General features: G+C 37.4%; 1 protein-coding gene and 1 pseudogene across 5 annotated transcripts; one reads left to right on the top strand and one right to left on the bottom strand.

Annotated features, from left to right (window-relative positions):
- Positions 1-15234: 15234 nt before the first annotated feature.
- On the bottom strand, positions 15235-60019 carry DCN (decorin). 4 transcript variants are annotated; one of them, XM_080810435.1, is made up of 9 exons: positions 56394-56651; positions 55284-55530; positions 41017-41129; positions 33583-33796; positions 32661-32774; positions 27362-27455; positions 23652-23790; positions 18987-19077; positions 15235-15532 (listed from the first exon to the last, which is right to left on the bottom strand). In XM_080810435.1, the coding sequence occupies exons 2-9, from the start codon at positions 55495-55497 to the stop codon at positions 15474-15476; spliced, it is 1038 nt and encodes a 345-aa protein (XP_080666561.1). In that variant the 5' UTR covers positions 55498-55530; positions 56394-56651; the 3' UTR covers positions 15235-15473. The 4 variants fall into 4 exon arrangements, with proteins under 4 accessions (XP_080666561.1, XP_080666562.1, XP_080666559.1 ...); XM_080810436.1 differs by lacking the exon at positions 56394-56651 and adding an exon at positions 59644-60019 and having other exon boundaries at positions 15269-15532; XM_080810433.1 differs by lacking the exons at positions 15235-15532; positions 56394-56651 and adding an exon at positions 59644-60019 and having other exon boundaries at positions 18059-19077.
- Positions 36066-36612, top strand: LOC308347825 (large ribosomal subunit protein uL22-like; annotated as a pseudogene). The gene has a single exon. The product of its transcript is annotated as a large ribosomal subunit protein uL22-like (transcript).
- Positions 60020-72089: the final 12070 nt, after the last annotated feature.

Below are 72089 nucleotides of genomic sequence, written 5' to 3'. Positions count from 1 at the left end.
TATGTGTATTGCCCCTAGGGGTCATTTAACTTCTTTGAGCTTTATAATCTTTATAATCCTAACAAAGTTAGTAAAGAGTAACTAGGTAAATAACAACAACAACAACAACAACAACAGAGAAAGAGAAAATTAGTTATCACTTTGAACCTATGAAATGATACTAATTTTAAAAACTAATTTGTCCATTGGCAAAATGTACTGAAATGTTTATAGCTATTGATCTAGTAATCCTTATATCTAGATATCAAGACATGAAGTGATTTATGATCAAGACAATGTTTTTCAACACTATATAACAATAGAAAGTTGGAAGAAATTCCTGGTTAGAGGAATAAAAGCATATGTGAGTGACCATCTGGTAAAATCACATAATGAAATATTATGAAACATTATTGAAATATACCCAAACTATGTAAAGAAGTGGAAATATTTCTATTTAAATAAATCAGTAAAAGTGCACTATAGAAGTTCATCATTTTAATTTGCAATGATGGAACGGTATGTACTTGCTTCAGTACACTAACAATAAAGCAAATGAAACTGAAATCATCAAAACAATGATCCCCTTGAACTAAGATTCCTTTTAGCTTTAGTATCACAATTTTGTACAACTTAACATTAAGATAATTGTTTCACTAATAGGCAATTTCTAATTCCTAAGGATGAGTAATTCCTAAATGCAGACACAGGATTCATTATTTTATAGGCTATTTTTATAACTGCAAATTTAATTTTCCATTTTATTTTTGTATTCTTTTCCCAGCAAGAAATAAGGTGGAGAGTTTGCCTGTTAAATTTTTGTGTACACTTTAGATAAAACCTTGAAAACTTTTAATTTTTACACTTTGACCATCATGGTAATTTTATAGAATGAACTTAAACTTTCTGATTTAAACTTGAGAAAAGATAAAATAAAAAAAATTCAAATGACATAATCTAGAAATTTCATCATGTTTTCAAACAAAGTGATAAATATTGATATATTTCATTAAGCACATCTTGTCCTTATTTTTATGTTTATATTTATTTTGAAAAAAAAATATCCTGGATACTCAGAAATCATAACCTCGTCTCAAAAATAAAAATGTTGATTTTAGGGGCACCTGGGTGGCTCAGTGGTTTAAGCCTCTGCCTTCAGTTCGGGTCATGATCTCAGGGTCCTGGGATCGAGCCCTGCATCGGGCTCTCTGCTCGGCGGGGAGCCTGCTTCCCTCTCTCTCTCTGCCTGCCTCTCTGCCCACTTGTGATCTCTGTCTGTCAAATAAGTAAACAAAACCTTTAAAAAAATGTTGATTTTAAGTAGATACACATTCAAAAATAAATAAATAAATAAATAGATAGGTAGATAGATATGCATTCTGATCACCAAAGAAGGCTTTTCAGACATTTTGCCCAATATAAACAGGGGCAAACCTCAAATAAATTCTGATTCAGTTTGCAGAAAGGTGCATTTTAGGTGGCTGTTTTAAACTTCATTAACTCTAATTTTCCATTTCACAAGTAACAATTCTTTACAGGTCCTGAGGACTGTCCCCAAAGCTATCTATCACATCAACATTGAAAGAATGGCAAATGTAGTACTGGTACTACAGATGTGATTTTCTTGCATTTTGCTTGCTGAAATTAATGTGATGCTTTACCACAATTGCGTTTTTCTGGGTTCAGAACCCAACCCAAAGAATTTCATTTGGTTTTCTTAATTTGGTCCAGCTGTTGAAATAAAACTGGTTTGCCTGCCTGCCTAACTGCCTGCCTGCCTTTCTTCCGCTCTTCCTCCTTCCTCTCTTCCTTCTTTCTCTCCTTCTGTCTCTCCAAACATTTTCTGGACACTTAGACAAAATGGAAGTAACCTTGTTGAAAAGAGTGGATTTTCAGGATCAGAAATGCCTCTAGCACACACCTATTTCATAACGCATATATCTGCGGGTATTTACAGAGTGTGCTACTATTCTGTCATCTTGAACTTATTTTTCTCTCTTCTAGTATCCAGGTTACTCCCTCAGATCCTTCTGGCAGAACCCCTCTTACAAAACATCTCTATTAAATGGACTTTCCTCCGAACACTCTAAATTAAGGAAAAGGAGATAAATAAAAACAGCTAGTTTGCTCAGTTTTGAACAGTAATTAATTTCAAAACTTCCGAGTAGTTAGTTGTGAGGTTGAGTATAGAGACTAACTAAAGAGTCTCCTTTGCTCAGGCATTCATTCATTCATTTAATCATTCATTCACTCACTCTAGATAAATGGAATGCGCAGCTACATGTATGGAATTATTCTGTGTTCTTGGCATATAGAAACAAACAAGACAGACAAGGTCCCTGCTCTCAAGGAGCTTATCTATTGGGGAAAAAAGGTAGGTAAACAAGATAATCTCAGAAAATAGTTTAAGTACTATGAAAAATAAAATAAGATAAAAGGATAAAAATGTTTTATAACAAACAAGCAATTTTTGTTTTATAAAACAAAAATGTTGTTTTATAAAGGGTGGTCATGGAAATGGCATTTTAGTACAGATTAAAGTGTCTCAGACCAAGGCATGAGCAAGTATCAATGTCTTGGGGTAGGACAAGTTTGGCACGATAGCGGTGAGAGTTCAATGCAGAGGGCTGTACAGGAATGTTCATACACAGCCCTATAGATTGAGTTGTTACAGAACTGGAGTTGTATGGTGGATAATAGAGAAGGTGGAGAGTGGAAGCAATAAAATCACAATATGTCACATCCCTTGTGAGACTTGATGGTGTTGAATTGGCTGGTGGCAATGGAGTTGATAAAAACAGGAAAGACTGAGGATATGCTTTTGATATTATCCTCATAGTACTTACTGATAGATTAGGAAAAAAGCTTCCTAGATTTTGGGTGAACAAGTCAATGATGCTATAGTATGTAAACACGAAACCATCTTTGTTCATTGCAATAACATGAAGGCATTGAAAACCATATTATGTTTCCTTGGATTACAAAAGGCTAATAGTAATAAGGATGAACAGCGGAGTTGACGAACAGGTACACTAATTATCTTTAATGAGTTGAATTCATACTCTTTGTTTAAAATTCATTGGGTTTATTACCAGTACATTATTTGGTTCCCCAAAGTAGTGATTAATTAATTAATTAAAAAATAGAGCAAAAATGCTCTACTTGCATTTGTATCTATTGCTTCTTAATTCAGTTAACAAATATTTACTGATTGCTCACTGTAACTCAGGTCTTACAGAGATATGTAAAAGAGGATGTAGATACAGTCACAAAACTTTCTATCAAAATTCTGACAGTTTTCTTCTGAAGTTTAGTGCTATAGAGAAATCCAAGGTAGATAGTCTTTCTGTAGATAGACTCTTATTTGTTGTGACTTGTCCTACCTTATGCTTATGTGACCAATTGATTGATTGATTGATTGATTGATTTTATGGTTGGTATTGTGCTCATCTCTGAAATCCAAGTACTTGGCCAAGTTTCATTATGATCGGTTTCTTTTCTTTAATTTTTTTTTTTTTAATTTTTCACGGGCTCCCCTTTAAGCTACAGATTCAAATCTTCACCTCAGAATGTTTCTCCTAGTCTGCCTTTGGCTTTTCCTTCTACGTTTTTGGAATTAGTTTCTTTTTAAAGAAAACAGTGACCCATGGGATAATTATTCCTATCTGCTTTTATTTGCCATCACATTAGATCATTCATGTTTTTGTTTTTTTCTTCTGTCTTCTTCCTGTTATGCTGATCTCCCTCTTCAATGTTTCTGCAACTGTTATTTTTCCCATAATTTACTTTCATTTCTTCTAACTCAGCATACCACTCAGCTCTCTATTTCCCTCTGTCTTGGTATCTCTTGTTTTTCAGTATTTATTTAGACTAGAAGGCAGAGGTTTTCAAAATGTCAGTTTTCTATATAAATGGTTTTCAAAGCAGTGCTTTGCTCTCCATCCCCCAACTTTCATTCTCCTTTTTTTTTTTTTTTTTTTAAATATGACAGGATCTTTTCATAAGGCTCTAACTACTTTTACAATGTTTTCTTGTCCTTGAATGATTTCTATCCAGGCTGGCATTTTGCCAACCAACAAACTTTTCAGATTCTTGTTTTTTTTTGTTGGTGGTGATGGTTGTTTGTTTTTGTTTGTTTGTTTGTTTGTTTTTTACTTTTTTCTTTTGGCTTTTAAAGAATAATCCTTTCATATATTAAGCAGGAAAAGTAAGTGGTGTGTAGCATTCTGGTCTTTTGAATCTTTTTTTGAATATGAATTTACTGACATAAGGAGGAAATTCCTGGTCATCTTCCTTTTTAGAAACAATGAAAAGAAGAAAATGTTAAAAAATAACTTAGAAGTTAGGGGGGCACAATTTCTGTGGCTCTACCAGGAAGCATAAAAACAAAATGCCTGTAGAAGAATATACAAAACAGAATTGCCTCTCCATTTGTGGATTTACAGTGTTGGGCACCACATATTATTTTCTACCCAATTTTTACATGTAACTTCTTTGAACTTCAATCTGAAAGTAGTGCAAAAAAATGTAGTAATTAGGGTGTAAGTTTAGAAATTTAAAATCTTTTGCTCTCCCAGAAATTGACTCTAGATAAATAGTGCTGGTTTACTCACTCTGGCCAAAAAAGAACCTGTATTTTTGTGGTAAAATAATGATACCTTGTCACCAACAATATGTAATATTTATAGTTGTTCCACATCATTGTCATGGGTTGGTATTACGAGTCTTTTTAATTTTAGTCATTGCCATAGTTACATAGTACCTTGAGTTTTATTTGTTTATTTGTCTGTTTTTAAAATAAAATTGTATATATTAAAAGTATACATGATGATTTAATACACACATAAATAGTGAAATGATTACTATACTCTAGTGAGTTAACATATCATCTCACATAGGTACCATTTCTTTCCTTTGTGATAATGACACCTGATATCTACTCTCTTTGAAAGTTTCCAGGATTCAGTACAATATTATTAACTATAGTCATCAGGTGGTTTCCATTAGTATCTTCTTGATGACTATAGATATTGAGCTTATCATAAATTTTTTATTGTTATTCGTATATTTTCTCTTGTGAAATCTCTCTCTTTTTTTTCAGTTCTTTAAGGTTGTTTGCTCTTGATTGCATTTCTAAAGTTTATCTCTAGCTAGCTAGCTATTATGCAAAAGCACTTTGTTAAATATATATATTGCAAACATTTTCTCTCAGTCTGTAGCTTCTTTTTTCCTTAAAATGTCTTCTGAAGAATAAATATTTTAATTTTGATGAAGCCCAATTTATCCATTTTCTCTATTATGGTTTACATTTTTTGTGTTTAAGAAATCTTTGCTTACCTCAAGTTCATAAAGAATTTCTCCTATGTTTTTTTCTAAAAATTTTATAGTGTTAGCTTTCATATATAACATATATGTATATGTTTCTTCCTTTCCCACTTGAATTGCTTTTTCACCATTGCTGAAAATCATTTGACTCCATGTATGTGGGCTCATTTCTCAACTCTGTCTTCTGTTCAGTTGATCTTTACATCTGTCTTTTTGTCTTTTAATATCACTGTAGCTTCATGGAAAATTTCAAAAACGAAGTCCTCAACTTTTTTTCTTTGAGAAAAAAGCTTTGTACCTATTAGGTTGTTTGCATTTCCATGTAAGCTTTAGAATCGGCTTATTGGTATCTAGATAAAAGCTTCTTAAAATCATAATTGAGACTGTGATGAATATATACATCAATTATTTTAATAATATTGAATCTTCCAGTGATGAACTTGTATGTATATCCATTGTCAAGGTCTTCAATTTCTATTAGAAATACTTTATTTTTTTTATGAATATGTCCTACATGTCTCCTGTTAAATGTATTCAGAAGTTTAACAGAATTTTAAAAAAATTTATTACAGGGTTTTTGTTTTTTTTTTTAGTAAAAAGAAACAAACCTAATTCTTGTGCATTAACCTTCCATCCTGTGATCTTGCTAAATTCACTTATTAATGCTAGTAGGTAACTTTTTATTGGTGTCTTAGAATTTTTTATGGGCACGTTCATGTTGTCTTGAGATGAAGATAGTTTTACATCTTTCTAATTGTCATGCTTTTCAATTATTTTTTTAATCTACTGCACTAACTAGGATTTTCTGTATAATGTTTCAGAAAATTGGAAAAATTAATCATTCTTGCTTTTTCCTGATTTTTTTTTTTAAAGATTTTACTTATTTGACAGAGAGAGAGGGATCACAAGTAGGCAGAGAGAGAAAGGGAAGCAGGCTCCCTGTTGAGCAGAGAGCACAATGCAGAGCTCGATCCCAGGACCCTGAGATCATGACCTGAGCTGAAGGCAGAGGCTTAACCCACTGAGCCACACAGGTGCCCCAGCTTCTTCCTGATCTTGGGGTGAGAGCATTCTCTTTCATTATTTACATACAGAATCTCAGTTAATTGTCTTAAGTAACTTTTGTGGTAGGCACCTTTATTATTACTCCCCATTTTAAGCTTAAAGTGATAAACTGATATGTTTAAGGTCACACTGCTTATCATTACAAAAATAAAGACTATCCCAGGCAATCTGACCACAGGATTTTACTCTTTTCTTTTAAGTTTTTTTTTTCTTTTAAGTTTTTATTTAAATTTCAGTTAGTTAACATACCGTGTAGTATTAATTTCAGATGTACAATATAGTGATTCAATACTTCCATTTAACATCAGGTGCTCATCACAAGAAGTGCGCTTCTTAATCCCCATCACCTATTTCACCCATTCCACCATCCCCTCCCCTTTGGTAACCATGAGTTTGTTCTCCATAGTTAAGAGTCTGGTTCTTGGGACGCCTGGGTGGCTCAGTTGGTTAAGCAGCTGCCTTCGGCTCAGGTCATGATCCCAGCGTCCTGGGATCGAGTCCCACATTGGGCTCCTTGCTTGGCAGGGGGCCTGCTTCTCCCTCTGCCTCTACCTGTTCTCGCTAGCTCTCTCTCCCTCTCTCTCTCTCTCTGACAAATAAATAAATAAAATCTTAAAAAAAAATTATGAAGAGTCTGGTTCTTGGTTTGCTTCCCTCTCTTTTTTCCCCTTTGTTTGTTTGTTTTGTTTCTTAAATTACACATATGAGTGAGATCATATGGTACTTGTCTTTCTCTGACTGACTTATTTTGCTTGGCACAATACTCTCCAGCTCCATCCACCTCATTGCAAATGGCAAGATGTCGTTCTTTTTCATGGCTGAGTAATATTTCACCATAGATGCCAACCACCTCTTCTGTATCCATTCATCAGTGGAAGGACACTAGGCTGTTGAGTCATTTGCTCTTCATTGCCTCCGAAGTGGAATCAGATCCCGAAGCAACAGCTGAGGCTTCTGCACAGGCTGCTTGTACCTCCAGTCACATCCTGCCTCAGCTTGAGACCTGAGTCTCACCAGCCTCACAGTCCCTTGGGCAACTCCACCTCTGAACGAGAATTGCCCTGTTCTGACCCGTTGTAGCAAGGATGTAGACCTCCGCGCGTGGAGGGAATGATCTTTGTCAGCTCAGGCTGCTATCACAAACTCTCACAGACTGGGTGGTTTACAAAAAACAGAAATTTATTTCTCACAGCTCTGAAGGCAGGAAGTACGAGATCAGGGTGCCAGTACAGTCAGGTTGCCCTGAGGGCCCTCTCCTGTGTAGCTGATGGCTGACTTCCTGTTGTGTTCTCACACGGCAGAGAGCAGAGCAAAGCAAAATCTTCTGAGACTTATCAGGGCACTAATTCCATTCACAAAGGCTCCACCCTCTTGAACTCCCCTCATGCTCATGTAAAGAAGTAGAGGCAATACCAGTAATAATATGGAGCAGGACAAGTGACCTTTCGTTTCTTCCCCAGCTCTGTTAGCAGCTTAACTTCTTGGCCCTTAGCTCATAGATCAGGCCTGTGTTTATCTCCTCCGTCTATCAAAGTCCTTTTATTTTATTTTTTATTTTTTTAAGATTTTATTTATTTATCTGAGAGAGTGAGAGAGAGCAGGAGAGGGGAGAGAGAAGCAGACTCCCTGCTGAGTAGGGTGCCTGACTTTGGAATCAATCCCAGCATGCTGGGGTCATGACCTAAGCAGAATAACGACTGAGCCACCCAGGCACCCTATCAAAGGCCTTTTAAATTGCTTATTCCTTGACTCTTCTTTTTTTCCCCTTGTCTCTTTTTCTTATCGGAATATAATGCAATTGAGTTGTCCATTATGAAACAATGAGATTCTACCAGTGAACACACTCGTCAACTAAATGTTGTCAGATCAATACAAAGTAGCATTGCTATTGTTATTACTATAGCAACAAAGGAAAGGTGATCAGTTTACTACATATACATATTTTGTGAACACCGAATTCTTATATTGCATATAAGGTATGTATACACCTTAAATGTATGTAAGGTTACATGTCAATGACAAGTGATTAAAACAGAAAAAAACAAAACAAAACATTTTCTCCTATGAAAACAAAACCCAAAAGCCAAAAGCCGAAAAAAAAAAAAACACCTCTGATTTAGTGTATTATTTGCAAGAGTCAGAAAGAACCAAGGTCAAGAATTTCAAGCAAAGGAAAGACCTTTCACATTATCACCTGATTTCCAACTTTTGCCAACTACAACTTGAGGCATCCTGTCTCAGACAGTTTAAAAGTGGACACTGGTAGCTGGAGAAAATGTAGGCTTTGTAAATGTGATGGCAGCATACAAACCTGGACTAAACCATACCACCTGTTCATGAGTCATTAGAGTTTCCTGCCCTGACCTTGCCTCTCAGATAATTTCTAGCACTATTGTCATTCACCTTATGTAAACAGATCACAACTATATCTATCAATGAGAGTTGCCAAGGCTAGGAAGAAATACCCTAGGGGGAAAAAACAATCCACCTATCAATCCAGATGGTATGAGAAGGATCTTAATCAAAATATAGCATCTAGAAACATCTGGTCTTGTAAGCTTTGTTTATCATTGCCTAGACCTCAGTGACAGCTTTGTGATTTGTAGGTGGCCTGGTATTTCTTACAGTGTTCCAGATGTTGTTTTTTTTTTTTTTTAAACAATGACAGCCACAGGAAATTTGTTTAACATTGTAATTTTTAATCATGAAGGGGTGCATAGTACTCTTGGCTTTCATTTCCTTTCAAATTCTTCTCAGATATTATCTTTGTATTCATTTTTAAAGTTTATTGAAAGAATGTCTCATTTTCATATCCCACAGTTTTTTATTACAGGGAAAAAATGTGTATTTTTTTGGTTTTTATTTTCTCCAGACAGATCATAGTTCCTGTCATATCCCAAGTCCTCAATAAATGTGTGGATTAAAGGAATAAATGAATGAATGATCATATTAATTAAAATAGTTTTTTTTCTCTTATGAGCACGATACCATTGTAAGAGAATACACCCGTCCACCCCCTCTCCAACACACACATATAGTAACTGGTTTTGTGAAAAGAGGGAAAAGGTAAATTATTTCAAGAGAAATATTTTATATTTATTATAAATCAACTCCAGATCAAATGGCCATGTGGATTCTTGATAAACTAACCTTCACTGTAAATGATTACAGGATTGTCTGTGCTAGTATTCTATAAAATAATCACCTCCACTGTGGCATTTACACGTTTCCATGGTTTGCTAGTTAAATGTGTGGGTGCAGTGCCTGAGGCCCACTGAGACCATCAGTAGATTCAGGAATATGCTTGCTTTATGGTACAGCACTGTTTATTCATAACTGTCAAACCACCAGCAAGTTATCAGCCTACATTCAAGACAGACACCAAGCTGCACTTTTGTTAATATGAGCTCTTGAGGGAAACAGAAACGAAACTGTTTTTATACAATTTTAAACTCATAAGAGAAAACACAGGAATCTTTTCAAAAACAATAAAATCCTTTCTCCTCAAGAGGTTTTTCTTTCTTGGTGTTGTTTAAGCAAGGTCTGTTTTGGAAATGCTGACATGGTCCTAGCAAAGGCATCCAGAGGGAAACATATAATATGTTTATTTATCTTAGAAACCACGGGAACATTGCAAAAGGCCAGAATTGGCCCTGTAAAATGTGTTGCTAACATGTACAGTGTGATTGCGTAGTGTGGATAAAGTCAAGTCATTTCTGCACTGATAAAGAACAATCTATGTGCTGGCATCTCCCGAATTTATGTCCATAGCCCAACCCTCTCCCCTGAGCTCCGGCCTCCTAAATCCAACTACTTTATTAAGAAGTTTATTCAGTTTCCATGTGGAAACTGAAGAGGAATCTCAAAATGAGCAGATCCAAAAACAACTTCTGATTTCCTCCCCTCCACCTCAACGTCCTCACAGTCTTTCCCATCTTAGGCAATGGTGACTTTATCGTCTCAGGGGCTCAGGCCAAAATTCTTGGAGTCACTTCTCTCTCTCCCTCTCTCCCCATTTGGTTTCTCAGCCCACCTTGTCCTCCGTATCTGTAAGACGCTTCTGCAGTGGGACCCGTCTCAGCAACTTCTCCGCTGCTATCCCGGACCATACGCTGCTTCCAACCAGCACCGCATCCTGCTTGGTTATTGCAAGAGCACCCCAAATATCCTCCCTGTGTCCCTCCTTGTCCCTCTATGGCTTTTGTCATCGGAGAGAACCCCTCAGAGATGCTGAATCAAGTCATCTTTCTGCTGAGAACCCTTCAATAGCTTCCTTCAATAGCTCAGAGGAATGGTAGTCTTTAAAATCACCTAAAAGCCCTACAGGGTGCGGGATCCTGTTCCCTATCTGACTTTGCTTCTCATTTCTCCATTTACTCTGTTCACATTGGACCTCCCTGTTCTTCCTAGAACCTGCCATTCATCCTTCCAATTTAAGGCTTTTTTTTTTTTTTTTTTTGGCTTGCTTCCTTCTGTCTTTCATATCCCTGCCCACCTGTCACTTTCTCTGGAGGGTCTTTCTCCGACTATCTTACAGGAATAGTGAGTCTCGCCCCCCCCCCCCCCAATGCCTCATCCCCTGTTTCATCTGTCACACCCTGCCACACGTGACAGCTACTGCCGTGGTGAGACAACCATCCTGGTTCCACCGCTAGGACAGCGGGGCTTTAAGAAACATGTGTTGAAGAAACAAAGTCATCTGTGCCAGAAAACATAGCAGGACGGTTGGATTATTTTGATATTTTACGGATCCTTTAAAGTTGATTTGTGTTCCTACCCTTGTTCATGGCACCTTGCAAGTACTTAGCTCTCAGGGTCCGTAGTGAAATAAACAGCCTGGGGCGAAAGTCTCCAGCTCACCGAGGGCTGACACAGTCATCGCTGTGAGTCCTACAGGCGGGAGTTCTCCAGTTTCTTTGCCTTGAGGTGCCCATGGGCTTGAGGACACACGGACTGTCCCCTCCCTCAAAATTATTTAAATTCATGTTGGGGGGGGGTTACACTCCACGGTGTTTATCTGTGTATCCGGTTTTTTTTTTGAGGGTCGTGTTATCCCTTTCTCGATTTTTCTCCATTTTCCACTGTTCTGCTCTGTCGTGTGAAATGGCAGTCTGTGGCAGAGCTGTGACTGGAAGTAACGGTGGCAGATGCTGTGCGGGGATAGAGAAGCGGGTCCACGAAAAAATTCTGCAGCAGTAAGTGGGGGAATCATAAAATGAGCAGCAGAGTGAAGTTGAAATGACTATAATATGGACTCGCCCACTTAACGATACATACCTCTGCTGGGGGAGAACAGTGTCTGACGGGCGATGGAATCTGGTCTAGAGCTGAGTGTGTTGGGCCAGTCTTCTGAAGACTTGGCTGGAACTCTGGATGAATGGGACACTGGTGTATATAAGATTTCCAGTTTACTTGAGGGATTAGACATTTCTTTGTATGGATGATAAAGCAATGGGATCTTGCATCCGTAGCTGAGATAAAACTCCTGACGGAAGGAGTTCCTGGAATAGTATTATGGGTAGGAGGAAGGGAAAAATGAAAAGTGAGATGATGACGATTCCGTAAAACGAGTGAACGAGAAGGAAAGCAGAGACTCCCGTGTATGCCTGATTTATGTGATGAGAATGACACAGTAATTTTCATTGCCAGATCAAGGTCATTGAAGAAGAATGCATTAAAAGAACATAAATATTGTATGCTGGAAAACTGGGTGGCTTGAATATAGTAAGATGACTTAAAACTATTATGAAGTCACGAAGGGTGCTTACCCAACCACGGAGGGTCAGAGGCAAATTTACACTTTCCAACCTCTTATGTAATCTGTACACAATCGAACACAACTGATAACCAAAATAAAATAACAAATAAATATTTTTATAAAGATAAAAAGAAGGTGAGTGTTAATGGTTGAATTGCGCCCCTTCCCCCACCATATGTTCAAAGTCTAATCTCTAGTACCTGTGAGTGTGAGTGACCTTATTTGGAAATAGGGTCTTTGCAGATCAAGTTAAGATGAGGTCATACTGAACTGGGCTGGGGACTAATCCAATATCATGGGTATCCTTACAAGAAGAGAAGAGACACGTATACACGGGAGAGGAAGGCTTTGTGGAGATGGTGGTGGAGATTTGCCTGTTACTGCCACAAACCTAGGAACATCTATCTGGAGCTACTCTGAAGCTAGGAGAAGCAAGGAAAGGTTCTCCCCCAGAGGCTTTGGAGGGAGCATGGCCCTGCTAACACCTTGAATTTGAACTTCTAGACTCCAGAGTTATGAGAGGATAAATTCCTGACATTTCAAGCCACTCCATTTGAGGTCATGTGTTACAGCAGCCCTAGGAAACTAACACTGTAGGGGTTTCTCACCTGAGCCAGCCAATGCCGGGAGACAAGAGTCAGCCATAGTCCCACAGGAGATGAGACAACTCTGTTATTTTGTTCCTCAAAGTATGGACCAAGAAGAAGCAGTCTTCCTGGGAGCTTGTTTGAAATGCATAATTTCAGACCCCATCTTAGACCTGAGAACTAATTGCTCTTGAGATGACGGTAGCCCAAACTATGTGACCTGGCAGCCAACGTCTGTGAACCCTTATGTGCTCTGGTCTGAGAGTTACACACTATGTTAACCTTCTTTGTTCACACACCAGCCTATAAGGTAGGGACTAATATTATCCCCATTTCACAGGTAAGGAAATAAGCCACCGGAAGGTTAAATAACATTGCTCAGTTGTGCAAGTAGCAACTTTTGAAGTCAAGGAAATGAACCGTATCTATCTTTATTTCAAAGGAAACATATGTAAGAAAGAAGTCGCATTGCTACTTGAGAGAGGGATGCTGAAGGTTCAGGCCTCATTCACCAGTGAGTCCTGACAAAATTAGAAGCAGCTACAGGGCTGGCAAATGTGAGTTGGAAGATACGTTTTGCAGATCAAAGTCCAAATGGTCTTCTCTGTCCCTTATCTTGACCCCTCCCTCCCCAGGTTGTAAGTTAGGCAGCAGGCTAACTACCAGCTTTTCTCCTACAACAGGAAGGCTACAGTATGCAGGAGGGAGGACTGGGGAAGAGAGGGTAGCATTCAAGGTCCAGCTCTGAAGAAAATATCTAGTGAAACCGTGGACCTTGAACACCAAGGGAAACTACCTTTTCACTGGAGTGATGAGAGTGGGATCCCTTGGGAGGTGTAAGAGAGAGGAAAAATAAAACCATTTCCTCCCTCCTATTGACCATTCTGGGAGATCGACGTCTTGTGGGCCAGCAAGACTGTGGACAAAGGGAAAAGAGTGACTTCTTCTGATATCCTTTCTAGCCCTGTGGATATCAAAGGTAACCGTAGACTGCCATGTGTTTCAGAAGAATCAAAGAAGTTGATGAAGCCCTCCTTTTGTGTCAGCCTATCAGAGAAGATGTCTCTAGACACACTTCTGGGTCTTCATACTTCCTACTTTCTTGCCTTTAGTCCTTTCTTCCAAATGTTCCTATTGAACTCTTACACATTCATCCAAACCCGCCTCAAAAATTACTTCCTCAGTGAAGTCTTTCATGGTCCTCTGTGCTCATTCTGCTACCCTTGACAGAGCTGATTACCCCTCCTATGAGCCATTCATGTAGCTTGTATATAGAAGCATACTTTGGAAATAGTGTGGTCTCAGTTCTAGACCACTGCAATCAAGCCAATATCCCAAAAAAGTGAATCAAATGAATTTTTTAGTTCCCTACTGCGTATAAAAGTTATATGTACACTATACCATAGTCTAGTAAGTGTTCAATAACATTGTGTCTGAAAAAATGTATGTTTTTTTTTAAAGATTTTATTTATTTATTTGACAGAGAGAGGGATCACAGGTAGGTAGAGAGGTAGGCAGAGAGAGAGAGAGGGGGATAAGCAGTCTCCCTGCTGAGCAGAGAGCCCGATGAGGGGTGCAATTCCAGGACCCCGAAATCATGACCTGAGCCGAAGGCAGAGGCTTAACCCACTGAGCCACCCAAGCGCCCCCAAAATGTATGTATCTTAATTTAAAATGCTTCATTGCTTAAAAATGTTAACCATCATATGAGCTTCCCATGAGTCATAATCACTGATAACAGATCCCCATAACAAATACAATAATAATGACAAAAGCTTGAAATAGTGCAAGAATTACCAAAATGTGACAGAGACACAAAGTGAGTGAATGTTGTTGGAAAATGTCGATACACTGGTTCAGTGCCGGGTTGTCTCAAACCTTCCATTTTTAGAAAATACAACATCTGCAAAGTACAAGGAAGTAAAGCACAGTAAAATGAAGCACGCCTTTAATTCTAATGATAAAATTTATCCCTCTGCATTTCCATTATTTGTAATGATTGTGTCTTTGTTAAAATATGACCACCTTTAAGTCAAGAGTGGCATCATATTCATTCTTATGTCCTTAGTTAGACACGGGCCTAGTAAATATTTTTGTATGAATAGAAATACACTCCACACCAGGAAAATCGTATTTAAACTCATTGGGAGGTGCGCCTGGGTGGCTCAGGTCATGATCCTGGGGTCCTGGGATCAAGTCCCTAGTAGGGCTCCCTGCTCAGTGCGAAGCCTGCTTCTCCCTCTCCCTCTGCCCCTACCCCCTAACTCATGCTCACGCTCTCTCGCTCTCTCTCTCTCTCTCTCTGTGTCAAGTAAATAAAATCTTTAAAAAAAATTAAAACTCATTGGGAGTGTTTAGAATGCCATATCCAATACAATGTCATTAGTGACATATGGCTATTAACTTTAAATTCATTAAACTTAACTAAAATTCAGTTCTTCAGTTCCATCACATTTCTAGTGCTTCTACCTGGATATGCTCATGAGTACCATATTAGACATGCCAATACCGGACATTTTTAAAAGTTGAACAGTGTTATAGCTTCATTTTTTTTAAATGGACAAATTTATTCTTTTTGAAGTGTAACAAATCACAGTGGTGGGATGACCCATTATTTTATGGCTCTGCACCATATGGCAAAGATGAAAGATGCTATGATGTTCAGGGATTCCTCATTGTTGGACACAAATGCATTCTTTCTAAAGAGCTGCAGGCTCTTTTCAACACATTGAAAAGAATGGAAAGTTTGCCTTTCTTATTTACAAGCTGTGTGTCCATGGGAGAGCTACTTGACTTCTCTGAGGCTTCATTTGCTCATCTGTAAAAAAGATATTAAAAAACCATACGTAATCCACAAGGCCATTGTAACTATTAAATGAGACATTGCACGTACAGTTAAGACACTGTATTGAATAAATGACAGTAAATATGTTTATGTCACCTGCATGTCAGGACAATGACTTATTACCACAATGCAGAGGAACCACTGAGAGCCATGAAGAGACTCCTTCTCAGTTTTTCAGACTACCACCTTTGGCCTTGACATGCTTTGAATTGTACAGTTGCATAGTTGTAAACTATGGCAAAAGCAAAGGCTGACACTAACTCAATCAGCATACATCAGAGTTATGACTCTGACTCTGCAGGTACTATGTCTGAATTTCATCACCTGTGAAATAGAAACAGTACATTCTCATGGGATTTTTGTGATCGGCAGATACGGACCAGGAAGAGCCTGGCACAGAAACTTTGTATTCACTTAATAAACTCCAGAAATAAATATCTGTTGCTGTTGTTATCTTTCTACCTAGTCTTGACTCATATTTACAATATATCCAGTGCTAGTTTATTGAATGAATGAATGAATGAATGAATAAATGAATGAATGAGATGCTGAATCAAGAAATAGCCTTTCCTACTTATTTATTGCCCAATGCCAGGCTGTGAATAAATATCACTCAGGATCTCTTCATGAAAGTCCAACATGTGATTAAATAGCTTACACAAAGCCCTGTATATTTCAGGTTGTAATTGTCATAAAGAATATGACTTTGACTACAAGAGCTCAGAGCTCTATGCTCTGATTCTCATGATTATTCAAATATTATTTTTATTTTCTGCCAAATTTGTGTAAAATACATAGTTACCCATTAATATTGACAGTGTAAGTTTTCTGTTTACCATTTGATTTTTAATGCTAACCATTTCTTTAAATAAGCAAACTCTGCTTCACTCAAAACATTATGAAAATAGCCCCATGTTTCCTAATGGAAAACCAGATTCAGTTAATTCTTTGACCAAGTTTCATCAAATATTGTTTTATTTGTTAGCACCTCTGATCAATGCAGAAAAGCCTAAAATAATTGGGTTTCAGAAAAAGTGCCTGGGATGACATAGGATGTGAACATCATGTTTATCTGTGGGTGGTGACATTTGTTTAATAATCCTACAGATATAGTTATGGTGCTGGGCTTATTAGTTATTCTCCAAGAGCCCTGACTAGATCCTTTTATCTTCCATCTCTGTCCTGCCCCAAGAAGAACCTTCCTCTCTCTGGCTTTCTTGACGGTTGTCTTCCCTTTAGGTTGCATCAGTAGGAGGGTCCGATGTAGAAGGAGAGAAGGGGACATACCTTGCTTCAGTACCCAACCTCTGGCAGATGTGGCATCCTTCCCGGAACATAGTGCTCCAGGCACAGAAATCCTCCGAAGTTGTCCTCTCACTTGGCTCCAGAAACTCAATTCTTTCCCTACCCTCATAGCCATTTGGGTGGCAATGGCTTTCTACCATTGCCATCTCTTGGTGCCTTGTCGTCCCTTGTTTGGTGCAGTAGACTCTGCACATGCTCTAGAATAATCCCTTCATTAACTATATTCAATTGACCTCTCAGAGGTAAATTCTGTTTTCTGCCAGATCCTGACTTATACAAAGATTAAAAGAGAAAGTTTGGTTGCCATGTATTTACCAGGTATTTGACTACAGGAATGTTACTTAGTTTCTCGTCACTTCAGTCTACTTTTCTACGAAATGGGAATAACAATAGCCTTTACTCATTTACTCGATAAGGCTATGAAGTAGCTATGTAATAACTAGAGAGAATCTCATGACTTCTCCTGGAAATTTTGTGTTGATATGCTTTTGTGTTCTGAGAGATAAATAACGAGGGAGATTCATATTTCAACCACAAGGGAGGGCCGCTTGAAAATGTAATGAAGGAAGGCAAAGAACTGCAGAGAAACTTGGCTGGAATTCTGATCAAACTGTACCTAAAGGCTCTTCTAATAGTAGGACCCTTTGGGTTTTCCTTTTTGGTTTAAACCAGTTTGGATTTGGGGCTGCCTGGGTGGCTCAGTCGGTTGAGAGTCCGACTCTTGATTTTCAGCTCTGGTCATGATCTCAGGCTCATGGGATCGAGCCCCACATCAGGTTCCATGCTCAGCGAGGAGTCTGCTTGTGCCTCTCCCTCCCTGTCTAAACCTCACCCTCCACGTGTGCATTTGTGTGTGCATGCCCTCTCTCTCAAGTAAATAAATAAAATCTCCTTTAAAAAACCATCTCGGATTTGGTCATCAATATTTGCAACCATAAAACAGCCAGCGTTGTAGACAGAACAAACTATCCTCACATGTTTGTCTGTTAGACATTGGTAGCATTAATGTAGTTTTTGGTAAATCTCTATTTTTTGTAAATCAGCCTATTCCCCAGGCCTACTGAATGGTCTGCTTTGATAACTCTTTATAAATCCTGCAGAAAAAAAGTTCTAAATTTGAAGTTTTAACTAAGTGCAATAAATATTTCTAATATATCTAGTAATTATAGAAATATTCAGGTGAGCAGCCTGATTATACACAAGATATTTTAAAACTGATTTAGTATTTTAATACCTGAAAATACCAGCTTCCTAGACCAATCGGGAAAAAAATCAGCTTTGGGCTTTATCAGCTTAGCACTGATCATAGATAATGTAAGTTATAATACACAAATGTCAAAAAACAGGAGTAAAAGAAATATCTGAGAACTTGAAGAGATGTGCTATATTTGTCTAGAACACAATGTCTGTTCTCTTCAGAAAATGGGGTTTAGGGAAGATTTACAATTACACTTTTATACAATGGTAATTTTGAATGTATTTGTAAATTTATTTTTTTCAAAATGATGACATAAGCAAAAATTTTACATAGCCTTATTGAATTTACATATTCAAATGAGGCTTTACCAATAATAACGGGGATTAACACAGAGCTAGACAGAACTTGAAGTTTGACTTTATGTCAAAGGGTCTAACACCCTATGAGCTACCGAAGATGGACACTTTTTATTTGAATCCTTCTAAGAATTAAATATGAAAAGCTTTTCTAAATTGTTGACAAATATATATATATATTTACTCCAAATTTTATGTTTAAGGGAATAAGAGTATCTGCAATAGCTCAGTTAACATCAACAGAAAGCTTCAAAAAAGAATTCTGAAAATGGCAGGCAAAATATTTTTTTATTGTAGGCAATTATTTAAACTGCATATTCAGCTTTATGTATTATAAATCATGTGGGAAAAAGATCCACATTGCAGTTAAGTTTCCAGTATCTAGCTTTCTTTTTTTTTCTTTTTTGAGCAATGATATTAATGGGATTTCTGCCAGGTTATAAAAATGAGGGTTTTCTTGGTAATTATTTATAATTTCCAAGCTGGATGGCAGAACGCACATAGACACATCGGAAGGTGGATGGCTGGATCTCCCAGTACTGGACTGGGTTGCTGAAAAGGCTCACACCTGAATAAGAGGCCTTTTTGGTGTTGTATCCAGGTGGGCAGAAGTCGTTAGACCCAACTGCAGAGATATTGTTGTTATGAAGGTAGACAACCTGCAAAATGAAATAATGGAGAATGATTATTTTCCTCAAAGTAGACGGGGCCATTCATGTAAACACTTTATTCTTTCCCCTTTATTCTTTATCCTTGACCCTTCCTTTCTCTACACTCTCCACCCAACCATCAACAAATGCTGCTAGTTTAATCTTCAAAACATACATGTAACCCAGTCCTCTCCCCATATTGACTCCTACAACATTGTCCAAAACTGCCATTATCTCCTCCTGGATGATTGAAGTCATCGTTCCTTCTTCCTCTTCTGCCCTAAAATCAATCTTCCTTTCTTAGTTCATAGAGCAATTATTTTAAAAAGTAAGCCAAGTTACATATTCTTCCCCTCAACACTCCAGTGCCTTCCTGTCTCATGCAGAATAAAGTCCAAAGTTCTCACATCGGCTCACAAACCTAACAGGATCTGACATCCTTCTGCTCTGACCTCATCTCCCCTCGCTATTCAATCTAACCACTCTGCCCTACTTGTTTTTCCTCTATTACAAAAATCACAGTCCTTCTTTTGATGGGCACATGTTGTTTCCTCCACATGAACTGACCTTCTCCAGGATATCTCTGGGGCTTACTCCCTCATGGAATTCATGTAACTTTTTCTTACCAAAGACGTCATTCCTGACTATCCAGGGCTGCCACCCTTCTGCCCTAATTCACTTCTTTAAATCTTCATAGTAATTATTACTATATAGCTTATTATATATTTGTTTGTTTTGTCTGTATCCTCTCTAGAATAAAAGCTCCATGAGGAAAGAAACTTGTTCTGTTTTATGACTGTATCTTCAGTGTCTACTAGAACTGAGTAGGTGTTCAATAATATATGTTGAATGAATACATGAGTAAATTCACGCTATTTCACAAGCTGTGTCTCCATGGAATATTGCGTTTTCAGGGCAAAGATAAAGTGATGCACATTTTAACAAAATTATACAAAATGAGGAAGTAATATACAGTGAAGAAAAAGTGTACAGGCAGTATTAGAATCAAAATAATCACAAACCCTAAGAAACACTATCAGCATTTGGAATGAACAGACCTAGAAAGTTTAAATGAAAATGCACTATGTGTTACAAATTCTACCTTATGATTATAATTCTACTGTTCAGTAGGATTTTTCCCGAAATGCATTTTATGATTATGTTTAAGATAATGGTAACATGTTCATAGATTTTCCTCTGGGGAAATCAAGTATCAGACTTATGAAAAGGACTTTAGAAATGGGTTTTTACTTCTATCATGTACATGTGAATTTTGAAGAGCAAGAAGTGACTTATACAACCAAAGCTAAAATATAGAAAGAGAAAATTTCTAAAGTACATTGTAAAACCTATGAGGTATTCCCTCATAATAATTAACTTAAAATATTGTTGCATCTACCAGAACACTCACTTATATGCAGGGGAAAAGGGCCTTGTTTAAGAAAGGGTTTGGTGGGGCGACTGGGTGGCTCAGTGGGTTAAAGTCTCTGCTTTTGGCTCAGGTCATGATCCCAGGGTCCTGGGATTGAGCCCCCCATCGGGCTCTCTGCTCAGCGGGGAGCCTGCTTCGCTTCCTCTCTCTCTGTCTGCCTCTCTGCCTACTTGTGATCTCTCTCTGTCAAATAAATAAATAAAATCTTTTTAAAAATGCTAAAAAAAATAGAAAGGGTTTGGAAGGAGAACAATAGATATCACATAAAAACAAGCGAGGGATATTAAGTCAAACAATACATCCAAGTATTTTTTCTAATAATTCTCAAACTGAAAACTTCTTTTCATTTTCCATTCTCTAATTCCTAGCAATAATTAGCAAGAAAGGGGAAACACGTTTGGTTAGAGTTTATGACTAATACTGAAGGCAAGAGAAAAAAATATCAAGACATAAAGCAAGTATCAGTCTGTGTAAAAAAGAAAACTATATTCCCAATTCATTTTATTTTCTAATATTAAAGCCAGACAAAAATCATCACACACATACACATACAGCCTACAATCAAACATTTATATAAACATAGACAAAGAACTTTAACAAAATATCAGGAAACTGTATCTCATAACATTAAAAAAAAATCTATACACCATGACCAAGATGGAGCATGATTTATTCAAAGATATAAAACTCATTTAGCTGGAAATTAACTAACTTAATATACTATATTAAAGGAATAAAAGCCAAAACCACACGATAACCTCAACAGACACACAAAAAGCATTTGAATACACATCCATGATAAAAATTTTCAATAAGCTTAAGAATAAAAAAGAACTTTCTCAACTTGATTAGGAGCATCTACAAATATCTGTAGTTAACATCATGCTGAAATGTAAGAGTTTGAGTGTCTACCTGTGGCAGAAGATGAGATTGAAAATTGACTAGAAAAAGTACAAGGAATATTTGAGGGGTAATAGAAATGTTAGAAATGGATTGTGGTGAGGGTTCCTGGGTGGCTCAGTCCCTTAAGTGTCTGCCTTCAGCTCAGGTAAGGGTCTCAGGGCTGGAGTCAAGTCCAACGTCAGGCTCCCTGCTCAGAGGGGAGCCTGCTTCTCCCTCTGCCTATCCCTTGCTCATGCTCACTCTTTCTCTCTCTCAAGTAAATAAAATAAAACAAAAAAGAACTGGATTTTAGAGATGGCTGAAGAATGATATAATTTTGCTAAAAATAACTGAATTATATACTTACAAAAAAAAACAGTAAATTAGATGAAATCCCTAGAAGCCTATAAGAAGGGAGGTGAAATTGATGCATGGATAGCCAGTTAGAGAAGAAGAACCAAGAGTGAGGCCCTGTGTGAATCCTCATGAGATTTGCTGATATTCAACAAAGATTTCAAAATAGCAATACCATGTTTTATAATTTCTCTGTGACCCACAATAAGAAACATAATACATGTATTTAGTATATATAAATCTGTGCATTTAAACAAAGTCTTTATGAAATACTTACCATTACATTGATATTTTATTTTCCAACCATTCTAACCCATCTGAGCCTAGCCTATCCCATAAATGTTCTAAATTAACTCATTAAACTTATTTTATGAACTCAGTAATACAACCAGACTAACATTTGAAAAACAATAATCAAGAAGGTAAAACTGATTATTCTAGGATATAAAAATGAAAACAAAACAACTGCCCCCCCCAAAATGCCCCCCAACAACAGAATCCTTATGTAAATCATGATGTATAAATCTCATTTGGAATTTTTATCACAACTGAATAAAAAAAGAAGAGAGATCAGTAACATATTGATATAACTGACAGCGAGTAAGGGATAAACCTATCTTGAACCCCAATCAAAGAAGTGGAAACATTACCAAAATGGCAACTTTATAAAAATGATTTGTTTATAATAGAACATCAATGTCAAGGTATAATTTGTTTTTTTACAAAATTTATTTATTTATTTGAGAGAGAGGGAATGCAAGCACAGCGGAGTGGGGCAGAGGGAGAGTGAGAGAATCTTAAGCAGACTCCACGCTGAGCACAGATCTCATGTGGGGCTCGATCTCACAATGGTGAGATCATGACCTGAGCCAAAACCAAGAGTCTGACACCCAACCGACTATGCCACACAGGCACTCCAACATATAATTTCTGAATCGTCATGACTGAACTAAGTACCTATGTAAATTTCTGAAAGAGACAATTTAAATATGACCTTTAAAGAAACTGAAAAATTAGATAAAACAAGCAAATACAGAAAATTTATGAATAACTCCCTTATTAATTTTTTAAATAAAAAATTTGGAATAACATATTTGTTCTAGTTCCTCAAAGTAACAATGGAAGTCTTATGCTATTATGTATGAGAATATTGTTATTATTTAAGCTAATGAACATGCCATACATTTATAGATTTACAGACTAGAAAGCTCTGTTACCACAGTGGACCCCTGGATGGTATCTTCTTATTCTTATGAATGTACTATAACTCAATAATCTATATAAAGTTAACTCAGTCACACTGCCAGCTAAATATTCCATTTTGACCTATGTGACATCTGTTGAAGCTAAAAGTTATAACTGCTATTTTATTCCATATCTATGGTTCACAGATTATACCATCTTTTTCAATCAGTATGTTTCTGTTACAGTGATCTATGACTTCAAACTATCTTGCCTGCTTCACTAAAAATATTACATTCTGGAAGTCAGCACTATAACTAGTTTAAGGTAACAGTCTTATTTAAAAAAATAATAATTTAGACCTATGTTTTTCAGGATGCCTTGGTGGCTCAGTAGGTTAAAGCCTCTGCCTTCGGCCCAGGTAATGATCCCAAGGTCTTGGATGGAGGCCCACACTGGGCTCCTTGCTCAGCAGGGAGCCTGCTTCTCCCTCTACCTGCCGCTCCCCCTACTTGTGCTCTATCTCTCTGACAAATAAATAATAAATAAAATCTTTAAAAAAAATAAACTTGTGTTTTTCATGAAACCAGAATGAATATTTATGTGGAAACATTAAAAATAACTTCCTGCAAAAAGATTTGTAAGCAGAGCTTCCCTTCCTGCCCCCTAACATCCCAGTAGGGAGGGTTTGCTCCCTAGTTACCCCTCACACTATTTAGTGGTACTGCATTACCTGGATGTACTTATGCTCCGCCAGCCCACCAGGTACTTTGATCAGCTTATTGTTGTCCAGGTGAAGCTCCCTCAGATGAGGAGTGTTGGCTAGAGTGCCATTGTCAACGGCAGAAATGCTGTTAAAACTCAGCCCCAACCTGAGAAGGAAAGAAGAAATGAATGCGCGCACTGCACACCCCGGCCTTCCTCACAGGCACTGTGTAGATTTATCCAGTCAACGGGAAAGGACATTCTTTGTTTTCACTCTTAGTGTTCTCTTTGCCTAGAATGCTTTTTGCAACCTTCCCGAGCTCAGATAAAGCCCATTTGTTCTCAAATTCCCAGCTTGGAGTCACTCTCTTTGAAACCCTTCTGACAGGCGTCCCCTAGTAAATGTTCCTGTTGTCACCCTCTTAAAAAAACTCAAGGGACTAATGACTTGTGTGTCGCTCCTACAGAAAAGTGACTGTTTTGTAGCATACACAGTATGAACACAGAGTTTGTTCCGATCAATGAAGAGCTGTCAAATTGATTTCTCTGTATAATGAATATAATGAATTCACTTCAGAGAAAACTAAAAGGACTACTGTTATCATCTTGGTCACTGTGGAAATCAAATAACTGTATATTTATTATATAAATTTATTCATTGGAAATAAAAGGTAGAAGGATCTAATGAATCAATAAACACACCTGCCAGGAAGGTTAACAGAATTAGCATCTTGTTTTTGTTTGAGTTTTATCAATGACCACCTGTTAATATCAGAATTTGCCTGGTGCCGACATTCCCGGCTACTGGTCTTGATCTCTGACCTAAGTTGTCTCTTTCTTGGCCCCTGACATTTCTTATACAATGCCACTCAAAGTTTTGGGTTGCATTTTTTAAATTAAATGCATGAAAGGTCAAAGTTCTGCAGCTGTGAGGTATCTTCCTAGTAAATGGGATTCAAAAGGCAGGGGTCGACTTGGAGATAAGGTTAATGTATTTGGCATTCTGGGGATGCATGACTCTGTCAAAACCGGGGTGCTGCCAATCCAAAAAGGCAGAGAGGGGATACCAGGGATGAGACAATAAGGTATTGAAAGAGAGCCAGAATCTAGCTCCAAGAGAAACAAGAGGAGATGGGGGGCCTGGGTGGCTCAATGGGTTAAGCCGCTGCCTTCGGCTCAGGTCGTGATCTCAGGGTTCTGGGATTGAGCCCCGCATCGGGCTCTCTGCTCAGCAGGGAGACTGCTTCCCCCTCTCTCTGCCTGCCTCTCTGCCTACTTGTGCTCTCTCTCTCTGTCAAATAAATAAATAAAATCTTAAAAAAAAAAAAAAAAAAAAGAGGCGGAGTCTACTGGGATCCTTCAAATGTAGTGGAATCAGCTTGGGAACTATCTGTAGGACACTTTTTGCTTCCCTTCAGCTTGTTTTGATCTTTGAGCCCTTTTGGGATTTAGATTTTGGTTTATCTGTTCAAAGTCTTTCAATTTTAATCATGGCTTGGTATTTGAAATAATTGAGATCGCAGTATATTGATTTTAGGCTATTAGTAAAATAGTTGGTTTATCTTAGTTATGGATTATTGATTTGACCTCTTGGCTGAGAACATTTTGTTTTTTTCCCCCAATCGCAGACATTTATCTCTTGTTTCTGGTCTTTTCTTTTCTGTTATAGAAACATGTCTTCTATTCCTTACAACACTTCAAGTCCCATTTCCAATTTTGGGCTAATTCAGTTTCAGAATATGATAATCCTAATAATTGATTCAAAGAAACTTCACTTTGCTGATGGTTTATTTATATATTCAATCAATAAATATGTTCACAATATTACTACTATGTTCACAATATTATCCTAGGTTTATGAAGGCAGAGGACGCATGGCTCAAAAACCATTATTCTTTCCGTCAAAGAATAAAATCCACTTAGGGAGATGATCACAGAGGTATACATGTATAACAGAAGGGAGGTGTGCCTGAAAACCATCTCATATTTTTGGAGAGAAGCGTATACCATTTTCTTTCCACTTGTTTCTAATAACTAATTGGAATATTTGCCCTGCAACAATGTTCCAAGATCAGGGGCAGCTGCTCTTTCCTTCTTTTCACAGTTTTGATGCTCAACACCAAAATACCTCTCATGTTCCAACATCAGTGAAGAATAAACAACATGAGGATGTGATGGTTTCGTAGACAGATTTTTCAAGGCTTGATTCCAAAAGGAAATTTGTTTGATAAATTCGAGTCAGAAAAGTTTGCTTAGCCACTTGAGTCAGTCTGTTCCATTTAATGAATGGAATTTTTAAAAAATCTCCATACCACTTTCAGTACAAAATGAATTTTTCTTCTAAAAAGGCACAGATATTATTAATGATTTACCATATTTGGAATTAGATTATTGTTCATCTCTACTATTACTACTGCAACTACTACTGGCCATCCTAAAGATCGTTCTACAAAATAGGCAATGCAACTTGTCTTCCTACATTGTTCTGCAGCTAGAGGGACCGGATCACAAAGAAAGGTCAGTGATGCCTAATACTCTTTCAAAATATATTTGCTGTATTAGAGACTGTAATTCAAGTATCTTTAGATAAATGATTTCTATTTTTTTAAGATTTTTTTAATTTATTTATTTGACAGACAGAGATCACAAGTAGGCATAGAGGCAGGCAGAGAGAGAGGAAGGGAAGCAGGCTCCCCACTGAGCAGAGAGCCCAATGCGGGGCTAGATCCCAGGACTCTGGGATCACCACCTGAGCCGAAGGCAGAGGCTTTAACCCACTGAGTCACCCAGGCGTCCCTAGATAAATGATTTCTTATCACTGGAGACACCAGGGTAAGAAAGGACAGCTAGAGTCACAGGTACAGGCTCACCTTTAGCCCTTACCATCCACTGGCTCACTGGAAATCTCCACAGAAATGAGAAAAGATGTATTATACATCATCTGGTCTTAGCTAATTCTCAAGAATAAATGATATACTTTATATTTATTTATCTACCATAAGATTTTTAAGATAAAAGAGGAGTGAGTCAATTTGGCATAACACTGTGCTCCTTTGTGAGAACATTCTGTAATACCATTCAAGAGCCAAGTGCTTCTTGAAGATAAAGCAAATAGTTTGCAAGCATTCCCTTTTTTTTTTTATTACTTAACCAGATTGTTAATGTAGGAAGGTTAAAGTTAGACTAGAAAGCAGAAAAGGAACAAATGATTATCTATCAGGGAAAAAAAGTTATTTTTTTGTTAAAAAAAATAATAACTTCTTTTGTTAGACTACGCTAGATGTCCAGAGACATTTTAAACTCTTCAAAGAACAGAAGTGAGAGAATCTCATCATAATTATTCCAATACCATAGGGTGGGATGCCCAGTATGTCCATGTCCTGGTAACTTTCATTTTAAGGCATTTTCAAATTCTGAACACTGTTATAATTTACTTGACCTTCTGTTTAATGCAACTAAGTTAGAACATATTGAAGGAACATACTGACTTAATCAGTTACCAGGTACATATAATATGTCTTAATCTAAAAATAATATGGTAGATAGTCTTCACGGTTAGGGTAAGTATGCTATTTCATTGTTTTTTAAAGAAACAATTGGTCCTGCTGAGGTCTGAGTTTGTTAGGACCAACAACAAAAACAGTCAGTCACCACCCATCGTGTTTCTAATTCCGAACATGCAGGCACTAATACATCTGGCCATTCTACTGATAAAAGGTCATGAAAGAATACTATTACTTAGCCAGATTATTCAGTCCTTTCAGGCTGGATGCATCAACTTTGGTGATTTTGTTGCCTTCCAGATGTAATTCAGTAAGGGAAGGAGGAAGACCTGGGATAGAGAAATACAGAATGTTAAATTAGCTGAGAAACGTAATTACAGGATGTAGACACACTTAACGAGCAATAGGCTACCAATTTGCTGAAAGACACAGAGCTTCAAAGGATTTGCTTTTCATCTTTTCCATCAGTTTTGCTTTCTATCTTTTTCTTCATCTCTTTTATAATAATAGATGCTTTGGGAAGTAGGACAAGCAATTTTTACTTTTCTCGTAGATTGATTTTAACAGAAACGTGGACTATCTTTATCACGTAGTAGATTTTTGTCCTAGTAACTGTTAGGATACTGTCGTAGAACTGAAGTCAAACCCTGAATCTCATTAATTTCCCCCACCCTTGTTACTAAGCTAATACTGTCACTGATAAAAGACCACAAAGGTAAAATGAGATAAGGATTTGAACTATAATAGAGAAATCATGTATAAGTTAAACCTATATACAAATTTAATGAGGTATTTCAGTAATGAGTCTCATTAATAACTAACACTTCATAAACCGTGTTGGCCTTAGTCTTAATGGGCTTTTCCACATTAAAAAAACAAACAAATGAAACAAAACTCAAATGCCCCTACAACAGTGGATGTGTAGAAAGAGCTAAAGCTGACTTGGACCTTTTAAATCAAGACTGTTTCTTTACTCAAGAGGAATGCAGAGGCCTAGAATCAAGTGATCGGCCATATGTAGAACACCTGGGGAAATAATTTTAGATCCAAAGTATCCGTGAAACCTCTGGGTAGTACTTCTCGAAAGGCTATGATTTCTAAACATTTAGTGATATTAATATAAAAGTTTAAATATTTTATTTTCATTTCCTTCTGCCATCTGAGGATATACGATGCTTTCAGATGGCTTTTTAAAGAGCATATTGTTCCACTTACAAGAATAGCCACAACTACAAAGAAAAGAGCAAATCAGTTACATGTCAAACTAACATCTGCTTAGCAGAGAGTGTTGGTTATCTGTTCACAAGGAGCAAAGTTGGGAAACCGTAGGTTATGTTTGGTAAGAAAATTTTCATGGCACACCCCTGAATTCTGTCCATACCATCTCTTTCATGTAAAAGTTTAGTCCGTATATGATTTGAACTTATTGTTAGTTTCTCTACAGCATGATGTTTGGTGCGGGAAACGCTAAGCTACTCACGGAAAGTCTGTCATGTAGCAAACATGGATACTGGCACTTTTTCTAGCTTAGCTCATTTAACTTTTTCAGTTTACAAATTATTTTTTGCGAACCTCCCTTCCATAGATGAAGAAACGAAGACTCCAAGTTGCAAATTTTGGAGGTTATCTAGCTGCCACGTAGGGAAGTAATATGATCCCAGATGGTCAAAGAGAGTTCAAATAGCATGATTTTAACCGAAGGGAATGAAATGGAGACAGTGTAGGAAAAGCAAGAGGGACTTAACTCCTGAAAGCCACTGGTCTGAGGCAAAGGTTAAAAGTTTCCATAGGCTTAGAGACAAATACCTCCTTCTGGGAAAGCAAACAAATGAGATAATAGTCGTTAGGAGTAATGGGTGTCTGGGCAAAATTAGAAGTCTCAATTTAAAGCCTGCTTGTACAAGTATTATTATTTTCCAGGGCCCCTAAAAGAATGTCAACCATGGAGAAAGACATCCTGTGATTGTCTTGTGTCCTCTGAGAAGTAATGACCACAAGTTAATGACCGTGGTATTGAAGAATGCTTCCCTATACCCTTTCCACCCTCTGGAAAAGTGGCTTTTCCATTCTTTGCACAATCCCCCTTCCTCTTTCCAGTCAGCTCCCTTGCAGGTATGCTATCTCTAATAAACTCCACCAGCATTCTTTCTCGAGTCTGGTGTTCATTTTCATGACATGGAGGGTCAAGAACCTGGTCCTGGGGTCTAGTAGCAAAATCACAACTGAGTCCTTCTTATGACTAAATACCAGGAGACCACAGTCACTCTTGGAATAAGGGATTTCAACCTCTCGAATCTCCTTAGAATAAATAAATGTGGATTTTTAAAATATTCCTATATGTAATGAATGAATGAATATATAAAACAAAGCAATTGAATACACATCTTTTTTTCCCTATCACCATGAAAAGATATTTTTAAAAGCGTACTGTCTCTGGAAAACAATCATCATCGTGTTCATAACCCTACCTACTTTCTAAGTGTCTTCCCTTCTACAGCATCAGTTTCCCAAAAGGGAAGTGATAGCCAGGAGAAAGTTTGACAGTGGAAGAAAACTGCAAAAGGATAGAGAGAGGCAAATTTATCAAGAATAGCATTACCGTTTGCCACCGTAGTAATATCTAGCTAAGAACCTATACTCTACCTCCTTTTTTTCCCCTTTCATTGCCCTTCCCCTTTTTAAGGTAAATATATTAAGAGCTTACTTTGGGCCAATTACTATGTTTGTGCATTACGTGTCTTATTTGTGTCTATTGATCCTCACAAATATCCTAGAAGACAGGTGTCATTAACAACTCCATTTCACAGACAGCAAAACTGAGGTTTGGAGATGTGCAGTAATTAGCCCGAAATCACAGAACAACTAAGTGGCAGAATCAGACCTGCCACCCAAGTGGTCTACGTGGAGAATTCATAACTCTCCACTTCACTCCACTGCCTTGTGTTTCCATCATTGATGGTAGATAGTGTGTGGACATTAAGACTCCCAGAGGATGGTGCTATACAGGCATAAGGGTCAAGCCTAGGGAAAGCAGACTTATCTGTTTTGTTGGCATAAATATGCATAGGCGGGAGGACTTAAGTTGGCAGCAGAGTACAATGGTCATGCCCATGAACTCGCGTCAGCACAGCGCAGTCCTGGCTTGGCCACCTCCTAGCCCCAGGGCCTTGGGCACGATGTACTTTGTGTCTTTAAGCTTCATTTTCCTCAATTATTAAACAGGTATGATAATATTACTATAGAGGAATGGTTTGAGATTCATAGCAAAGAATTCATAAAAAGCCTTCGGCACAATACCTGGTGTTAGTAAGTGCTTAGCAAAACTTCGTTACTATAATTTTTATAGTAACTGTTTAATACATAAAAGTAAGCTAGAGATGGTGGGAAAAGAGCACCTAGGGTATGGAGGAGACATAACGAATACAGGTCACTAAGTGACGAAATGTGCTCCTGAGGCATATTTTGGAGGATGCGTTAAGAAGGAGAGCAAAACCAAAGGCTGTGTTTAATGCAAGTCATTTGGCAGCATGAAGAAGTGGAAAAACCCAGACTTTAAATTCCAGCTTTTTTACTTCATTTCCTACAGCTCTGTAGCTTTGGACAAGATGCATGTGCACATGTAATATATAAAAATATAATTTAAATTTTAAAATATTATTAAAATATAAAATATATTAAAAATATAAATATATACACATCTGCACTCGGGATAATATTAAAATATATAATGTATAATAAAAATAGATATAGATATGTACACATTGGCATTGGGGATTAAAAAACAAAAAAATAAAACCACTTGTTACGATGCAACAAGTTGGAGGCCCAACATGAAGGTGCTTTATAAACTGTAGATCAATCTCTATCTATCTATCTAATCTAGACCAGCAGTTACTATTATGGGCATAAAAACATCTTCTGTAGCAAAAAGACTGTGGAGAGAGCAATGGGTGGTAAGAAACCATTCTATGGAATATATCTTCTTGGAAGCTGAGTTTCTGAGTTTCTGTTTCAAGGGTAATTGTTTTCTATGGGCAAGAACCTACATTTTGTACCCAGTCCAAGAACGAGATATCTAAGCTGAGAAAGGGCCAGATGGAGGGGAAAATCTGAGAATATAGAGGGGTGTTTGTGAGACTAAAACCCTGGAGCAGGGAAAATGTGAGAATTAGAGGAATTGCTTTTTTTGGTGAGTTGATTTCTTTTCTGATTCACATAGACTGGCTTCCTTGCCTCCCCTGGGGAACCCTTAGCATGAGGCCGTGTGATGACTGCTGCTGACCTGTCTGGCTTTGCTCTGGGTGATAAGCTCCTTGAAGTCAGGTAATAGACCCTATCAATTGTCCTGTCTCTGGTGTTTTGTACTTTGCCTAAGCAAAATGAGTGTCAAAATAATTTTAAGAAATAATAAAAGGTAATATTAATCTACTACTTATTTGAATACCAGATATTTCTCTAACTAGTTATTTAATTTTAAGGCAAACTAATGCTATTACACATTCGTGAATAAAGAAATTGAGGCAGGGGCACCTGAGTGGCTCAGTTGGTTAAGCGGTTGCCTTTGACTCAGGTCATGATCCCAGGGTCCTAGAATCGAGCTCTGTGTAGGGATCCCTGCTCAGTGGGGAGCCTGCTTCACCCTTTCCCTCTGCCTCCTGCTCTGCCTACTTATGCTTTCTCTCTCTGTCAAATAAATAAACAAAATATTTTAAAAAATAAAGAAAGAAATTGAGGCATAAGTATTGAATAAACTTGTCCAAGGCCTTAGAGCCAATTAGGGACAAACAGAACTCAACCATACAGACCAAAATCCCCACTCTACAGCATACAACCGACACTATCACACAAGAGCATGGCCTCTGTGGATGCTCTTACTCATAAGGCCTGAGATGTCCTATGATGGAAAGGAATTCACTAAAAGATTGCAGACTCGAAGTAAAAATTGGCTCAATTTCAAGGTACTTCATGTATCTTTTTTTTTTTTTAATGCCACTAAGGCATTCTATTTTTTTTTTAAAGATTTTATTTATTTATTTCTCAGAGAGAGAGAGAGAATGAGCACTGGCAGACGGAGGCAGAGGGAGAAGCAGGCTCCCCGCCGAGCAAGGAGCCCGATGTGGGACTCGATCCCAGGACGCTGGGATCATGACCCGAGCCGAAGGCAGCTGCCTAACCAACTGAGCCACCCAGGCGTCCCAGGCATTCTATTTTTTAAATAATTATATATTTTCCTTTGTCCTACCACAATTCGTCTCTTTTATCACAATTATTTAATATGAAATCGTTGTGTGTTAAGTTATATCTTAGAAGAGACTTAATAGGTAGAAGGATCTAGCCATAGACCCTTAGGCACCGTGGGCCTCGATGGCCCAGGGGTCATCTAGGCTCAAAAGAAACACTTCCAAGGGTAAACAATTTACCAGCAATAACACTGGCTACTTCAGTCACCATTTAGATTTCCAAAACAATTTTTTTTTAAATGTTAAAGTTTTAAAATTTAGTTGTTCAGACTGCTTTGGAAAGTTTTCTGTCACCTTGAGGGATGGTGGTTATATTGGTGTCAGCAATACGGATATAGGACAGCTTCTTCATTCCCTGGAAGGCTCCATTTTCAATTCCCGAGCTCTTCAGTGGGTTGGTGCCCAGTTCTACAAAGGCAATAAATACAAAGCTTTAGCGGACAATATTAGGATATTGCAAATCAGAGTAGGGTCTGTTTCAACAAGGATTTTAAGAGAAATTTGGGTTGATAACAACTTGACTGAGAAACCAAAGAGAAATTAAAGGATACACTCTTCAAAGGGATAGCACACTGAGGCAAAGTTTTCTTTTTTTAAAACAAACAACAAACACAATAAGAAAACAAAGATTTATGGGAAAAGCAATAGTGATGAAAACAATAACAAGAAGATTATTTAAAGTACATACACAGGATTGCAGAGAAATCAACAAAAACACGTGTTAATAAGTCACACTTATTATGGTGTTATTACTTTCCTGAGATGAATTAAAATATTAAATAATTTGAAATATGAGCATCTTGTAAGCCAATTATAAAATCACCATTTTTACCACACATGGAACAAAACGTTAGAACACATTGTTTTTTAAAGCGAGTGATTTACAGACATTCAGAATAGAAACAATTCCCATGATAGAAAGGTATCCCCACATATCTCTGATTTATCACTACCTAATTCCATCTCTCATCTTGGGCATACAGTAGGGTGACTTTGGCCCTAGAACTTCTCCACATTCTCAGATCCTCAAGGACGAGAAACAAAAACCTTGTAAGGTATGATTCAAAATCTCACTTCTGCTGCTTTTGCTACTGTTACTCCTACGGGCTAAAGACATGTAAGCTCTGGCTGGTCTACTTCCTGCAGCTATAGCTTACTTGGAATCTTCTAAGGTGGACCTTCAATCCTGGCCTTAGAGTTTTAAGAATATCTGTACCTATGACGATCATCTGGTTCAGTCCATTGAACACAGCTTTCCGCACTTTGGTGATCTCATTCTCATGGGCACGCAGCTCCTGAAGAGTTTTGGGCATTTTTTCTGGCAATTCCTTCAGATGATTCTTGGACAGATAAAGTCGTTCCAATTTCAACAAAGGCGTGAATGCTCCAGGGCTGATTTTGCTAATTTTGTTGTTGACAAGAATCAACGTCTATAGATAATGAACAAAAACAACATCTTAATTTCAACACACACACACACACACACACACTCTCTCTCTCTCTATATATATATATATGTGTGTATATATATATATATATAGCAAGAAATTAGAAAAAAACAAATATTATATATATTGCAAGAAATCAGAAAAAATTAGGCAAATGTGACTCTTTCACTTAAGAAGTGTATGAGGATCTGAACATCAGGAACATCAGGAATAAAGGTGATGAGCTATAGATTATAGGTTATAATATAGATACATAGATAGACACTTAATTTTTAAACAGTAAATACTTCTAAAGATTGAAACTACGAGAGTGACCCGAAATACCAGAAAAGAATCCAGTGCCATGGACATCCATCCCCCAGTCTAAAATCCATCCTCATTGACTGCTACCATGGATTCCATTACCAAATGGTGACACCAATTTATATTACCATCAGCAATGCAAAAGAGTAAAATTTTCGTGCTTTCTTGCAGCCTTATAAATTTAGGTCTATTTTTTTTCAAAAAGTTTGTCAAATTAGTACACCTTGTTGTGCCTCATTATAATTTCTTTGACACTTGAAATGTTAAATGAATTTCCTTTTGTTCTGCTACTGTTTTCTGTACTTTTTGGAGAGAAAGAATTACCTGATCACCATACTACTCATTTTAGTAAGTTTTAATATATTTTGATAATTGGTCTACAGAAAATAAAGATGTAATTAATATGAAATGCAGAGCTTTAATACATTTTTCTTCTGTTTTTGTCCTTTTTACATATAAAGGTCTTATGTAGCCAAATATGTTAACATATTTGGTAATTCTTAAATTTTTATTTCTGCAAAATTGCTTGTCATTCATTACTGGTATATGTATAGCTATTGCTGAGCTTATTTTTGGATACCTCTTTGTCTTCCAATGATATGTATGTCTATAGAACCATGCGTCTTCTTATTCTAAATCTTCTTATCAATTAATCCTAAGGAATTCAGGATCGTTTGAGTATGGTCTAAGAAAAATCATTTTCGATTGTAGTGGATTTATGTGCATATATGAAAAGCACAGGGACAAAAAAGAAAACAATGAAACTTCCAGATTCAGAAATGCAGGAATACTTTCTGAAGGTAACAGCTGGTTAGTTAACCCATGTATATGCTCATGGAGCTCACATTACTTGACTAACTAAAATTCCTTCTAAGTCATAGTCTTTCAGCTAATCCTAAAAGATGATGGGTTGATTAAAACAAAACCCCAGGAAATTCCAATGAGTATTACAAAAAATTAAAAAACACATGAGAGTTAAACTCATAGGAAATTAATATTAACGAGCAAAATGTCCAGGAAATTAGTAAAACTAGAGCCAGAAGAGAGGTTTAAGAGGACTCACATCGTTGAAAGACACCCAAAGTGGCAGATGCTTAATTATGAAGAAAGAGGAGATCTTCTATTCCCATCTACGGAAGACAACTCTGAAAGCTAGGTATCATTCAATGCATTCAACATGGTCTGAAAATCTGATTATTTTATGTTAAATATCGAAACCTAGTATGAAGAATCACCCTAATGATCTATTATCTGCCATTTCAGCTAATAAAATACTGCCTTTTTAAACTAAATAATAACTAGATGATGCCTCTACCTGTGAGCATGCCACAGTAGTGTCTGCTATTAAGTCTTGGGGGTTGTGTGACATTTGCCCCAATTATCTCTTCAGTACAGTGGGAATAATAATAGCACCTCCAGGGCATACATGATAATGTATACAGACTTCTTTGCAAAGCACCTTTCAAATGGCAACATTCCTGCTTTCAAATTTAAAAAAAATTTGTAACATAAATAAACTATGTAAATTTTAGTCATAATGAGGTAAAATCTTAAGACCTATATGAATTAGAATTTCACATAAAACAGATCCACAGGTAAGGCAGCTCTTTCTGCCCATGGGTCCTATCCCCATGCTTTAATAAAACCACCTTAAAGAAAAATCCACAGGTGAAAAAAAGTTAATTGTGTATCTACAGTATTGCTTAAAGATGGTTGATGTTAGTGCCGTACACAGTGATGTGTATTTAAGAAAGCACCATTATAATTGTAACAGGCAATGACAAGATGTTGAGATGGGAAAACAAAACAAAACTAATTCCATTGGCTAATGCAAAAGGCCAGCTAAACCAGAAAAAGAGTCAAAGGTGAACCTTAGCTATTCTTCAGCAGATCAGCTGATGAAAAGCAGAAAGCTCTTCCTGTAAACAACCCAAGGTGATCTCCAAAAATGGTTCACTCTTCACTTGGCCCAGAAAATCCTACAAGATCATGCAAATCAAGATGTTCGAATCTTTGTGTTTGCTTTAAGAACGCATATGAAACTGCCTAAGCCATCAAGGGCATGCATATCAGGAAAGCCACCAAGCATCTGAAGGATGTCACTTCAGGGAAGCCATGTGTGCCACCCGGTCCCTACAATGGTGGAGTTGGTAGGTGAGCCCCTGGCCAAACAGCCAGTCTGGACACAGATGGCCCCAAAAGAGTGCTGAATTCTTACTGCACGTGCTTAAAAATGCAGAGAGTATTGCTGAACTTAAGAATTGTAGATTCTCTGGTCATTGAGCACATCCCAGGGAACAAAGCTCCCAAGATGCAGTGTTGAATTGACAGGACTCATGGCCGAGGAACCCCTCCCTACAGGAGCTCTCCCTGCCATACTGAGATGATCCTAACTGAAAAAGCAGAAAGGTCTTAAACCAGAAGAGGCAGTTGCATAGAGGAAAAAGATATCCCAGAAGAAACTGAGGAAACAAAAATTTATGGCCTGGGAGTAAATTCTGCATGAAACAAATTTAAATAAAAGTAAAAACAGAGAAGAAGAAAAGGAAAGGTAAAAGACAAGCAGAATCAGTTTATCATGACTTTGCAAAGATGGGATAGAAGTCAGAGGAGGAGAGATAAATTGAAGCACAGCCTCAAAAACCAGGATGACCTACTTCTTTGGTAACTAAAGAAAAAGGGATCTAGCCTGGGAGGTAGGGGAGAGGTGATGAAGAAGGTGACTGGCAACGGAAATGGGTGGAAGTAGTAATAAAAGCATTTTCACCACCTTCATCCAAGAAGGAGATCGAAAGAAACAAACTTGCAGTTATGAAGTGTCTAAGGACAGGGGAGGTAAGGTACAACAGGATGACTATAGCCAACATTGTGGCATGGTATAGTTGAAGGCTGCTAAGAGAGTAAGTCCTAAAAGTTCTCCTCACAAGGAAAAAAACATTTTTTTTCTTTTCATATATATGTGTGTATATATACAAATACACACGTGTATGTGTATATGTGTATATGTGTATGTGTACACATACACGTATATATACACATACATGCGTGTATGTGTATATATACACACATATATGTGTGTATATATATAAATATATATAAATAATATTATATATGGTGGATGTTAACTAAACTTATTGTGGTGATCATTTTGCAATATATGAAGTCATTATTCTATACATCTTAAACTTACACACTGCTGTATGGCAATTATAGTTCAATAAAATTGGAAGAAAATAATCTTGAAACCTGACTTAATATGATGTAGTTTTCTCCAAAGTCACTTATATACAGTTTACACTGCATCAGGTATGGTTTTAAGGAATTGTATGGTTACTATCATATTTATAGGCAATTAATGGACTCAATTCACAGTGCTCCTGAGTTTCAGTCTCAACATTTGGCTCTTATTTGTGAGTGACGATGAATGTGCGTGACTTATAGTGTGTGACTAAGTAACCTTTCTGTACGCGGGTATCCTCTTCTGTATAAAGGGGTCATGAAGAGTGTCCACCTCAAAAGAATGGTTGTGAAAATTAGTAAGCGAATGTGAATAGGTATTAAGCCTAGTATATAGTAATTGCTAGACAAGTATTTACTATTATTCAATCTTTAACAATATTTTATTTTTAGTTAAAAAAAAATCTCCCCGACTAGATTTTTTAAGCATGAGTTCAAAGGAAATATATTAAATGTACTCTTACGCAGGATATACTACTCATCAGGAGACACAGAGTCTAAATTGATAAAACTACTGAGAAGAGAGGAAGCGTTCAGTCAGATCCTTTCTATTTTAATCGTTGCTGAAGTTTCACTTCTTCTCCTCCTTTTCATTCAAGTGTGGCTCTCCCGGCTGAAATTATAATGTTTATTTGCATAATAACAAGGATAGAAACTGTCATGAATGAAAGAGTAAGAGACAAATAGCTGTTTAACATCCTCTGAAGAGTTGGAAGCTCTAATAAACTCTTCCTCTCCTCCATGCGTACTTTGAAGTAGAAAGAAAGAGATCGCTAAGATGGTAGTTGCCTAAAACATACAGAGAAAGAGACATGGAAAAGAAAGAACATATTATTACAAATGCCAGATTTAATGACCGTGTCACAGAACCAGATATCTCTTATTGAAGGCCACGTGGAGTTTAAATAAATTATTCAGATTATACTTAAAAACACAGAAAGTTAGGATTAGAGTAAGAGAATTTTCCTCCCTTAAAACAATAGCTTTAGGGTAAACTTATACAAATAAAATGAAGTTTTAAATTTTAGTTCATTGAAAATCATATTCATTTTTTCTTAATTAATCATTTAACATATCCGGTGATAGTTTAAATAGTCCTTGACAAACCTTGTTGATATCACCATTGGCCCTCTCCCAGGGAAAGCATACCAGGGAGGCGGAGAAAAGGTGGGTCGGGGCTCAGGCCTGGCATCCTATCAGTGAAGATGGATCCCACTGGTTCAAGATTTGAAATTCTCTAGCTCAAGCCTTATCTTCACTTTTTCTAGACTTTCACTCTAGCCACCTTCTATATCTGCTTATTTTCTTCTTTCCTTTCCTTTTGTAGAGAAGACCCTCTTTTCCTTCTCTCCCTTTCCAAATTCTGCCAACCCTCTAAAAAACCCTTTGTCCCATATTCTTTCAAATACTGGTCACCTGATGTAGGATATGTCTGATCTGTCTAGTAGCATTCACTACTGACATTACACTGGTCTCCTATGGTTGGACACTTCAATAAACTGACTATGCCGTTTTATTTGCCACTTTTGTTTATATTAGTTGTTCCCTAGAGAATCTTAAAATCTTAAGGAAAAAATCTTTACACCTTCTAAGAATATGGTATTGCTTTTCTCATCCTAGCTGTCAGAAAGTTGGTATCTAAATCTTGTCCCGATTATACTAATTCTGTAACATAGTATGACCAGTTTATTTTACATTACATTATTTCCCTTGAATCTATATTTCTTATTCTAAAGCATACCAGCCAGATGATTTATTTTTATATTTACACATATTGACTATTATTACTATATATCCCTTCAATTATCTTCTACAATGGCTACAAGAACTAAATGGATCTGAAATTAGAGTTTTCTGTTTATACTCCCAACCTTAAAAATGTATTTCTCTGATAGTCATCATAATAATCTATAAACTTATCTCTACATATAGGTCACTCATAACTAAGCAATTCTCTCCATTGTTTTCTGAAAATTCTAACTCTATACATTTTTTTAAAGGATTTTATTTATTTGACACAGAGAGACACAACAAGAGAGGGGAACACAAGCAGGGGGAGTGGGAGAGGGAGAAGCAGGCTTTCCGCTGAGCAGGGAGCCCGATGCTCAATCCCAGACCCTGGGATCATGACCTGAGCCAAAGGCAGACACCTAATGACTGAACCACCCAGGTGCCCCCTATACATTGTATTTTTAATGTTGAGCAAAACTCTGCTTCCCTGAAATTTCCACTCAATTGTCAAGAGGACAATTCTGTCATCTTATAGTTGAAGTAAGTAAATTCAATTTCTCTTTTCCAGCACTGCCCTTCAAAATTGTCACTCATGACCTCTTTCACTCAGTTTGGGCATCCATATCTCTGTCAACTGTGCCTATCAGACACAGTTTCCAAATTCTTTATCCTCATGATAACCATTCTGAGGATACTCAACAGTTTATGCCCTCCTTAAAATGTCTTGCCCAGGACCAGACTTAATACTTCAAGAGTGGTCTACCAGAGTAGAATACAGAGACAGTGAGACTTTCAGTATTTATTTTGGGCGTTGAAGGTTGGCTTATTGTGCAATGATATTCTGAGGGGAAACTACATTCTATTTATCTCACAGGTAGAGAGCTGGATTAGAGCATACAGTTTATTGGGATTCTGATCCCCTACCTGAAAAGACAATGCATTTACTCTGACAGAAGGCTGCCTTAGCAATGCTGAACCCTATTTGATGGGGTTGGTCATCCTCCATTTACCACATACCTTCTCCCAACTATAGTTATACTCATTCTTTGTTCTTTGTGACCTTCCTTTGTGTCCTAGGAAGATAAACTCTGGGGACTACTTCACCCAGATGATCTTGACCCTGGCCCCCAGTTAGGTTCACCTATAGAAGACACAGACAGGAAATAAGGAGGTAGGACTACAGCTCCCCACCTCTTTCAAGGTGGGCTTGGGTGTTTCATAATGCTCTGTTGGTTCCTATACCCCTCTCTAAATCATCCCTTCAGTAAAGCCTTCTCTGTGAATACTTTTGAGAGTGCCACCAATTCTCTGCTGGAATCCTGTCTGGTAGACTGGATGTGTGACATAATAGAGTAGAGGTAAGTAAAAATCACAATTAAAACACAGATACAGATAAGAATGCAATAAGCATAGTTCTAAATATAAAGCAAGATATAGATATATAGATATTTGAAGATAGAATTATATTTACTAAGTAAAATACAGATGGCTAACCCTTTTTCTCTTGGTGCTGATCTTTGAGCCTTTACAACATTGGTACCTCTTAGAAAACTAATGAAAGAAGACCAAAGAGATAAAATAATACTAAGATCAGTAATCCATTTTGTATTTTGCTCCAATATTGAAATAGAATCTACCTAGGAAGATAAAGACTTTTATTCATGAAATGTAAGAGAAAACTAAGATATGAAGTATTTTTTAGGATGCAAAGACCAAAGATATATGGGGTAAATATAAGAAAATTGGCTGATTTCTTTTAGCGGTTAATGAAAATGATGCTTTGCTCCCCTCTCACCCCCTAAATAGAGAATTTAATAAATGCTTCTGTGCTTATTTATTACCATATAGTACTCCTAGCCTTGTATTGAAGAATCCTGTGAGTCAGATCTTGTTACAACTCAAAAACAAGCAAACAAACACAGAACTCTTACATGAAGGTTCTTCAGATTCTTGAAGTCCCCATCTTTGATTTCAGTTATTTTGTTGTTTTGCAAGTCAAGCAGCGTAGTGTCAGGGGGAAGATCTTTTGGCACTTTTTCCAGACCTTGAGTGATGGTAAAAGAAATATGCAGTCAGTAAGAAGGGCACAGGACCACAGAATCACAAAGGATGTGCTCACAAAAAATCAATGTTGCAATGAAAGTTTTACCACTACCATATTTTTCTTCTTCTAGGAATTACATCGACTGTAGTTTAAAATATCTGCTTTATCCTTTCCAAAGAAGTCAAATGCTCTATATATTTTTAAAATTATACACTGACCACATTATTTTTCCCATGTAATTACTTTGCTGTGTAAAACTAAAATTCATATTTTGTAAGAGAGTGGCTGAAAATTCTCAGGGCACATTAGGGTGTTACCTCCTTGTTCTTGTTTTAGAAAATAATTCCTTTGATCAGTGTTAAGTGCACGTGATTTCTAAATTTATGCCTTTCTACATAAATATACCATTTAGTAGAGAAGAGCTTTAGCCAAATCATTGAAGAGCCATCTGACCTAACCTACCATTGCCATAGAGGTACATTCAAAATGCTTCTCTCTCTTCCATTGGCTTTGTTTCATATTGATGTAGGAAGTTAAGCAGAAATTTGATATTCTATTAAAATTCTATCAGATTCATGTGATCTTTTCTGTATTTGAGATTGCATAACATACATCAGAAACGTTTTTCCACCTCTCCATCGTACTTGAAACTGGAATTCTTTCATTCACTCAACAAAGCCTATAGAATACCTCCTAGACTGGGAACACGGCATGACCAAGACAGAAATTGCCCACATCCCTGTAGAAAATATAATTAATCGACAGCTTTCAATTAAAAGGGAAACTGTAACAAGGAATGCAAGTGCTATGTTGGGAGGATGTCTTTTCAGTTTTGAACCTTACGTAAGTGTATGCGGTTCAATTATCATGGTAGTCATGGTGCTATCTTTTGGGTCTTCCATGAAAATTACAGAAAGTGTATCTGAAATCACCTACCTTCTGAGTTCTCTGCAAATACTTTTTTACTCACATGGGTCTGTTGATAGTGGGGAAAAAATATCTAGTACCCAATTCAGAGATCAACTGTTATTATAAATTTAAATATCAAAATGCATGTGATTCTAAACATACATAAATATATTCCAAGAACTTACTACAGAAACAGTTCACAGAGAAATGACAAGAGTGAAGTGTTTTCAGTGATAAACAGCTATCTTGTAGGAGGATTTTTAACTGCATTATGCAGTCATGATCACTGCCATTTTCAGAAATGTCAGTTGGATAATTTCATGCAATTAGGAGTGGCAGTCTTCTGCCAAATCTTTGATAATTAGTGTTCTCCAACCAAGTAAAGACACATTGCCTTTCATTTGGAAAAAAAAAATTAACTGCCTACATTTCATTATTACTCCATGGGCTTCTTTGTCAAAGTTTTAATTTCCACTTATGCTCACTTTTATACATTATTGAACTTAAATCCTAGTGACTCTCTTAACATTTGTTCAAACCTAAAGTGCAGATAAATTTCAGTTGTGGAGGGAAAAAATGATATATCTGCTTGGCTAACAATTTTGGTTATGTCGTCCTCCTAGAATTTTAGGAACTTCTTGGGGTGAATTGTATACATTATTTTTTCGGAAGATTTAGCATAAAAAAATCTTTAAGCTTGGGATCTTCACATTTTAGTGCTTAGAAGGTCATTTTAATGATTAAAATCATAACCCTACCATCTTCTCTGAGTTACTAGTAAATTTATATCCATCTCAGGGATTTTACATATTCATATTTTTATAAAAACTTTGTATTTATTCTAACATCAGATGCAAGAACATACTGTTACATTTAGGGTCTAGCCAGGGCATGGTGTTGTCAACTAGCTTTCTCAACAGCTACAGGCAGAGTAAAACAGTGACATTATCCTAAGTTATGAGTTCTTAGAATGTCACAAAGGGAAGGACTATTAAGTAACAGCTAGTCTATGATTCCAAATGCTGATCAGATAGACTCTACAATGAGGTTCTTATCAGTCTATATCGAAATTAGAAAAACAATTGAATGCAATGAAGTTAGTTTTAATATAAATTACACACACACACATACTCACATACATGGATACACACATTTCTGAAACTAGCTTCTGCTTCTGTATTAAACATACCTTCTTAAAAATCATTATAATAAGCAGATGGCAGGTTGTTGTTATTTTGTTGAATTTGGTTTCGACCGTATAAGAAATTAATTTGTTCAACATTCAAACAATCTCACTGGCCCCGGAAATTAAAGAACTTCTAAACTAGTCCAATACTCCCTTTTATGGGTAAAGAAACAGAAATCAAATGAAATTATATGGCTTCACTAAGGTGTCTCATGTTTAATCAAAACCAAGAACAAGATGGTATGAGACCTCACTCTAGACTATGCGACATACCATATATACTTGTAAACACTGTGTATATATTTTTTAAAGTTAATCTGTACTGTTCCTTGAACATACTGTGCTTATTCTTAACTATTCGTTTTTGCTTTTATTCTTATAATTTATGTTTTATGGACTATTCCACCCACTCATGTCCTTCTAGCTTCATTCTCACAACCTCTAAAAGTGCTCTAACAACCCCTTTACCCCTCTTCTCTAGAATATTCATCCTAACCTCACCAGACAATGGCGACCACACAGCCCCTGCCAAACTCCTGTTTGTATATAAGCTCATGAGGTATTGTCCTGCACTTTAGTTTTCTTTCTTTTCTATAAGTTCTGGAAGAGCAGGGACAAATGACTATATTTCATGAGAGTTGTGATCTTACCACTTCATATATAAAGGCATCTTTTTGATTGATTAGGGTTTTTTTAAAGATTTTATTTATTTATTTAACAGAGAGAGAGAGAGAGAGAGAGATTCCAAGTAGACAGAGAAGCAGGCAGAGAGAGAGGGGGAAGCAGGCTCCTTGCTGAGCAGAGAGCCTGATGTGGGGCTCCATCCCAGGACCCTGAGATCATGACCTGAGCCAAAAGCAGAGGCTTAACCCACTGAGCAACCCAGGCACCCCAATTGATTTATTAGTTTTAACATCATAGTCTGTCCTGCTGCCCCATGGTGAGAAGTTCATGGCCATGGCTTCAAGATCTTTCCTGCTATGTTTTGGTACAATCCTCTCTTCAGATCCTGCTTTCGCAATGGTTCTTACTTTCATTGGAAGTACTTGAATATAACTGGCTATAATAATAATGATTTTCCCTCTGTTTCTTGGTTGGCCAGAAATATTTTAGGAATAAATGTTACCATCAAATATGTCATCTCCATTATCTGCATCTGAAAATTTCTCTCAATGTCTTCTGTGTCTTTGACATATCTGTGAGGAACTTTTGGCTACATGTGTCTGAATGATACTATCCTTCCCGTCCCACATGATAACTGATCCAATGGTCCAGTTTCTCAGTGTGACAAATATTTCTCATGGGAAGAGACCAATTATAAACCCTTGGATGGAGAAACAGACCCTCATTTATGCATAGGTATTGTCAAAAACAATCAAGCAAATAATGAATATTGAATCTGGTTAAGCCTCTAGATGTAACTCCCAATTTAGAAGAAACAGTCAAAGGTACATGCTTAAGTCTGCTAAAGAAATGGATTCAACAATGCTAATTTAAAAATGGATGGAATATATAAACAGATATTTCTCCAAAGAAGACATCCAGATGACCAACGACACATGAAAAGATTCTCAAGGTGCCTGGGTGGCTCAGTCTTTAAGGGTCTGCCTTCAGCTCCGGTCATGATCCCAGAGTCCTGGGATCGAGTCCCACATTGGGCTCCCTGCTCAGCAGGAAGCCTGCTTCTCCCTCTCCCACTCCGCTTGCCTGTATTCCCTTTGTCACTGTGTCTCTCTCTGTCAAATAAATAAATAAAATCTTAAAGATTCTCAACATCACTCACCATCAGGTACATGCAAATTAAAACCATGAGATATCACCTTATCACCTGTCAGAATGGCTAAAATCAACAACACAAGAAAAAAAAGGCATTGGTGAGGATGTGGAGAAAAAGGAACCTTCTTGCCCTGTTGATGGGGATGCAAACTGGGGCAGCCAATGTGGAAGACAGTATGGACGTTCCTCAAAAAATTAAACATAGAACTACCTTACGATCCAACAATCACACTACTGGGTATTTACCCAGAGAATACAAGAACACAAATTCCAAGGAATCTATACACTCCCATGTTTATAGCAGCATTATTTGCGATAGCCAAGATACGGAAGCAGCCCAGGTGTCCACCGATTAAGAAGATGTGATATCTATCTATATAGATAGATAAATAGATAGCTATAGATATTTTTATATCATACAGATATAGATAGAATATTATTCAGCCATTAAAAAGAATGAAATCTTGCCATTTGAAACGACATGGATGGAGCTAGAGAGCGTAATGCTAAGTGAAATAAGTCAGTCAGAGAAAGACAAACACATGATTTCACTCATAGGTTGGAATTTAAGAAACAAACAAACATGTAAAGGAGAACAAAAGAAGAGACAAATAAAGACACAAACTCTTAATTACAGAATGTAAACTTAATTACAGAAAGTAAACCAGTAGGGAAGAGGAAATGCAACAATTCAGCAGATAAACTGCAAAGAAACTGTAAGAAAAAGTAAAAAAATATGTTTTCCAAACGTATAGTTTAAAAGAGACTTAAAAGTTATTTAAATGATTGCAATGTGTGTACTTCATTCGAATCCTAATTCACACGAACTGTAAAATAAACCGTTTCTAATATTTATGAGATAATTGAAAATGTGTACACAGAATGAATATTTGATATTAAATAATTTTAAATTTTAGATGTGATCTGATAGTTATGATCGTATTAATTAAGAGCTTTCATCTCTCAGAGAAACGTATGGATATATTGTTGGATAAAATGATGTGACATCTGGAATTTGCTTCGAAATAAAATGGAAGGGGGAAGGTGGGTGAAGATACATAGAAAAATACTGGCATTATTTGATCCTTGTTGAAAGCTGGGTGACAGGTGAACCAGAGTGTCTCACTTTATAGGTTTGTTTCTTTTTTTTTTTTTTTTTAAGATTTCATTTATTTATTTGACAGAGAGAGAGCTTGAGCAGGGGGAGTGGGAGCGGGAGAAGCAGACTCCCCGCCGAGCCGGGAGCCCCACACGGCGCTCTATCCAGAGATTTCGGGATCATGACCTGAGCTGAAGGCAGACGTTCAAACCCCTGAGCCACCCAGGCACCCCTCGTTTTGCAGGTTCTGTATATTTTTAAATGTTTCTCCTATTCTTAACTAAGATTGGTATTTGAATTTTCATCCTGGTTCCTCTTCTTGATCCTTAACATCCCCAAGCAAGTTGCTTCCGCTGTCTAGGCCTCGGTTTTCTTGCATCTTTCACAGAATTTTCATGAGAATTCAGTAAGTTGTTCTACAAAATAATCTCCTACCAGAATGCAGAGCAGGCCCTCCATTACCCACCTGGAATTATCATCAGTACAGAGATGAAAGGGTGCAGCTCCGATTATCTTGCTGATTTTTTAGTCTGTAAATCTGTTTTTTTCCTGGATAACATAATTATAATGCATATTATCCCAAAAGCTGAAATCTGCTCTGCCCACGGATCACATACAGGCTTTTCATTTAAAGCTCTTATTCCTGGGTTGGCTCTTCCTACCAGACCCTGTGTGGTCTTGTTGCCTCCGTCATTGTTCCCACGAAGTTCAGGGTCTCTAAAGAGCTTGTCTACCAAGCTCTGCCTCTGGCTGGTCACCCCTCATTTAGCAAGCATATATTCCCCGAGAAATTACTAAGCTTCCCCAAAGCTGTCCTGGTCCATTTAACTCTAGTTTAATAGTGGTAAGTGGTACGCTCTTTTGGCGCTGTTGTAAACTATCAGTCTTTGTTTATGTTGGGTTATTGGTTTTGGTCAGCATTATCATCTTTAGAATCAGAGGGGCTCTGAGTTCAGATCAACTCAGACACTAACCAAAGATAACTAAGAACATTTACCTTAGCATTCCCTTGCGGCTATCTCTTCATGTGAAAATGCTGAGCATGAAGTAGACCGGGGTAGAAATATTAGAGCTAAAGGTTCTTTCAAGGTGATTAAAAACTTTTATTTCAGTTAAAAATTATTCATTTGAACTGAAAAAAATCCTCAAAGAGTATGAAACCATTAATAATCATTAATACTCAACCTTAAGTATATTTTTACCTTTAGATTTTAAATAGAAAACTTAAGTTCTATGTATATGATCTTATTAACTATATATGATTTTAACTAAGTCACTATTATTGAAATTGATGAATTTTATAGTCATTCCCAAATTATATGGGAAGTAAGATAAGCATTTTAAGTAAAATATTGATTAGCCAGGTAAAATTCGCTTCAAAAAAAATATTCTACAACAGAAAGAAAGCCATCGAGATATGATTCAATGCCTTTCTTACAATCTTAAGTAAAAAGTTTAAGTAACTATGAAATAAAGTTGTAAATTAATGTGCATATAATTGATTTGACCTCTTAAGTAGTTTGCAACTGTTAAGTAATGACCTTCACAGGGATGTATAATATCCGTGGACCTTCTATATATTATACAATTTATGCCTGTGTTTCTCATTATAAATGTATATAAATCCATTTTATATACATATGGAGATAACTGCATTTTCCAAAGATGACATTAATTGTATCTCCCATCCTGGTCCCCAATATCAAATACAAACTAGCCCCAGCCCCACCAAAAGATGAGATCAAATTCTCCTCTTGTGGAATCTGGGATATAATGTCTCTATGACCTAATGGAATGGGCCAGAAGAGACACACAGCGTGACTTCGAAGTCCAGGTCAGAAAAGGTTGTACAGCTGCTACCCAGTTCTTCTGGGACACTTGCTCTGAGGGGCAGCCAGGGGCTAAGGGCTATGTAAAAAAGCCTGTGTAAGCTGAGACCACCCTGCTGCAGAGGCCACGTGAAACACTCCAGCTGACAGAACAGCTGAGCTCACAGGGAACAGCAGCACCAACTCCAGCTACAAGAGTGAGCTGTCTTGGGTGTGGAGCCCAGGCTAGACTCCCCATGGCCATGGCCCCAGCCAACACTTGACTGCGATGCCTGGGAGACCCCAAGCGAGAACAGCCTTTCTGAGATCTGCTCAAATTTCCTGTACTTAAATAATAAGCAAAATAAAATTATCTTTTTAAGTCGCCAAGTTTTGAGATAAAATGAATTCAGCAATTATAACAGAAGCAGAGTGGTTTTCTAAATATAATTATTTTTCAGTGAACATCCTTTAATATGATTCTATATTTTCCATTCAATACATTATTTCCAAGGCTAGTCTGAATTATTTATTTGTTCTCCCAAATTCTGTAAATGGAAATTTATCTTCTTTAAAATAGGGTTATTTATTGAAGTAAATAAAATTCTACTTAAGATGTTACCAGAAAGTCATTTCTGAAATAAAGTCTAACGAGAATTGCACTTTTTTTTTCAAGTTGTCCCAGTGATGAATAGCATGGTTCTGCTAGCAAATGTCAACAATCTGGTAAACATCATGTTGGACAAAGGCCAGGTTGTCCTAAGACATGATGCTTTCTTTCCCCCCCCCCCTGCTCTGTGGCAGGGGTCCAAACTCCGAGATTTATTCTTGTAGGTTTCCAATAATATTTTTTATAATGCTGTTTTCAATTTAATAATTAGGACAGTGGTGATACACTTCAGTTTTTGGCACGTGACATGACATGTTGGAGCCTCAGCTCCATCAAAAAACCTTTCCTCTATTCAAGGCAGGCATGTTTCCTTATTTCCCTCTTAAAAATGGCAATTTGATTGGGGTGGCAGTTGGATCAGCTTTCAGAAATAGGAGTTTTCCCCCCTTCAATTTGATTCTTTTTTCAAATAAACCCAAGGAAGGTTTAACCTTCCTGGTTCTATGTATGGTCACCCTCCAAACAAAACAAATGAATAAACAAAGAAAAGCAAAAATGCTGTGTACCACAGCTCCATGACTCTTAATTCCCACTTAGCCATGTTCCCTCCTTTTTCCCAGCTTGACAGAAAGAGGAAGTTGTAGAACTATGCACTCATCCAACACTAGGTCCCGGATATGTTCACTTACTCGTTAGACATTTATTGATGTTGGGCTATCCACCAAGTAGAAGGCATTTTATTGAGTAGAAGATATACAGAAATAACTTCTCACTATGCTTCCCTTCTGGTAGAGAAAGTAAATGTATACATAGATAAATAAAATATACTGAATCATTATTATATACTATATATTTGATTAATACAGAATAATCAAGGCAAATATGGATTACAGTGAACCCACAGACGTAGGAAAGCTGCAGAGATCGCCTCAAAGCAATCTGCAGACTAAGTCAAGGGTTTATTGAATCTTGAGTGTCGTAGTGTAGTTGCTAGAGGGCTTTCTCCTTTTACTAAGACTGAATTGAAAACTGGAATAATTCTTCTTTATCCTTATTTTTAAGGGAAATATATAATCTTCTTGCTACTCTTTGAAGGAGAAAACTTCAGATTAGAAGTTCTCCTGCACTTCTTTTACCCAGGGAATTGATATTCTTGCAACCTGTCCCCATCCTGTCTCCTGGAGCCAGGAGGATCTTCCAGAAGTGAATGCCTCACAGCTGCAGTCTGATCAAATGCCTTGATCCCACACAGCTGCCGTTCTCTCCCTCCTGGGACTGAGAAGGAAACCAGGGATATGTCAGTTCTCAGTCAGGTCAAGAAGACAGATGCTTCCTTTGGCTTTCTCTGACTCCTCTCTTCCTCCTCCCCATCTTTAACCCCTGGTGTCAGGAACGTTGGCCATCTGGGTCACATGAGAATTCTTCCTGCTGCGTCTAATGATCTGCCATGCTCCACCCTACCCAATATGAATTTAGGCAACCCACTGGGCATGCTCTGTGCACAGCCTCCTTCCTGTGCCACGTCTTAGGCACACCCTTTTGATGCATCCGAGACTCCTAATGAGGGTCACCCTACGTCCCTGCTGCGGCAGAGCCAGATATAAACTATAAAAGCAACTGAGCTTCCAGCATTCTCTCTGCCCCTCTACAAAATAGCCCTAATTTATTCTTCGGAGTTGATTTCACAGAGGAGGTCTAATAGTTCATTTACCTCACATATAACATTTGCTTCTGGAAAACCAGTTTCCCCAGACAAGAAATAAGCTATCGCATGTATGTCCCAAGGGGTAGCTACTGACAAAACCCTCACCAGTTGAAGCAAAATGATTAAAAAGAAGAAAACTAACTCTATGCAGTGTAAAGGGCTGTGGGTTTCTGTCTTTCTTTCTTTCTTTCTTTCTTTCTTTCTTTCTTTTTTTGTTGTTGTTGTTAAGGCATTTTTAAATCTAAAATATCCTTTGCCACATGAAGTACATTTTAGGAACCAGTAGTGATTTGCACTGCTTTTACATGGCAAAATAAAATGTTACATCTTCCAACATCATCTCTGGAGAGCCAAATATGTGGGTTGTGAATCATTTATGATTATAAAATATACAAATATTTCACTGTTCTCTACTTCACCTAACCCATTTTGTTCAAAGGAATGGTGTTTGGAGAAGGCTGAATTGCTTGATAATTGTACAATTTTCTAATACGTGTCTATCTATAGTTGGAGGGGATGTGGTCCTATTCAGGAGGGAGGGGAGAGAAGGTGCTACTTTGTGTTCAGCTCTACAGGCCATCCACTTCTCAGAGATTCTCGGTTTCAAAGAAAAATAAAAGAACATTATGAGGAATAGCCTCATGTCACTAGCCAACTTTGTCTGAAATGGTAAACTAAATAGAACAGTATGGTAGACACTCTTATCAATATTTTCTATTCTTACCTAATGAAATGTGGTATATTCCCATTTATCCAATGAAAGTTTCAATGTAAAGCAGGACTTGAGTTCAGAGACGTTGAACTGCAAAACCCAAGTTCTTGCAACTATTAAATCATTTTAAAAGCTATTTAAATTCTTTTGAAATTTGCTTATAAGAAATGCATCAAGGGGCTCCTGGGTGGCTCAGCAGGTTAAGCATCCGAGTCTTGATTTCGGCTCAGGTCATGATCTCAAGGGTCTTGAGAATGAGCTCTGCACTGGGCTCCAAGTTTAGCATAGAGTCTGCTTGAGGATTCTTGCTCTCCCTTTCCCTCTGTCTTTCTCCCTACTCTCTGTCTCCCTCAAATAAATCTTTAAAAAAAATTTTTTTTAAGATTTTATTTATTTATTTGACAGACAGAAATCACAAGTAGGTGGAGAGGCACGCGGTTGGGGTGGGGGGGAAGCAGGCTCCCCGCTGAGCAAGGAGCCTGATGCGGGGCTTGATCCCAGGACCTGGAGATCATGACCCGAGCTGAAGGCAGAGGCTTAACCCACTGAGCCATCCAGGCACCCCTTTAAAAAAAATTTTTTTTAAAGAAATGTATCAGTAACTATTACTTTAATTTGGAAGAATAGTCAAAAAAAACAATGCTTCAGCTTATTTCATCTACCAGGGTTGATCTGCCTTTTAGCAGCAAGATGGAAGTCGGTACAAAATAATGCTACCTGGTAACACTTGAGCCCAAGATGAATGGTTACATAGTAACACTTGAGCCAAGAGTACACATCTAACTAAGGGAACTGTTTGCCTTCAAAACAGTACACAAAACATCATTCACTCACAAGATCAATATTAAGACACTTCAAAAATATTTGACAACATTGTAGGCTTATTATTTTAAGGTAACCCATAGATTGTTGAATTTCTTAATCTTACATTTATTTGTTTTATAATTTCTACATTTAAGAGGAAATTGCTTTATGTCTCAAGAGGATAGATTAAAAAAGAGAGAGAGAGAGAGAGAAGACAGGGATCTCATTCAGTTCTGCCTCAAACGGCAATCTAAATTACAATAAATTCAGCCAAACAACTTGGCCAGTATCTATGGAGTGTTCATTAGTTTCTTTGACAGGTGAAAATATGTTTATTTTCTCAATCCCCCATGCTAGAGAAAAACATACATAATGCTATTCTGATAAATTGGAATGAGGAGGACTAAAACAGTCCATGTATCTTCTTGAACACCTCAAATTTTCCTATGGGCTAATTATTCAATTCCAATTTCACAGTTTTTACTTCTTAGCTTTGATGTAGAACTGCTTAAAAAATTGATGTTGTTTAACTTTGCCAAAAATACTTCTTAGCAGCAAAAATAGTCAAACATTTTAGTAAGAAATGTTTGCTTTTTTTAAATATTGTTTAGTTATAAGATGGCAAAGGACTACTGTCCTTCAACTCTGTAGCTCCCCTTTGCTCATTAAAAGCTCTGGCAAGGGGGTGCCTGGGTGGCTCAGTGGGTTAAGCCTCTGCCTTCGGCTCAGGTCATGATCCCAGAGTCTTGGGATCAAGCCCTGCATCTGGCTCTCTGCTCAGCAGGGAGCCTGCTTCCTCCACCCCCTTCTGCCTGCCTCTCTGTCAAATTAAAAAAAAAAAAAATTTTTTTTAAAAAAAGCTCTGGCAAGGATAATCCTTAATAAAACATTAGCCCTTGATAAGGATAAGCATTCACTTTTCTCATCCCAAAGTGCATAACATTTTCTTCTCTATTAAAATAACTCAAGTTTCATGTTCAGATCACTAAATAATTAAAAACAAAAACAAAAAAATAAACTGCATGTCTTCACGATGAATAAGATTGACTATTTCTCCTTCCTTGTTTTTTTTCTACATATCTTCCACCTTTCACTCCATACAGTCATCACATAGAAAATTTATGTTGAGAGTCCACTATGAGCCAGGCACCACACACAAATAATAGAATCTCTAAGGCTGGCTGTAATCTTTCTTCAGATGAAGATGTCAAGTCTCCAAAGAATGCCAAGAACATAGAGTGAGAAGTTTGATGGTAGTGGAGAGTGTCAATAGAGTGTTTTCTTTAAAGATGAACAGATTGTTCTTCCTTTTCAAGATGTATTTTCTGTTTTAGAAATATCCGATCAAAACCTCCCATAATATATTTAAACATAAATTTAATAAAAACTAAAAGTAACTTAGATGAGACTACTGCTCATGGGAACTTGGTTCCCTTCACGTGGTAGGGTTTCCCAAAACAAATCATTAGTATAATCTTCGCTATGTCCTTGGTATATAGGGTCAGTCAGCCTTTTCAAGGAATGCTATGCACTCTGGGCTCTTAGATAAAAGGTAAAATGTAGAAAACGTCCTCATCCAAAAACAACACAAAATAAATGAAACAAAATAATAACAAGGACATCGAGGAAACCAAGTCATGAGACACCCAAGTCAATGAACTTGACGTTTCTGGAGACCGGATTTTTCTGTTTAGTTTTGAGCAATAGACTTTGGCCTTTTTTATGAGAGTCAACTGGAAAATTATCTCATAGGCTTTCATCAGACTCAAGTTTTATAAGCTACTTATTATGTGAGCAAACTATATTTATGGAAAATAAAACCAATTAAGTGACTGGACAACTCTTCCCTCCTTAAAAATATCAGCTGGTCATTGTTGGCAATATATGTGGTGGAAATAATCAGGGATCCCTTTAACCTTGTTTCCAGAGGCAAAATGAGATTTAATTGGATTCACATTTCTTAGGAACTTGGCCATTTTAATAATTTTTTTAAGTTTACCCCTCATCTATCCATCATATGGTGATTCCAATGTGCAGATATTTTCAACTGCATGATTCTCCTGCCTATAGTAGTAATGCAGGTAATGTCCAGATGCTTACAACAGTTTCTGTAGAATTTGAGAGTGATCTAATCCCCCTTGTAGCAAATATACAATTCGAAAGAGAAATAATCACTGCCAATATCATATCAGACTGACAAGAACAAGGACCATATTTGTCTTCCTCACTTCTTCCTTGCCAGGGCCTACAAGAGATCTGACCCATTGTGGGATCTCAATATACTTGCTGAATGAATGAATGAATCCAGTGAAATTATCCTGTAGCCTTTTTAAAGCCTTTCTACACACTTTCCCCCACCCCGGTGTTAAATGGCTATACAATATGTCCGCATTTAAAAAGCTGCCCTGAATGTTTGATTTTGAGTTGTTACTATCTAACATGATTTATGTTTTCCTGGGTTTCAGCATGTAGTTTATTCCAACTGTAGAGGTTAGTGGCAAATTCTCCTATAAAATACTGCTAGAGAGACCATGTTCTGAATAGATACAGGGTTCCCAAAAGAAGTACCCTGCTAAAAAAAAAAAGAAGAAGAAGAAGAAGTACCCGACTACGCTATGGAGTTTCTTTCATTAGGAATTACACCATGACAGAGTCATTCTGTGAGGACTTTTTGTTGTTGTTTTTTTTTTCCCCTTATAAGAAAATGAACCAAAATGAGAGGGAGAGGGAGAGAGATGCAAATCAACTGTCATGTCAACTATATTCATTCCCTTTGGCCCATCTGCTGGGGCCTCAAAATTTCTGGAGATTTATCTTTTGAGTGTATTGCTCTTGGAATTCCCAGACCAGATTTTTCTTCAAACGTGATAAATCAAGCTGTATACAGTATTAGGCTAAAGATAAATGTCCTGTGATTATATTGAATATTTACACCATATCTTAGTTGTAAAGATTGCTTTTGAAACTTTCTAAAGAATATAAACAGCTAGATTACAAAATGCCAAAGGCAAAACCAAGACCCAGAGATTAAGGGAGTATTTTGGTACTTGAAAGATAATGTTTTGTTCTAAAACTTTACTTGTTTTCCTTCTGATAACTCTGCATACTTTACAATTTAGTAATGTTCAAACTCTGTTATCTGGGCTAAGGCAAGAGTAGAGAGACATCACCCAGGTTTTAACATCTAACATTTCTTTAAAGCAAATCACGGAATTAAAATAAGCCATCCCTTTGGAATCGTGGAACAGGAGACATTATTTGGCTCAAAATTTTATTTTACAGAAATGGGACCATGAAGTTCGGAAAGATTTTTTTTTTTTTTTGAAGTGACTTGCAAAGGTGATGGGAGTCCCAATTTAAAAAAGAAAAAGGTCTCCTAACTTCAAAGCTCCTTCTTTCTATGCTAGCCAGCTTCCTGCACTTCTCCATAGGTGGCGCTGTCTCTCACATTTGGAACTGCAGGATGAAAAGGGAAAATGCTAACCTCTCCAGGAAGCCATTCCTGTGAATGAAGCAAGACAGGTAGAGAGCCCGCACCTACTCACCCAGATCAGAACACTGGACAACTCGCAGGTGACACTGACAGCGGAAGGGACACACAGGTCCCAGAGGCTCTAGGTCAGACTCCACAGGAGCGTGCTCTTCCGGGCCTATCCCAGAAGCCTCATCTTCTAGCATAAAGTCAAATAAGCCTCTCTGTTGGAACGGCCCAGCCCAGGAAACTTGTGCAAGCAGGAGGAAGATGATGGTGGCCTTCATGATTTATCTCATGTATTTTCACAGCCAAGGAACCTAGGAAACAAACGAAAGGTTTAGAAGAGTCGCAAAACCTGGGTACTGCGTTATCTTCTAAAACACCCTACAGTAGAGTGAGTGTAAAGTATTTATATATTATGTGTGTGTGTGTGTGTGTATATATATATATATAAATATATATATATATATATATTTATATATATATATATAAAACAAAAACAACAAAAAAACCTTTCATTTCTTGTTAGGAAGCAGAACACTGAAATGTATTTGAAAGGTACGTAACAGATTATGTACAGCTCTTTACTTAGGAAAAGAAATTTGAATGTAATTTCAATCTGCCTGCTTGAATTTGGGGTCCGGATTGAGACAGTATATTGTATATTCACATCATTTGCAAACTTATCAGGATGATAAACCCTATTGGAATTCTCAGGGCTCACTCAACTCAAGTCAGGCCACAGTCAAATAAAATTTGGTCTATAAACATGAGAGATCTTCAATTCCTGGGTCAGAAATCTCACTAGAAACCAATCTCATCTCCCCATCCCACTGTATTTATCTTGGTCCAGAACTTTCTCATCACTCCCCAAACTATCACAAGAGCTTCCAAATGGTCTCAGCCTTGAATATTTCTTCGACTCCAGGTCTTCCTCCACTCTGCTGCTCAAGTCATGTTCCGAGAATTAGATTTCATTGCCTTCCTAGTCTATGGAAAACTCCTTGTTGACTTCTCAAGGCTTGCCAATAAGGTCCACAACCCCTCTGTGGCCTGTGAGACCATTCGAAATTTGGTACCAACTGATGTTTCCAGCCCAGTTTCTCTCCATCTCCTCTCTCTCCTCCAGTCCCCACCTCAACCCTGCCACTCAAAGCTAAGTGCCATTTAAAATACCTACCTTGCAAGATGGCTGTAAAGACTGAAAATGATAATGGACTTCCCTTGTGGATCCCCTGGCTCATCCAGGCAGGACACTGCTTCCTCCCTCTTCTGTGCCCCAAAGCACGTCGCTCTTACCTCTTTTAAAGAACTTATCACATTATACTGTAATTTGTTTTGCATGCTTGGTCTGTCCCCCCAACTAGAAGATGTACTCCTTCAGGGCGTGTCTTATTATTCTTTGTTCTGTACCCAGGCCTTGCACAACATTTTGCCCATAAATGACTCAATTGACCATCAATTTATTAACAATACAAGTTATTCAGTTTGTTCCAGGCAACCAATGGGTCTGATTTCTTAAAACACAAACTTATCTTTTTTTCAATATCAAGTTTCTAGCCTGACAAAGGTAACAAATGGAAAACCTTAATTTGGTGGAGCACAATTCATTTTTTAAAATAAATCTATGGACCAGTATCTCAAACTGATCATTTTTTATTGAAGCAGCAAACATATATGGGAAATCCTGATTTTTATAGGACTTACATGTTATCTGGTTTTACCTAAAGGGCAATTTTGTAAACAAACATAAGTACGGTTTTGACAAATCCATATCGTATTTATCCATTCATTCGATAAGCATTTACGTACGTACATCTGTCTTTGAGTTGGTGTTCAGCTGGCTGAAGGGAACTACATAGATCTGAATAACAAAGAGTAGTTGATCATGTAGAGAACAAGCAGTTTATTTCTTACTTTATATGTTTTAAAACCCTATGGAAACTGTTCTAAGGATTCCCCAAACACACAGCAGATGTTACCTTTAGTTCCCCCACATCTACTTTGAAAGGTACACTTACAAGGATCCTATTAAAGCTGCCCATTCATAACCAGATGTAAAAAAATGATTTTTAGTCATCAGCCAATTGTAACACATGCAACAAAAACAACAAAACCAAAAAACAAAGACAAAAAAACACACCACTTTGGATGCCCTGACCTCAATGTATCTATCTACATAACTTCTGGAAATTCTTGGCTAGATGCACTAGAGAAGGAAAAAAAATGTTTTTGGATTTCTTGCACTTTTGTTCTTCAGCTTATGTTTATTAGTGAGATATGTGTAAGGCAGTAAATACACAGTACGGGCATATGGCTTCTCATTTAAAAAGTACCACAAAGATTATTATTCACACTGCCCCTTTAAATTCAGTATCAGGTTTTCTCTGGGAGCATGTTCCCACTCAGTTACTGCACAGGCTTTGAACGGAGACCCTATGGTTTTGGCAGTGTTCCCTTGGACTCGATCTAAGGGAGTGGTTTCTGTCTGTTTCACATTAAAATGTAATGTTTACCGTTTACCATGGTTTGCTAGGCTCACATACTTAATATCTTACAATTTTAGAAGAAAAATGAAGCAAAGTAATTGCAGATTTAATAAATCGCAATGAGAATTAATGCAGATGTCGTTTTTTGATCTTTTCTCCAGAACAGAAAATGCCCGGTTGTTTCACCAACCCCAAAAAGAAAATCTTGAACTCTAGCTCAGAGGAATATTATTATTTAAACGTGTTTACTCTTGTTAAAGTTGTTCAAATTCTCTGCACAATATTTTTCTTGATTTAAAACTAAACAGGAGCAGGGAGTTTATAGCTTCCATTACTTATTTTATATCACTTGGTTGCATGTGTGCATGCGCGTGTGTGTGTGTGTGTGTGTGTGTGTGTGTGTGTGTGCATTTTAACCCTGAATGTCCTGGAGAAGAATAATACGTCCAGAAACTTTATACAGATTCCCCCAAGAGATGATTTCTTTTAAATTAGTGCCATCATACTTGAAGACCCAGCATCTTAAAACAATTAATGGGGACTGTTGATATTAATAATTTCTTAATCATTTCCTTCCTTCCTTAGTATATAAGAAAAATAAACAAAAAAGAGCTATGCCCTTGCAGAAACCAAGGAGATTATGAGACAATATACTGCCCAAATTTCATTGAGATTGTTTTAAGCGTTCTCAAAAAATAGGAATCCTTCCTAGAAGCTAATTGCTGAGTATAATGTCACTGGTCCACTAAAGCTAGTCCCCCCAGTTTAGAAGTGTTTCAACAAAAATAATAATTTCTGGCTCCTTAAACTGCTTCAGCTCATTAAATTAACTATATCATTCAGTTCAACATTTGTAGGATATCATTTATGTCTTTGGTATGACTTTCAAAATCAAAATTTAACCCTTAGGAGATAAGTAAAACTATAACTACAGAGCAAAATAAAAATTCCCCAGCACTAGGTGCATGAAAAACCTCAATAATAATGGAAATAATTTAAAAATAGACAATAAAAATGGCATTTATCTATAAGGACTGCTATAGGAAGCATTTGGTTCTTTTTCTGGTCAAAATAGCAATAGGAAAAGAAAAAGCCACAGGAATTTATGTCACTGGGAGCCCACTTAGCCAGTGGTCATTGTGTTACCCTGTTTGGAAATTAACAAGAAAATAACCTACACCCTCCTTTTCAAGTGATGTACCTTACAATAAAATGTCATTTGCATTGAAAATACTGGCTGGGTTTTTTCTTTCTCTATAAGGAATTATGTAGCTAACTGTGAGATTATCTTCAAAAAGCAGCATAAGTATTTTCAATGTTTCTTTTCACCTCTCTGGTGATAATTTCTATTCTTTTCTAGGTTGCAGAAATATACATTTATTTGACTTCTGCAGCTAAGCACCAGAGTTCACATCTCTTGAGTTTTTAAAAGTTCTGAAAATATCAAGAATTCAGGAGGGAACTAAATCCCTTAAAATAATACATATATATATATATATATACACACACACACACACACACATATATATGTATGTATGTATGTATGTATGTATGTATATATATGTATATATACACAGCAACTACAAATAGTATGCTGATCTAAAATATAAATACTTTCTAAAGAGGTAAAACATTTCATTAGTACAAATACAAAATATATCAATATAGACAGTCATGGTGTTAGGTTATACTATTTTTTTTAATAAATATCCTTCCAAGAACAGAAAGAACTAAAACAATGCATTCAACCATTTTACCAAATATTTCACTTTTGTCTTCAAGTAATACTTGTTTAAAACACTGCATAAAGATTATCAAAAGTTTAGCATGATTTTTTTTTCTTTCTTTTCTTTCTCTCCCCAAATAATTCCTTCTGCTCTCAACTTGATCAAAGTTTTATTAGTCTGTAGCAGAGTTCAGGACAATTATTGAAAACCATACCTTTTAATCCGGGGATTTGCCACAGGAGCCCTCAAAGCTGAGAAGTAATTACACTAAATATTCAGCCCAAGCAAAAGAGTTTGCAGGTGTGGAAAGGAGGAGGGGGTAGGTGCTGCTCTGTGACTGTCACTAGGTTGCAAACCTCCTGCTTCTACTCCATAGCACAGTTAAAAAATAAGGTTTCCCTCAATGAACACAATCCGGCTGACACCCACATTAGATCATATGGTAATGATATGTGTCTTGTATTGCTGCCAGAAAGTTTATCGGCCTTTTTTCTCCCCGTTTGCTTTATTCCTTTGGCATCTGCTTAAGATTCTAAACTGCTTATGTGGTATAGAGGGGCAACGTGATTTGAAATTTGTTTTATTGTGTCGATTCATTTCCCGAAAACATTGTAACTAAAGGGTTTGCTTCCCCACCCCCAGTCTTACTCCACTATCCACCCTTTCTAGTCTTGTTTATAAGTAACATTTAGACTTCCGAAATGACAGTTTTTCTGGCTTTCATGATGTGCAAATCTGGCAAATGGAACGAAATTAATCTTGTGGTTATTTTGAATGTGGTCTGCAGAAATACATGAGTAGTTTTATATGAAAATACTCTTTCAGATTCTTACTTGCCCTGGGCTGTTTGTGCAAATTCAAGTACTCTGCCGTGGAGTTTTTCTACGTATTTCGAACGTATTTCTAAAGCGTCCTGGAAGGAAGTCATGGTTTTATATGAGAAGAATGTCACTTTGCTGCTATTATTATTAATTATTATTATTATTTCATTACTCGTAGTTTACAATCTTTCTTGTCATTTACTAGCCATTGGGTTTCTTCTTATTTTTCTAAATAAAACACATAGATACTAGAAATTGGTCATTTTTTAATTTAGCCTGCATATGAAAATTTTGATTTTCATGGACTCTGCTTTTATATAATCCAGAACTTTGAAAAGGCAACAGAGTCTATGGCTCTTTTCAAATTTCAGTAAATAGAAAAAAGAAAGTGTAAACACAAGGAATGATATTTATCTAGCCACTGCAAAGCTTTTTTGAGGTTTTGTAATTCCCTGACTGGATGCTGTTTAATTCTCTCCCTGTGTGTCTCTGTGTTTTGACTTGTATCTCTATGCCCTGGCCCGTAGGCTGTTGTTGCCAGGTGGAAACTTGAAATCAACATCTGTGAAACATGAGAGGATAGCCCTCCCATCCTCCACCTTCCCTTTCCCCCTCTAGCCATCCACGTACCCAATTCTACAGTGAATACTTTTGCCTTGGTGAAACTTGAAGGAATTAAATTCTTGAGTGGGTATCTGCAGGAGGGGAGGGGGTGATAGTTTACGTTATTTCCCAAGACCCGCCTCCCTAATTTTGTAATGTCTTACCCCACACCTCCTCTCTTGGACATTGGAATAACCACATGCCCAGTTATTCTGATCTTTTAAAAAAAAAGCCAAGTATTATTTTCCCTGGACTTTGGTGCAAAATCCATGATCCCCTTATGTGGACTTAATTATGTTTTCCTCTTGAATTCCTCTTGCATCCATTTTTTTCATATGACATGCAATCCCTTCTTCTTCATGTAATAGCTGTTGACAGACGTGTGTCACCCCAAGGAAGGAAGTGCACCATTTTCATGTGTAGAGTCCCTGCACCCAGCACAGTCACAGTATATAGTAAATTCTTAAGAAACCCTTGGTGAATGACCACATAAAGACAGTCAGAACATTGGCTCTAGATCCCACCATAATTATTGTTTTGCGCAGTCCCTGGTTTGCTCCTTATCAAAACCCAACCCTACCGTAGTATCTATGATGAATAATGGCAATAATTGTCACCAAAGAGAGAGAAAGGGGTGGGGGGATAACGGTATGAAGGAGAAAGTGGAAGAAGAAGTAGGAAAGGAAGAGGAAAGGAAGGCACATTATCTTGATACGTAGATCATCTTACTTTCATAAAGCAGAGTCATTTTGGTTGCCATTTACATCTGGGTTTTCTTCCTCTGATAGTAAGACAACATACTGAATCTCTCTGAGTCTCAGTTCCCATATCTGGATGATAGGTAAAAGTTATGACCTACCTTAAAATATTGGAGAGAAAATGAAATGAAGCAGTATATAAAGCACAGAACTCAGAGCATGGCCCAATAAATTAAGCTCTCTATAAATGTTAGCTTTTATTGTTTTCTGATGTATGTCATAGCAATCCTTTGAGAACAGCAAGGGAAATCATTTTTACTATTTCCATTTTACAGATGAGTAAATGCAAGTCGGATGATCTGCCCAAGTTCACGGAGCTGGTAAGAAACACAACAGAAACTAACACCCAATCTTCTTGCAACTATTCTAGTCTTCTGTTATAGTACTAGATTTCAAGAAATTTTAAGAAAGACCAAGCTCTTAATAAAGAAAATTAACTAGCAAAATTCTTGGATAACATGTCTTTGCAGACTAGTTTAAAAACTATAACCAAGTTACAGTTCTTTTTACATGTCACATTTGTAAAAGAACATGCATTTCCATTTTGTTCTGATTTAAGAAGTTCGCTTCCAAAATCCCAAGGATTTTACCAAATCTCATCTTATTTAAAATCCCTTTAACCGGATGTTAAGCTGTATACATTGTCACACCCACTTTTAGGTAGAAGACACTAAGACACAACCAAGTCTTATGCAGCTAAATCACAAAGATGCCATGGCGCTATCAACAGAACCCAGGTCTCTTGTAATTCTAGTGTGAAATGAATACTTTTGAGGCTAGAAGCAGTGGTTGTGCAGAGGCTGCTGAAATTTATCCTGGCTTGGAATGTTTGGGGGTAGGGTTCACCCAAACCTTGGCTGCCTTATAGATATTTGAAATATTCAAATTCAGAGCACACACCACATCTGCTGTTAAAACCACTTAAACTAAGATTTCTACTGACAACCCACTAGTTAGCAGGGTAACTATATTCTCCATGTTGTCAAAGTTCATTTCAAGGCTAGTCACTCTTTCTCACCAACATCAAATACAAGTGATTTAAATTGTACCTGTATATTAAAGATGTGAAGAATGCCAGAGTTTAGAAAGGTCTCCTTCAGACACCCTTTTATTTTCTAAGAGGTCTGGAAGCAAGTGATTATCTTCACAAACCTGATGTGACTGGTTTATTCTTAGACTGACTTTTCAAAGTCAGGTCAAGGGCTAGAATGGGTTGTCTGGCTCTTTATTTTGCTACCCTGGACAGTTTTTCTTTTAGCCAAGAAAGAAGGTTCAGGTGCAATTCAAGGCCGCCTTGAACACAGGGTGGCTCGAAACACAATCTGGCAGTAGAAAACTATTCCGTTAGCATCTTTCTTTCCCACAAGCCTCCTCTTCCCTGACCCATCATCACTGTGTTCCATTTACATGTGCTTGTATAAATAACTTAACCTCTCTGTCCCTCAGGTTTTAAATCTACAAAATGTGCGTAAGCATAGAATCACGTACTTCATAGATTTGTGGAAGAGATTTCAAATAGGTTAAAGCATACAGGGCTTGGAATCATGCCTGACACATATCAAGTAGCACGTGAGTGTTGCTTGTTGCTTCTGTTGCTGTCACACCTGTGGCGGTGTTGTTGCAGAACTTTCCTCAGAAACTCCAGTCCGGTAACCAGAGCGCACCCTTTCCCTAGCCCAAGATGCCAGAACTCACCTAAGCCATGATAGAGTCAGAAAAGCAAGGACGTTGCAGTTAGGTAAGTTTGAGTTTAAACCTTCCCTTTGTACTCGCTAAATTACTCTCTGCCCTTCCTTACGCATAACATTTCACTGGGTTCCAAGTCCTGCTCCAACACATTCATGGACTTCGAAAGGAGCCAGAGGCTCCAGGTGAAGAACCTCTACTCTGGGACTAGAGACGAGGACAGGGTAAGTTCTGAACTAAGGCAGGGTGAAGGTGCCTCTCTTTCACCACAGGGAGGTACTCAGTTCCTTAATTCTCTGCCTCTCCTCTTGAATGCTCAGGAGCGTCTCTTTTATCAATGACACTCAAGAGATTTTTATTCTTTTCCTGAGTTGATCAGTTTGTACTGGGACAACAGGGCAACGTTTATGGAATATCTAGTAGTGTGGGCAAAGGACATAACTATTAAATACAAGGAAATTTCCAGTAACTTGTCAATCAACCAGCAAATACTAACTGAGGAACCACTGTGTGAGAAAATATTAATATTAGGCACAATGGAAGATACAAAGAAATAAAAAGTACAATGCGAAAGGCATGACCTTAAAGAACTCACACGAGTAAGGAGATAAGGCATGAACTATACACACACACACACACACACACACGTATATAGTAAAAGGTTTAATGTATGTTTATTTATTTGTATTTATGTTATATGTTATATATAATGTTATATAATACAATAATGATATATATATTATATGTAATATGTTATATAACAAATATATGTGTTATATAATATATATAATAGCATTTTAGAGTTTTCATACCAGGAAATTCATAGTGTTATATAACTATAATTCCTAGCCAAAGTAAAGCATGATATAATTAAAAATAATTGTCTTAGAAAGGGAGAGGAGGGATAGGGGAGAGATCATTTTACACATGGATAGTTAGGTAAGTGTTTATGGAGAACAAGGTACAATTTGAGCTGCTGAATCCTGAGGGATAAAAAGAATGTGAAAGAAAAGAGACAGCTTTTTAGTCTGGCAGAACAGAGCTATCAAAATCTTGGCAATGAGAGACAAAAGACAATAAATAAGTCAATGTGGCTTAAGTGGGTGTTTTCCTTCAAAGAAGCCATGAGCCCTTTTATTACCCTTGAATATTCAACAACTGCCATGGTACCTGACATGTTGAAGTCACACAGTAAGTGAATGTTCCCTGTTTGTGGTAATCACCAGCAGGAGATAAGGTAAGAAAGGAGGGTAGGGTTTGTGAAAAGTTTCCCCATAGGGCACTCATGTGTTTTTTTTGTTCACCACATACATTTGCTGATTAATATTTGCCAACTGATGTGCCAGAAGCTGGATATTATCAAAGGTGTTTGAGTGAAGTAATAGCATGAAAGAAGTTTTATTTTAGCAAATAAAATCTAGCAACTTCACGCAAGGTGGTGGGAATAGGATCAAGGAAACCGGTAAGGGAGGTACTGCTTTAGTGCTGATGTATTAATATCTTAGTAATGGGAAGGTGGACATGGTGAAACAGGCCCACTGCCCAGGAAGGGGATGTGAGATAGATATATATATATATATATATATATATATATATATATATATATATATATTTTTTTTTAAGATTTCACTTAATTTGACAGGAGATCACAGGTAGGCAAAGAGGCAGGCAGAGAGAGAGGAAGGGAAGCAGGCTTGCTGCTGAGCAGAGAGCCCGATGCGGGGCTCGATCCCAGGACCCTGGGATCATGACCTGAGCTGAAGGCAGAGGCTTTAACCCACTGAGCCACCCAGGCGCCCTGGGGATGTGATATATTAAAGACAAAGGTTTGGAGCACCCATCCTGTGCCAGGCACTGTTCTTCAAAGGCATTATCTCAATTAAGATTCTTCAAAGGCATTATCTCAATTAAGACTCACGATAACCCTATCATTTAGGTGCTATCATAATCAATTCTCATCATCAATGCTTTTTTAAAGATTTTATTTGTAAGTGATCTCTTCACCCAATGTGAGGCTGGAACGCACAACTGGGAGAGATCAAGAGTCACACGTTCTACCAACTGAGCCAGTCAGGCATCCCCTCGTTAACCAATTTTTAAAAGCACAGAGCTGAGGCTTCCAGAAGCCATGAACTCCCCTCACCGTTGCCAGCCATCCTGACCGGTGGCTTTGTTCTATGAGCAAAGGCAGGGAGAGTAAATTTCTTTGCACCCATCTTTATCTCTGGGAGAACATTCTATAAATGCAAGAGAGCATCAAACAAAAAGGACTAAGCTAACTAAAGCCCTTGATGGATGCCAAAATCCTAAGAAATTAGCCATTTTCTGTGAAGTCAGATTTTAGGGTACTAACATGATCTGTAGCCTTGATGGTGACTCTTGTGCAAGTAATCAGGGAGAAATCATACAATATGAATTATAGGATTAAAAAAAGGAAGGACTAATGTAGAATCTTTCCCTCTGAATTCATACGTGGGGAAAACTTTATGTGGAATGCAGATTGTTCTCCCACTGAGTGATGGCAGACTTGTCATTTTACAGATGAGACCAGCTCAGGACACGTCTATATTGGAAGTGAGGGGAGACTACAAAAGAGAGAGAGAAAAGCCAGACATTTCCTGGAAGACCACCGCCTGGCCCAGCTCCCGCCTGTTGACTTACTAACTGACTAGTGCTGCTGGAAACAAGGCCTGCTACCATAAACCACTGAAGTAAACTCTGTTGGCAGTGCTGTCTTGCTTTTCAAACAAAGGGAAACATCCTACGTGAAGATGAAAGTTGAGTTCAAGCACAAGATGGGATAGAATAGAATAATGTGCAATGCCTGGATTGTAGAAAGCAAAAGAGACCCTGTCTTTGTAAAATTCCCTTAACAAAGCTCATTTCATGGGTTTTTCTAGGAGGTAGCCTCGTATAATAGTTGAGCACACAGACCCTGGGGCCAGAAGACTCAGGTTTGACTCTTGACTCTGTGGGGTATTTCTGTGTGACCTTGGGCAGTGTCCCCATGCATGATAAAATAGGATAAAAGAGGAGGATACAATGAGTCTGTATTTGTAAAGGGTGTAGAATAGAACCATAGAAGATAGGCTGTTGAGTCTATGTCAAGGACTGAAAATGTCAGAATGGACTGAGGATTTTAAGAGATTGTTTTCTTCTCCGTGTTGTTTTTTTCTTCATACTCTAGCCTGAAAGTTATGTCCTGTTTAGTTTGGAAACCTCAAATGCAGGTCATGTCTGTGCAATGTGTACTTACTGCATGGCACCTATTTGCTCTGTAAATATTCTCCCTTCAGTTTACCCTGTATCCTAAGAAAAGTGAATGCTCCACCCCTGAATACAGCCATCTAGGATTTAAGTAGGCAAACGAATGAAAAGTTTTGTTCTAGTGTCTGTCCTGTAAAATAATGACTTCATTTAGGAACGTTTTCTGAGATCGTTATAGCCCCTTGAGAACTATTTGATTTGATTCAAGTTGTCCCTGTAATAGCAGTAATTCGTTCCTTGTAATTTGCCTTGTTGAGGTTAATTCTTTAATAATTCATGAGATGAATTTTTTGATGCAGACATATATTAACATGACAACAAAGTGAAACATGCTTTCCCATTTAAGTCACAGGAGAGGTTTTATATTTGGAAACAATCCCATATTTTGAGTAAATCCACTTCAAATACTTGAGGAAATATTACTGTTCAGAAATAATTTGTGTGCCCATTTTTTATAGAAGGATGTCTAAGCATATCATTTATAAAGGCATTAAATCACCAATATGCGAGCTTACTTTATAATTATGAGTCTATGGGGATAAAGAAGAAAATTGAGGCATGATCACATTTGGTGTTTCAGGTTTAAATCTCTTTGGAGCTTTCTTCATCAAAAGGTTGGCTTCTCATGAAACATCTTCATTCCTGGGGGCCAGTTTCAGGAATTTCCCTAGCATTACTCATGGTCGGAAACAATACCCAATTCAACTAGAAAGACTATTTAATTCTTCCCATAGATCAAGAACCCAAGAAGTGTGTGCTATCAAAGCAGCTCTTTAAGCAGATGATTTGCTAACTTTCTAAATGATAAGAACACTGTGTGCCTGTCTGAGGAGGGGAAAACCACATAGTAAAAGTGGCTGAGAGATTCCAGGAAATAATTGAGATTTTTTTTTTTTTTCTTTCACGGAGCTGCAAATCCTAATGTTTGCCAGCTGGCAATTAAAATATGGTGATACCAATGTCACATTAAGAAATATTTAATGATGCCATTGCAAAGTTGGTGGTTTCAAACTCCATGTAATGTGTGTGTGTGTGTGTTAAAAGTATACGTAATGAAATTTTATCACTTTCTATTTTAAGTGTTCAATTTAAGGGCGTTAAGTACATTTATGGGTTGTCTGGTGGCTCAGTTGTTAAGCATCTACCTTTGGCTCAAGTTATGGTCCCAGAGTCCTGGGATCGAGCCCCACATCGGGCTCCCTGCTCATGGGAAGCCTGCTTCTCCTTCTCCCAGTCCCCCTGCTTCTGTTCCCTCTCTTGCTGTGTCCCTGTCAAATAGATAAATAAAATCTTGGGGGAAAAAAAGTACATTTATAATCAACCATCATCATGTCCATTTCCAGAACATTTTAATCATCCTAAACTGAAACTCTTTCCCACCAAATAATAACTCCCCATTTCTTTCTTCCTTTTGTCCTCAGTAAACCTTATTCTACATCTCCATAAATTTGCCTCTTCTAGATATCTCATTTAAATAGAGTCATGTAACAAATTTTTGATTTAGAAAAAAAACTTTTTTTTTTTTTTACTAGTTTAAAACATGCCTATTTAAATGGGAAGATAGTGAAATAACAGGAAATTATCACAAACAGTGAAGAAGCCAGAGCCATATTGCTTCAAGGGAAGTGTTTCTTCTTGGAGAACAACCCTAGTCTCAATCAATCAATCCTAGTCACTGGGTCCAGCAGTTTGCCATGTTTATGTCAAAGATGAAATTTAGACACCTAACATTTTAAATTCAAATCATTACCAAACAAAAACATAACAATGAAAACACACAGATTTTTTTGTAGGAAATAATTCACCATGAAAGCTTTACTATCTCAAATGTTTGCTTACAAACATAGCGAATGTAATCTGAAGATCAGCTAATGCATATGGGATGATGGTACTGACTCCTTATCAGTAGGCATTTCTTTTCAGTTCTTTGCTCAGTACTGATAACTGAGCTTCAGTAAGGTATCTGTGTCTTGTCACAGCAGTCCTATGAAACAAGGAACATAAGGCTATGTTTTATGATTATAAAATACAGTTAAACTAACTTGGCATGGTCAAAGATGTATCTTACTAGAAATATTTTCTACACTAACTAGCTATTTTTATGAAAGTACTAAAAACAGTATCTTCCTGAAAGAACAGCATGTATTTCTGTAAAGTGCTTTTAAAATTTCTTTAAAAATAGGGAGTATGTTGAAATTAAAAGGAAGCCACTTAAATGTTTAATTCCAAACAAATGTTTAATTCCAAGAGAAATAATGTAAGCCTTGTGTAGAGACTTTTAGGAAGGAAAAAATTCAGTTCTGGACAAAAGCTACCTTGGGAGAAGTGAAGTTTCTTTCATTCATAATTTAAGAGTCATAATTCAGTTCACTGCAAACTGAATTTATGTTAAGGCATCCCGGATGTGGGTACCAGAATAAAATCTCCATCAGAGCAGGGATATGGGTCCCTTTTGTTCACTGCTCAATTTCTTATGCTTAAAACAGGCAGAGCATGTGGTAGGGCCAGGTAAATAGTTATTGAACATTAACCCTTAGGACCTAAGGTTCCACAACTCAAGGCACACACATTCATTCCTCCATGTTACCTTGCCCTTAAACAGCTAGAACCTATCTTCCCCAACAAAGTCCACTTAGATCGACAGAGGATCAAGTCCCTGTTCCACTTAAGCTGAGTATCGTTTCAGAGTGGTAATTTGGAAGATCTCAGCCCTTCCAGCTTCCCTGCCATATTACAGAGTCGAGACATCACCAAACCTGTTTGTTCTCCAAAGCCCCGCAAATGACCCCCAGGTCCCTACACATAGCATTGCAAAACTGCAGCTGTCTAAACTTCCTTATTGTGCCTCTCTACTTCCATTTCCATAGCCCAAGGCTTTTCCACACTGCATCTTTCCAACACCACTGTCGTTTCCCCTATAAGTCAGTGACTTTCAAAATTCAGACAGATTACCAACATCATAATTTTTTGTCATCTGTTTTATTCAATGATTATGTATTTTACTTACTGATTATTCATTATTTACTTAATGGTTATTGTTACTGTTCTAAATAATAATAAAATCTGCAAAACCACATCATCATGTGATAAATTTTCTGTTACATGCTTAAATACATACATAATTATTCTAATAAAACTATTTATCGATGTATTATGTAAATTCACATTGCCTGTTATCAGTGGCAGAGGTTTTACTTCTTGGAAAATATTTAATAATCCCTAACCCAATACTTTTAAACCAAATTCCAATATTTTGTATTTAGTTTAATGTTAGTAATGACTAATCCATAAAATGTCAGACATATACATATTTGGGGACTTCCTATCTAAGGCCACTTTAGTTTGGTGGGATCAGGTCAGAAGCATATCCCTAGTACTTCACATTTGTGAGGTCATTCAAACCTCCTTCCAAAATGTCAGGGAGACTCCCCATAACAGCAATATAAGGGCTACACTAATCTTATTTCCTACGTGTTAAAACTACTCTAACTGGGCTGATCAGCCACTCTGCTCTTACTGGGTGAAGTTACCTAAAGGAAGTGTCTAGTCCAAGTCTCATGGGTGCTCTAATGCCCTATAAATCCCACATTAGGTCTTCCCTAACAAATGCCCTTATTGAATGCCTTATCCTATTTCCAGTCTGGCCGCTCAGGATTTTCCTTGAGGACATGGGACTCTTATGTGTGCATATTGTCAGAGAGGTCTCAGGTCAGATTCACCAGAAAGTGGATCTTGAGACAAAGCTTACTTGGAGGAGGGTGATTGTTTCTGTTTGCAGAAACAATCCTTGTAAGGGTGTGAGGAAAGCAGGAGAAGACAGGAGAAGCAGGGCTGTGTTGGCAGGCACAACCACAGCCTCAGCCAGTCAAGTGGGAACTTCCGGAGCTCAGAGGACTTGATACTTAGCTTGAGTTTGGCAGTTCTGTACCCTCACATCAGCCAGATACAGTGTATGAGTCGCCCTTATGCAAGGTGAAGCTCCCTTCCCCAACGGGGCCATGTTGGGAACTGCCAGTTGTCAAAAATTCTGGCAGCTACAGGTGTGATTGCCTCAGTGCTGAAGAGAACTGGGCAACGGTCCTCAACGGCCTCCACAAGGGCCTCCAATCCTATCATGTCGGGGAAAACCAGCCACATTTTCATATAAATAAAGTGCACGGTATTTTCCATTATTTTAAAAAGGTCTTTGTAATTGTTTATCTCACTAAACTATGGATTTGGTTGAATGTAGGGGCCATGTCTTTTCAACTTCATCATCCTGGACATCTGGCAGAAGGGGAATACAGTTGCTCAATAATTGCTTGTTAAATCATTGAAACTAAAACACTGGGCATTTGACACAAGTCCATAAACAAATTACAATGGATTGATGGTATATAAAAGTCATGAAATTGGCTAACAGACTTATACACGACTGTGTATATATTGTTGAGAGGATAGAAATGCCAGGTGGACTATATTACAGAATTTTGTTATAGAGTGGGATGGATTGCAGTCTAGGCTAGGGGTTTTCAAACATGTTAACCCTTGAGGATTGAAGAAAGAGGTGGCTGATTCTTCCCAAATCTTCTCTGCAACCAGAACAACAATGACCTTTTCTGTTCACATGATCCCATCCCTAAGAAAAAGGTCCACAAAAATCCAACGGTTTTCATCAGTCACTTTGGAGTACATCTACGAGGAAAACACAGTGTCTTGGTCTGTTCAGGCTGCTACAGGAAAATATCACAGACTGAGTGGCTCATACATAACAGACATTTGTTTCTCACAGTTCTGGAGGCCAGTAAGCCCAGGATCAAGGCATTGGCAGATCCGGTGTTTGGTAAGAGCCCACTTCCTGGTTCAGAGACCACTGTCTTTTTGAGATAACCTCACATGGCAAAAGGTGCGAGGTACTATTCTAGGGCCTCTTATGAGAGCCTGAATCCCACTCATGAGAGCTTGACCCTCATGACCAAACCACCTCTCAGAGTCCCTACCTCTCAATACATTCATTGAGGATTAGATTTCAATATATGAATTTGGGGGGAATACAAACATTAAATTTATAACACACTGTACTCCAATTTCTTATATTTATAATTTTCTCTAAAGTGAGATAGTTATACAAATATAAACATTAAATGTATTGTCATTTTTTAAAAAAATTTTGGCTGTTTGTAAGGTAAATTTTTTAAAATTTTGTCTAGTTTCGTAAGATGAAGTCGGTTTTAGGTCTTTCTTCTTTTGTGATAGGTGCATTTACTGCTATAAATTCCTTCTTACCACCACTTTGTAATGGTATTCCACAAATTTTGGTAACTTATTTTCTCATTTCCATTCACTTCAAATGAAAATTTCTCTTTTTTGACCCAAACATTTGTCTTCTTTAACCCAAAAGTTAAAGTACATTGTCTAATTTCAAATATTTGGGTATTTGCCAGCTATCTGTTTGATGGATATCTTAATTCTACTGAGTCTAAGAACATACTTTGTATATTTTCTTATCAATTAAATTTATTAAGTCATATTTTATGTCCCAGAAT

The sequence above is a fragment of the Martes martes genome (genome assembly GCF_963455335.1).
Source record: "Martes martes genome assembly, chromosome: 8".
Taxonomy (NCBI): domain Eukaryota; kingdom Metazoa; phylum Chordata; class Mammalia; order Carnivora; family Mustelidae; genus Martes; species Martes martes.
This window is presented reverse-complemented; position numbering and strand designations above follow the sequence as displayed.

Excerpts from the sequence above, each read along its gene's own strand:
- DCN (XM_080810433.1), bottom strand. The coding sequence starts at position 55,497 with ATGAAGGCCACCATCATCTTCCTCCTGCTTGCACAAGTTTCCTGGGCT. Across the intron at positions 41,130-55,283 it reads TGTCCAGTGTTCTGATCTGG|GTCTGGAAAAAGTGCCAAAA; the intron begins GTGAGTAGGTGC and ends CCATCACTCAAG. Across the intron at positions 23,791-27,361 it reads GGACTGAATAATCTGGCTAA|GTTGGGGCTGAGTTTTAACA; the intron begins GTAATAGTATTC and ends TTTCCTTCTCAG.